The sequence below is a fragment of the Oryza glaberrima genome, chromosome 12, assembly GCF_000147395.1.
Source record: "Oryza glaberrima chromosome 12, OglaRS2, whole genome shotgun sequence".
NCBI classification, from domain to species: domain Eukaryota; kingdom Viridiplantae; phylum Streptophyta; class Magnoliopsida; order Poales; family Poaceae; genus Oryza; species Oryza glaberrima.
The window spans coordinates 20,594,715-20,655,662 of record NC_068337.1 but is presented as its reverse complement, the minus strand read 5'-3'; the positions used below and the strand labels follow the sequence as shown (position 1 = coordinate 20,655,662).

The 60,948-nt window shown below is 41.2% G+C and overlaps 2 protein-coding genes and 2 non-coding genes across 5 annotated transcripts; 1 reads left to right on the top strand and 3 right to left on the bottom strand.

Annotated features, from left to right (window-relative positions):
* The first annotated feature begins 2,012 nt into the window (after positions 1-2,012).
* LOC127756466 (lipoxygenase 2.1, chloroplastic-like) lies at positions 2,013-8,396 on the top strand. 2 transcript variants are annotated; one of them, XM_052281795.1, is made up of 8 exons: positions 2,013-2,416; positions 3,564-3,835; positions 4,222-4,765; positions 5,328-5,419; positions 5,509-5,619; positions 6,450-6,754; positions 6,981-7,247; positions 7,347-8,396. In XM_052281795.1, exons 1-8 carry the CDS (start codon positions 2,071-2,073, stop codon positions 8,116-8,118), a joined length of 2,709 nt encoding a protein of 902 aa, XP_052137755.1. In that variant the 5' UTR covers positions 2,013-2,070; the 3' UTR covers positions 8,119-8,396. The 2 variants fall into 2 exon arrangements, with proteins under 2 accessions (XP_052137755.1, XP_052137754.1); XM_052281794.1 differs by having other exon boundaries at positions 4,222-4,834.
* Positions 8,397-28,795: 20,399 nt separating this feature from the next.
* LOC127757868 (HIPL2 protein-like) lies at positions 28,796-36,705 on the bottom strand. Its single transcript, XM_052283452.1, has 6 exons — positions 36,511-36,705; positions 35,472-35,571; positions 33,763-34,157; positions 32,966-33,188; positions 31,429-31,675; positions 28,796-29,531 (listed from the first exon to the last, which is right to left on the bottom strand). Exons 1-6 carry the CDS (start codon positions 36,673-36,675, stop codon positions 28,928-28,930), a joined length of 1,734 nt encoding a protein of 577 aa, XP_052139412.1. The 5' UTR covers positions 36,676-36,705; the 3' UTR covers positions 28,796-28,927.
* A 5,054-nt stretch (positions 36,706-41,759) lies between these two features.
* TRNAS-GCU (transfer RNA serine (anticodon GCU)) lies at positions 41,760-41,847 on the bottom strand. The gene has a single exon. It is a non-coding gene; the product is annotated as a tRNA-Ser (tRNA).
* A 798-nt stretch (positions 41,848-42,645) lies between these two features.
* On the bottom strand, positions 42,646-42,718 carry TRNAN-GUU (transfer RNA asparagine (anticodon GUU)). Its single transcript has one exon. It is a non-coding gene; the product is annotated as a tRNA-Asn (tRNA).
* Between the last annotated feature and the right edge of the window lie 18,230 nt (positions 42,719-60,948).

Below are 60,948 nucleotides of genomic sequence, written 5' to 3'. Positions count from 1 at the left end.
CAGTTCGTGCTATATGTGTTTTTATTTTTTGACTGTTCAATATATCTGGTTTTGAGTTTCCAAATTTTAGTAAGTACTGTAACATTTTTATGGATTTTACGATATATTAATTGAAGATATTTTTGTTCAAAATCATGGCTAGTACGGCAAAATTTGCTATACATCGTACTCCCTCCGTACTAAAATATAAGTATTTTTAGCATAGTAATAAGTTAAACATTTTTAACTTTGACCACTAATATGGATGTTACTAGATTTATCATTAAACAAACTATCATAATATGTAACACTTTTTATTTAAAACATCTTACTTTTATAGATATTGTTGGTCAAAGTAGCATCTTGAAGACCGTATCCGGGTCTAAAAATGTTTATATTTTGTGATGGAGCAAGTAGATCTTTGGCATTTGTCATAGGACATCGTGGCAAATATAATACATTCTGGCTTAGTGCCAATATATTAAAATACACTATCACGATTATTTTAATATTTTTGGTTTACTTGGAGAACGGATTTTTTATGACCCTTTTACCCATGCCAAATTAAAGTCAAATTTTCATACAATTGAATGTTATTCCCCCCCCCCCCCCCCCCCCAAAATTCAGTTTTTCTATTTAAAAATTTTATTTAAATTCAGTCAAAACCACATGCGTTGTTTTGATGCCATGATTATTTGATGCAACCAGCGTGCTGTGCAAGGCTAGGCATGCTTGCTGATGTCAGCCATGATTAATTTAAATTTTAAAACTTAATTGTTGAATTTATTTTGAGTGTCTTTTTTATAGTTTATTTTTAGTATCTGTTTTCTAGATCATAAATAACAGATTTACAGAAGTTTTACCAGAAAATTTTACAAAACTATGGATACTCAAAATTATTATAAAACTATAAATTTAAAGCGTTGTATCACAAATGTACATATTTAACATAAAATTTATCATAAAGACCAAGTATCACAAAGTTGTTATTGTATTATTGGAGTTTTCACAAAACTACAATTTTTATATAGTTTAAATCCATGGCACTAGTTATCATATCTTACTATAAAGTTATAACCCGCTAATGCTAAAGCTCAACATGCAAACATGCTACCTCATCATCTACTAGTAATAATTACATGCAAAACTTATGCAAGCATGCAACATCATCTATAATTCATTGAATTCTACAAATCAACATCCAATCATCTTCCTTCATATTATTTTTCACAATATTTTTAATATTTATATATCCATCATTTTTATAATAACATATATTCATCCATATAATCAAAGTGCGGGATATCGTATTTCATTCATCTACAATCTCATACAGACTTTACTAAATGTATTTCTCTCTGAATATAGTTTGATAAATCAGTTTTATTTGTTGTTAATAACTAATATAATTTTTACTTTTAGCTTGATTATTAAAAATATTAAAAGTTACTTAGGAATTTCTGCGACAAAGCGCGGGGAATCACCTAGTAAATGTTATAGTCTTGTACTTGGTGAAAAACCTATAACTTTGCAACACTTTAATTTATTACTAAATCTGTTTTATGATATATATATATATATATATATACACACACATATATATATATACACATACATATATACATACATACATACATATATGTATATATGTACATACATATACATATATGTATGTATGTATGTATGTATGGTTCTATGATAAATTTGGTTCTAAATCTATGGTTTTATGACAAAAACATTTTTAGTTTTGTAAAATTTACTCGTTATTTTTGTTTGCTATGTCTTTTTTTTCTCTTCGGCGTGAATGACCTTATTGTACTCTCATTTATCTATATAACACGTGTCCACAATCCAGCCACAATTTTTTAAAAAAAAAAGTAGAAACATTTTGTGTAACATAGACCAAGCATCGCAGGTGTTCCCACATGTAGCATGTGCAGAGTTACATGCATGTACTGTGGTACGTTCCCTAGTCCGTCGTCCCTATAAATTGACATCCTGAGCATATGATCTTTCAAACATCTCCACCCTTCTTTACCTACTTTCATACGTTTGAAAGTGGAAGTAACACACACTAGCTACTTAGCCATAATGCTTATGGCCACACAGCCTCTAGGGCCAGTGCTATCCCCTAGCCATGGCGGCCCTTCTTCCTTCTCCAGCTCGGTCTCGCTAGGAGGCCAGTGGGCGCCTCGCCGCCCCGCCGTCTCCTCCAAAGTAAGCTGCACCCGCATCGGCTTGTCCGAGGTCGATAATGGAAAAGTGGTAGGCCATATAGACGTCGACGAAGAAGAACAGACCATGCAGGTACAGGGCATAACCACGGTGACGGCCACTGTGGCGGTGCGCTTGAAAGAGGGGATATCCACTCCCGAGAAGGTGGCCGACATGGTTAACCGAAACTGGCTTTTCCTTGATTTCTTTAGCTCGAGTACAGGTAAGAAATTCCCTATAGAGTATTCCATTTAGGAAAAATCCAAATTATCCCCTAAACTATCACAGTCGTTTGAATTACCCACCCAAATTCAAATACCAGACATTTTGTTCCCTCAACTATTCAAATCGAACAAATTATTATTGACTTTGATCTACCGCACTTTTTAGTTTTACAAAAGTTTTACCTTGGGTATTATGGTCATGAAGTTTTACAAAACCACACTTTGATCATTTTGATCTACCATGCTTTTAGTTATACAATCACATCTCAAATTTATAAGTTCATCACATAAATGTTACATCTATGTAAGTATAGCTTTTAAAAATTTTGATATAGCTAGGAGTGTATTAAATTGGTTAACGACATAGTTTTGTGAAACTTTAGGACCATAATACCTAGGGTTATATCTCACGTGTCAAAATTCCTATGATTTTCAGTAACTTGAACAATAATAGATACTACCTCCATCCCAAAATATAAGCATTTTTGAACTTCGACACAGTTTTCAATATACTACTTTGACCAATAATATTTTCAAAAATAAGTTAATTTAAATAAATGGAGTAGAATATTATGATAGTTTGTTTAGGGATAAATATAGTAACATCATTCTATCGATCTTTTTTTTTATTTTTTTCACTATAAATAGTTAAAGTTAAAAATATTTGGTTTGTCACTATTTAAAAATTCTTATATTCTAGGGAGGACATATCCGGTGAAAATGAGCTAAGTGTTGAAAACTCGTGAAAATCATACCTAAAAGTTTCGTAAATTTATGAAAAAATACTAGACATAGGTGTATATATAAAATACATTCTCACCAAATCTCAATTCCAAACTCAAGTTCGTTTATGAGAAACAAAAAAGACAAATTTTAGGTGAATAGTGTCCTGTTACTATTCACCTGAAATTTGTCTTTTTTGTTACTCCTAAACGAAGTTGAGTTTGAACTTGAGATTTGGTTAGAATGTATTTCATATCTACACCTATCTCTAGTATTTTTTTTCATGAATTTACAAAACTTTTAGGTATGATTTTCACGAGTTTTCAACACCTAGCTCATTTTCACCGGATATGTCCCCTATTCTAGGACGGATGGAGTACGGTTTTATGAAATTTACTCGTATTTTTATCGATCTGCATGTAGAGAGGCACACGGAGCCCCAACCAGCAAAATACCTGCGCATGGACGACGTCACCGGCTCCTTCATATATGAGTCTAGCTTCGGCGTTCGATCATCATTTGGCGCCATCGGTGCCGTCAATGTCGTCAACCGCTTCAACACCGAGGTGTATATCTCGGACATCGAGGTCCACCTCCATGGCGGCCACCATCACTCAAGCGCCGTCACCTTCCAATGCAACTCGTGGATCACCTGCAACAACCCCAACGATCGCCGCTTCTTCTTCCCTCTCAAGGCAACTTATTCCCTTCCCTATCGCCACCATCAATCAATCGGCCGCAAATTAGTCACACTGATTATTGTGATTGAGATTCTAATCGTCCAAGTAGAAACCCGTTTATTGAATATCAATTAAATAGTTTTAAAATTATTAATAACTGGTTAATTTGTAAGTATCACTTCAAAATATGTAACTTCAAATTCAGCTTTATTTTTTTATAACTAATTATAAAAATTGAATTTAAGCTAGCACATTTATAAAGTAATATATAAATGCATATATTGTTAGGTTTTTTTAAAAAAATATAACTATTTAGTTAACATACAATAAACGAGGGGATGTCTGCTCGAGTAATTAAAACAGTTTCCTCATTGCTTTCATCTACATATGCGATATTGCAGTCGTCATACCTCCCGTCTCAGACGCCCAGGGGAGTGAAGAATCTGCGCAAGGAAGAGCTCAAGACCATCCGCGGCAATGGCCGCGGCGAGCGCAAGGAGTGGGAGCGCGTCTACGACTACGATGTCTACAACGACCTCGGCGACCCCGACAATGACCCGGCCACTCGTCGGCCGGTGCTCGGCGGCCGTGAGCGCCCCTACCCACGCCGCTGCCGCACGGGCCGCCGCCGCTGCAGGGCGGACCCGTCGTCGGAGTCGCCGCCGGCCACCGCCGACGGGATCTACGTGCCACGCGACGAGGCGTTCACGGAGCGGAGGGCCGGCGTGTTCGCCACCAAGAGGGCGCTGTCGATGCTGTCGGCATTCACCACGGCGCGGAGGGTGTCCGGCGACCGGCGGCGGAGCTTCCCGTCGCTGGCGGCGATCGACGCGCTGTACGAGGACGGGTACAAGAACCGGCCGCCGTCGTCGCAGCCGGAGGCGGACGACGTCGACGGCTACCTCGCCGGCATGGTCCAGAGGCAGGTGAAGCTGTTGCTCAAGGGTGAGGAGGAGGAGTTCAAGGAGGAGCTACGCAAATTGTTCAAGTTCCAAACGCCCGAGATTCACGACAGTACGCAACAGAGATCTTATTCAAAAAAAATTATGAAAATATGAAGAAACATAAGTCTTTCTAAAACTAAATTTTTATTGATAAAACAATTCACAACAATATCAGCTATAATTACATATTTAAAAAAAATAGTTTGTGGATTATATTAAATGTATATGATCAAAACTCAATGGTGTCAAATACTCCCTCTGTAATAAAATATATGCTATCGTTAACATTTTTTCATATCGTTTAACTATTCATGTTATTGAAAGAATAATATAAATGTCATGTATTTTGTTGTGACTTATTTTATTATCGAAGAAAACTTATACTTTTACATATGCCTACTGAATTTTTAATAAAATAAATGGTAAAATGTTACAAAAAATCAACGGCGACATATAATTTTTTTTGTCCATTTTGGAACAGATGTAGTATTAAAAAGCGAAGATACCACTAATTCTATAATGAAGTACAACGGTCCGACCAGACTTATTATGTGAAATTGCAGAGGACAAGCTTGCATGGTTGAGAGACGAGGAGTTCGCGCGGCAAACGCTGGCAGGGATGAACCCCCTCAGCATCCAACTTGTCAGGGACACGGCAAGTTCTTCATCTTATATATTATCGGCATCATTAATTTCCTTACATAATTGTTCATCAACAACGTGAATTAACGTATATACGTGCAGGAGTTCCCAATATTCAGCAAGCTCGACGAGGAGACCTACGGCCCAGGGGACTCCCTCATCACCAGAGAGCTGATTGAAGGGCAGATTAATGGGGTCATGACAGCAGAAGAGGTGAATGAACAAGCATATATATATATTCTCAGGAATTAAATAAATCAAAAAAGATAATATATAAATACATATATATTTATTGTATATACACATGTATATTTGCTTAAAAATATAAATACATCGAAAAATATAATACATATATACTACTCTTTGCTTAAAAAAGAGCATAGGTACACCAGGAATAAAATTTACCGGGAGTACTTGACATAATTATATATAGTCGACTTTTTTAAATAATACAATGATGAAAAAAGTTCCAATTTACTCTCCCCTGAACTATTTCATTGGATATAGACGAGCTACCTCATGTTCAACAATATAGGGTAGTTACACGTAGGAACATCACTAGGTACGTACATACGAGTCCTTATATGTGACATGTGACGTACCGCATCTCTAAGCCTCATCAAACAGGATCCAATTTGACCCATCAGAGATGGGATCATCCATGACGAGGCCCTTTGACCTGTCACATGGATAGACCATCACAGATAGATGGACCGATCTGGCGAAGTGTCGAAATTAAATACATCTAAAAAGGGAAATATATACATATATACTACCTCCGTTTCAAAATGTTTGACACCGTTGACTTTTTACTACGTGTTTGACCATTCGTCTTATTCAAAAAATTTAAGTAATTATTTATTCTTTTCATATCATTTGATTTATTGTTGAATATACTTTCATGTACACAAATAGTTTTACATATTTCACAATTTTTTTAATAAGACGAACAGTTAAATATGTGCTAAAAAGTTAATGGTGTCAAACATTTTGAAATGGAGGGAGTATTTGCTTTTATAAAAAAGAGAGAATACACTGTACAGGCCGTGGAGAAGAAGAAGCTGTTCATGCTGGACTACCACGACGTGCTCCTGCCGTTCGTGCACGCGGTGCGCGAGCTGGACGACACCACGCTGTACGCCTCGCGGACGCTCTTCTTCCTGACGGAGGAGGGCACGCTGAGGCCGATCGCCATCGAGCTGACGAGGCCCAAGTCCCCCAACACGCCGCAGTGGCGCCAGGTCTTCACGCCGGCGGGCACCAGCGTCACGGCGTCCTGGCTGTGGCAGCTCGCCAAGACGCACGTCCTCGCCCACGACGCCGGCTACCACCAGCTCGTCAGCCACTGGTAATTTACGAGAAATTTTACCATTCTTGAGAGGTACTAAAACGTATAAAAAAAACTGCAAGTTTTCGTAGAGTACTTGAGGCAATGGGAGATACCAAGTTTTACATTGAAAAGTATGATATCTTCTCGAGTACCGTAAAATCACTCTTAATTAATTGATAATTAATTTCATCACTTGTTGCATGCACCTGCATTATATTGCTGCAAATCATGTTTGGTTGTTCAGGCTGAGGACGCACTGCTGCGTGGAGCCGTACGTGATCGCGGCGAACCGGCGGCTGAGCCAGATGCACCCCATCTACCGGCTGCTGCACCCGCACTTCCGCTTCACCATGGAGATCAACGCCCAGGCGCGCGGGATGCTCATCAACGCCAATGGAATCATCGAGAGCGCCTTCGCGCCGGGGAAGCACTGCATGGAGCTCAGCTCGGCGGTTTACGACAAGTTCTGGCGCTTCGACATGGAGGCTCTGCCTGCCGATCTCATCCGGAGGTAATAACCAACAGCTGATCGATGCATGTAATTTGTTCCTTCCTATATAAATATAGGATTGATGTATATAAGATGGTTTTTTGTTGGACATTGATAAAGGGGCATGGCGATCGAATGCGAGGATGGCGAGCTGGAGCTGACGATAGAGGACTACCCGTACGCCAACGACGGCCTGCTCATCTGGGACTCCATCAAGGAGTGGGTGTCGGATTACGTGAACCATTACTACCTGTTGGCTTCAGACATCCACATGGACAAGGAGCTCCAGGGTTGGTGGAACGAGGTGCGAACCAAGGGCCACCCGGACAAGAAGGAAGGGTGGCCGGAGCTGGACTGCCACGGGAGCCTCGTCGAGGTCCTGACCACCATCATCTGGGTCGCGTCGGGGCACCACGCGGCAGTGAACTTCGGCCAGTACCCCTACGCCGGCTACTTCCCCAATCGCCCCACCATCGCCCGACGGAACATGCCGACGGAGGAGCAGGGGTGCGGTCGCGAGGGCATGCAGCCGACGTTCGTTGAGGATCCCGTCAGGGTGCTGCTGGACACGTTCCCGTCGCAGTACCAGACCACCCTCGTCCTGCCGGTGCTCAACCTGCTATCGTCACACTCGCCCGGCGAGGAGTACATTGGCACGCACGCGGAGTCAGCGTGGATGGCGGACAGGGAGGTCAGGGCGGCGTTCGGGAGGTTCAACGAGAGGATGATGAGCATCGCGGAGACGATCGACTGCCGGAACAAGGATCCGGAGCGAAAGAACCGGCAGGGCCCCGGCGTGGTGCCGTACGTGCTGCTCAAGCCGTCCTACGGTGACCCCAAGGACATGACGTCCGTGATGGAGATGGGCATCCCAACAAGCATCTCAATTTGAGTTGTGCCAATGAGCTTGCATCTGTTTTGGCGTGCTCATCGTGACATTATATATGAAATAAAATGGATTAAAAATCCGGCCTCGTCAAGGAATGGCTAACACAGCGAGCCTGCATCTGTTTGGAGTGCTCATCGTGCCATTATGAAATAAAATAAAATAACCTGGCATCTGTTTGCCACTGTTTTCTTGTAACTACTGCACTGTAGTAAGTACAGGACACCGTATATACATAACGCCCTGCATTATTTCCTTGTCGGTATAGATGGCTATATCTATCACAGTGTAGCGTGCTAGTACTACAGAAAGGTCATTCCTATTATACAACCCCTGTGCTACATATATAGTACAGAGGGGTTGCATAATGTTTACAATAAAGTAGAGACACAAGATATGAAAGTGTGGCATCTTTTCATTCATTCTCTTCTTATTCACCAATACAATTCTCCTCTCTACTCCTCTATCTATAGTCATTTCCTTTTCTATCTTCCATGTTTAGTGATGGGCCCAATTAGTGTGGGTAACCAGGCCGGGCTTTCATGAGCCGGCAGTTTCCAAAACACTCCCCCTTGGACTCTCATTGAGTGATGCCTATGCCTCATCAAAACTCCACAAAAATTCAGTGGAAAAAATTTGGAGAAAGAGTAAGCATACGCTATGCGCGTGAATTGTCTCATTAAAAATCTTGATAAAAAATTGATGCGAAAACTTATCCAAGGGAAAAAGAGTACAATCCACTCAATTCTTCGTTCAATCTTTCTAGAATGATTTTTGGGCACTTGATTTTCTATATCAAGATTCTGAAATGAGTCAGTCTAATTCTCCTCCTGAATTTAGCATTTATCTAAGTCTCATTATTCCGAATTCTCGGACACATCTATTCAAGAGAAGATGTTAATATTGAGTTTATGGACAAATCAGCAAGACTTTCACATAACTTAGTTTGTTGCATCTATGCAATTCACGTACATAGAAGAGCTTAGGATTTATGTGCTTAGTGTGTTTGCTTCTCACCTAACTCATTTGCATATGTCTGATATATGCTGTTTTAATTTCATAAATAGTGGGGGTTGAGATAGTTTTCAAATCGTGATTGCTGTCGCGGTTTACCATCTCTCAAAACCATGCTGGACCTTTGGATAGTTCAATGATGATTCGTTCGGTTTAGTGCAATTTTCACCAAGTATATATTTGAGCGCTGCTATCACACACTTGTGTTTGGGAATACTGTCCCAACTTTAGTGATAATTGACTATTCCAAAGCCATGCACAATGAATATTTCTAAGTGTGGTTAGGCTGATGTACTAGACTTCCATTTGTCGCATGCCTTTAGCTACAAGCGTAAGCATGATTTGGATTCGGCTAAATATTTCAAATCAAACTCAAATTTAAAACGAATGAGTTTGTTTCTTCAATTCTTTCCTGGTTTATTCTATTCTCTCTATGTTGGTTCGGAACCTAGTAATTCTTCATGTACTATTATGCAAGTATCCAATCCAAGCTCCTCAAATGCATTCATTGATTCTATCTTCTATGCTTATCAATATTTAGGTTGAGTTCTTCTTTTCAACTTCTAGTTCATTAATTCCATTCAAATCCTGGTTGACTGCAATGAGTTTTGTTGTCCAAAAAGACATTGCCCATAATAGATCTCATTGCCAACTTCTATTTGTTGTATGAGGCTATATATGAGTATCCATGGATAAACAAGGAAATGCATTTTTCGTATGCTAATTATTTCTGCTTAATGCTTTTGACGTGGGCATGCACAAGCGTTAGTGTGTACTCTAACTGCTGGTTTTCTTCCTTGATGTGAAGATGTGGCACACCTATTATGAGGTTCTGTACCATTTGCCAAGTCTCAATTGGCTCCCCTTCTTCGGTGGGGTACATTTCGTGACTTTGAGTATGATAGTCCCTCTTGCCCAATTTTCTTTTTTTTTACCGGACTCTTGCCCCATTTTCGCTAGACGTCTCTGGTTACTTTGGGGGCGTGAGGAGCCGGAGTTCCTGTCCTATTGTTTTTTACTCACGGCCTCTGGACAAGTTGAGGGATACCTTTAATTTCTTCAGTATTTCACCCTACTCCGATGCATTTCATTCATGCAACTTAATCAAACTCTTGAAATCATGAAAGTATTTACAAAGTGATTTAGCTGTTTCAATTTTTCATGCATACTTTCATTACTTAGTTTGCATTCACTAGTGCGGCGTAACATGAGTTAGTCCTTTCCAACTATCATGTTTCCTGACATTTTCTATCTAAGGGTTCATTTTCTCCCCCTAAATGACTGGAAATAATTCTTACTTTGTGAAGGAATTTAGGCTTCATAAGTACCTCCGTTCGAAGTTCCTGACGTTAGGAAAGAGCATTTTACCATGCATTATGATAATAGGATATGCACATAAACCAAGTAGATGCAAATAGCACTAGTTGCAGGGTGGATGTTCATGCCAATGGTCTGAATATTCTTTTGGAGTCCGTTGCTTTGAGGACTACATATCCTTTTCTACCGCGGGTATTACAACAATGACATAGCAAATATTGCAATTCATAGCCCGTACTTAGTCCATTCGTGTAGATATTTGGTACTTCGTGCTGCCAATTCACCAATCATCAAATATCATGCTAGCATTGTCCTCGCGGACTTCTAAATATGATTTAGTGAATTTCTTTCAAATTTATGTGATCTTGCTAGATCAATTTTGGCAAAGACACGGTGTTAAAGAGTCACTGGGTGTCAGAAGCGCATCTATCCATATAGTACCAAATGGGACCGCAAATATTCCTTGTAATATAGTTCAGGGATGCTAAAATTATACCTTCATGGTATGCGGTCTATGCATTATGCTCCTGTTGGTGCACACTGGCGCACAAGTCTTCACGCTTTAGGAAAATTACTCATATATGAGTTATGACCGTACGAGTTGTAATCTTTATTCTTAAAATTCTAATACTGAAATGGCTGAAATCTGTTACTAAAAGGTGTAGCACACTACTAAATAAAATGAGTTCTTTAATTATATATTAATAATTATATTAATTATGAAATGTTAGGGCATGACAAAAACTGCTGATCGAAAGGAATTGAAGACGATCTTCAGAATGGCGTTGTGCCTCCGCCCCAGGAGCTCCAGATATCTGGCCTCAACAATGGAGGCCAGTTATTTTTCAACGACGGATACATGTACATCGCCACCGGACATGGTGTAATAAACACAGCTCCTGGCAACGTTGATTTTTCTTGGGATAGGAACACATGGCTGGGCAAGGTTCTTCGCCTGGATATTAACCACTTTCCAGGTAGTAATATATACTCCTACGTATACCCTTGGGCAAGGTTATGATGTGAATTAATTACTCCTATTTTTTAATGTACGATCCCATTAACTTTTTATTTTTATGTGTGACAGCCCAGGACCCGAAAACGGCACTTTTTATGTGTGACAGTCCAGGACCCGAAAACGGCATTGCAAAAATTCACTGTAACTATAATTATAACACAAAAATTATATAATTATATAATTCACTGTGTTTTTCGTGATCGCTTTAATGCAAAAATTTCGGAATCGGAGTTAACAGTCCTCAGGCAAACATCCTTATAAGCAGGTGCAAATTCCTGCTGGCGAGCGAGGCGGTACCTATTCGGTGCTACAGTGCCGCGAGCTACTGTTGGGCTGCATGCATGCGTGGGCCAAGGCCCATGGCCTACTGCTGCTAGCTGCTTCTTTTTTTTTTCGGGTGTTACAGTATGACTCTATCTAAATATATTTCTCTTATTTTGATCTATTATTGGCTATTGCTTTTTATATATCAGTTTATCTCTTATATGCAATAATGCATTATCGGGTTTAAGGTATTCTCTCTTATAATTGGGGTGTTTGTAAGGTGTCGTCTCTTGGCTAAGTTTTAATTAATATCATATTGAGTTCAAGATGGATATTCCTAATTGTTTTTATAAACAGTATTACTAAGTGGACTCTATTATTTGATCTAGACCGCTATAATCTAGACCCACACTTTAGACAATACCTTATAATTGTTCTTCTTTTTCTCGGATTAATATAGGAATGTGTAAACCTTGAGAGAAAATGCGGAGAGTCATTTAATTTTTATATTACTTTAATAAGAAAATAGATTTGCTTATATTCAAACAATGTTTAGGAAATCATGCTGTTTCAAAGTTGTAACGGTCATTAGTTTTTTCGAAATTTCAGATACATCTACAGGACTACAGGTATGGCTCTGATCTATGGGTTGACACGGAGACCTTGGAAGGCAGCGACCAATATACCTCCATGAGGATCGCCATGGTCGGTTGCTCGTCGACCTCTCCCATGGCCTGCGACCCCAGCGGCACAGCCATTGTCGGGTTCTTCAATTTTATTGTCGAGGGCTGCTCTGTTCCTCACTACCAAGGGCATCTACCGAGTTGTCCACCCTACCCTATGTCACAATCCCACCGGGGAGCCGATCATCGCCAGTGCCGCCGGTGATGGAATGAATAATCGTTCACTGGCTCAGTGGACGCCAATTACATGGATGAAAATTTTGCCTACATGCGTGGGGTTCCTCGCATCTCTCTTCATATCGTGGTGCATTATCAACAGGTTGGCCTGTCCTGGAACAAATGGTGGTGATGGACAACTAGGACCATCGGTGATAATGAACAATACCTGCTGCAACAACAGATCCTTCATGTGTTGTTTATCAATGTCGTCACCAGCAACCACGGATGACTGAGATTTTTGTAATATCGTATTTGTGGGATATTTTTCTACTGTTAAATTGTTATAGCCGCAATCATTTCAATTCAATAACCTAAGATTTTAGGTTTTTGAGGCCCGTCCTGGCACGTGCAAGGTGTCCGACTGAATTTGACAAAAAAAAGGGCTCAAAAGATGATGTGTTTCAATTTAAACAATTATGTTCCGATATATTTAGGATCTCTTGATTTTATTTTTTTAAAATATTACTCTTTCTGCTCCACTGAATCGGCTAGAATGAGTTGTTTACTTTTTAGCTCCGACTAAGTGTTCGATGGTAATCATAACCACATCAAACAAATGTAGTTCGTAACAATTATTTGAACGTGTGTTATAGGCAATAAGGATTCCATTTTTCTTTAGTAAGAAAAAATTGAATTGTTGCAACGATTCTTTTCTTTAGCCGGAACGCCATTACATATGTTGCGAACATTCTTTTTGTTTGATAACAGGATATAGGTAAAGAAAGAAATATTATATTATATTGATGCTAGCTAGCTTTCTTGACATGGTTGGAAGGTAGTGCAGATCAAGTAAAAAAATCAGTGATAATATAGACATGTCATAATGCATTATAAATAATATATTGCCATGATATATTATGCAATTAGTACTTTCTAAAGGTAGCACCATTCTCTCTTTTATACTGAGAGAATCCACTATATGCCACTGAGTTTGTCACAAGTCTACGATTTATCACTGATTTTGTCACGTTCTACAATATGTCATCGGCTTTTGCTTAACTTCTACAATTTACTATCGCTGTCCGGTTAGCCTCCGTTAGAACTGTACAATTTTACCCAAATGACCAAAATACGCCTAGAACAAAAACTTCCAGAAATTGGATACAAATTCTAAAATATCATATTATAAACATAAGATGGCAAACATCAAAATTTTGGCCAAAAACTTTAAATCTTATATTTTAGAATTGTTGTCCAAATTTTGGAAGTTTTGTCCGAAGGGTATTTGGGTCATTTTGTACAGTACTAACGGAGGCTAACCGAACGGAGAAAAAGTTAAGAAAAAAGTTGATGGCATATTATAGAATGTGACAAAGTCAGTGACAAATCGTATATATATGACAAACTCAGTGTCATATAATGGATTCTCTCTTTTATATTTCGGACGTACCCCTCCAATTTGTTGGGGACGATCGACCCTGATGTGATCGATACTCAAACATGACACATAGTATATACATAACCGTACCTGACATCATGCATCTGCAACCTTTTGAATTCCTAGATTTTCTTTACAATAATATTGGTCGTTCTACACTTTTTTCCATCCTTTAAGTTTCTTAACTCCCTTCAGTGCGTGTGACCCAACGTTTTGTGTTCCGTCTCGTGCTTTTTTTTAGGCATAATTTCTATAGATTCATGTGAGTACTATACCGATCGACCAGCCACTACTACATGATTGATTTTCCTGGACACCCCCCTTTTTGTTTCCGTGTGGTTCGTAAGTGGAACCGCACGGAAAAATAGAGAACCGACGCTGGGGTGTCGCCTGCACGGGAAAATAGATTTTCCCGTGCGGGCGTCCTAAGCCAACCGCATACTCCGCACGGGCCCACCATTTAACTCACCTTCCACCGCCACCAACCACTCCCACTCCACTCCTCTCCTCTCCTCCCACTCTCCTCTCCTCTCCTATCCTCTCTCACCCTCCATCTCCCTCCCCTCCCCTCCACGACAGCACGGGCGCGGCGGCGGGAGGAGAGCAGGCGGCGGCAGCGGTGGCCTCTGCCGCGGGCGACAGCGGCAGCGGCGCGCGCACCCTCCCCTCCTTCCCCTAGCAGATCCGGCGGAGGGGGGGGGCTTGGGGGCGGCGGATCCGGCGGCGCCCGCCCCCTCCCCTCCTTCCCCTTGCAGATCCAGGGGAGGGGGCGGCGGATCCAGCGGCGCCCGCCGCGGGCGACAGTGGCGGCGGCGCGCGCCCCCTCCCCTCCCTTCCCGTGCAGATCCGGCGGAGGGGGTGCTTGGGGGCCGCGGATCCGGTGGCGGCTACCCCGTCCCCTCCTTCCCCTTGTAGATCCGGGGTAGGGGGTAGCTGATCCGGCGGCGCGCGGCGGGAGGAGAGCATGGGGCGGTGGCGGCGGCCGCGGGTGACGACGGCGGCGGCGCGCGCCCCCTCCCCTCCCTCCCCATGCAGATCCGGCGGAGGGGAGGCTTGGGGGCGGTAGATCCGGCGGCACCCGCCCCTCCCCTCCTTCCCCTTGCAGGCCGGCGGCGCGCGGCTCTCTCCCCTCCCTTGCAGCTCCGGCGGAGGGGAGGGGACCGGCGGAGCGGCGGCATGCGTCGGCGACAGGATCTATCTCTCCCCCTCCTCTCTTTTTTACTTGTGTTTTTTGTGTGTGATTTGTTCATGTGAGATGTTCATGTGATGTGTTCTTGTGATGCGTCTTGTGATGTGTGTTCTTGTGATGTTCATGAGATGTTCTTGTGATGTGAGATTCGGCAGCGGGCGACGGCGACGGCGACGGCGACGGCGGGCGACCGCGAGGGTGATGGCGGCGGGCCTCGGCTAGGCGGCGGCGGATTAGGGTTAGGGTTTCTTTTTTCTTTTTTTTGTTTCTTTTTTTTCTCCGTGCGGGCGGCTTAAGCGCCCACACGTGAAAATCGGTTTTCGCGTGCGGGCACGCCACCCGCACGCGCCCGCACGCGAAAATCACTATTTTCCCAGACGACTGGGTGCGTGCGGGCCGTCCACCCGCACGCGAAAATTGGCTAGCCCGTACGGAAAAATTGGCACTGTAGTAGTGAGCTATGAGGAGGTTTTCGTCCCGTGTCAAGGATATATTAACACTTGAAAAGCATGAAACGGAGAACAAATCAAAGCAAAATAAAGGGCAACTAATGGCAGTAGTGTTTTAAGTTCAGAGCCTCAGAGGATATACAAATAGACAAGGAATAAGCCAAGTACTCCCTACTGATGAGCATGCATACTCCAAAAGAACCAAACCTTTCAGTCGGGTACAGGAACATGAATGAAACCATCTATCTACCTGGAAATTAACTGGATCATACCTGAAGTTTGGGAGCGGCGTCGCCTGTGCATCACGCAGAACCAAACATCGGCAACTGCCAACTTGTTATCTCGAATGCAGAAATTAACAGAGATTAGCATGGTGATATACATACAGATAACAGCGCGTGCTAGAAATTAGCTAGCAACGTGCTTTGCAGCTAGCTAGTACAAGGAAATCAGCAAAAACATGGTTGAATTAACGCTTTGCTATATATACTTACCAGTAATTAATGGATATGCAGAGAGTGCTACAAGACTAATATTAACCTGATCAATTTGCAATGCCGCTGTGCTCTTCTGTTAGGTGCTGAATGAATGGCCATCGCTGCTCGTTCTAAATCTGGGCAATGGGAGGAGTATATGAAATGGTCAGGTCGAGTCTTTGTTTTGAAAAAATATAATAAAACAAAAGTAAACTAAAAGAAGGACTCGATCAATGCAAAAGTAATTAATAACCTCGCAGCCTGTTTGGTTGGAAGGAGTTGGTGATGGGGAATGGGAGTTTATGATATCTGAGAGTTTAAGTCTATAGTTTGGTTGAAAGACTTAGGAATTCGAGGGGGTTTGGGATGGAGAATTAAGAGGTCCAATTCCCACCAATCTCTTGGCATGTTAATTCGTGATACTTGGAGGGAATTCGATGTGAAACTAAACAAGGGATGGGGACTTATAATGTAAGTAACTCCCATGACCAATCCCACCATCAACTCTCTCCTTAAAACTCCCATTCCTCTTCCCTTCTCTTGCCAAACAGGCCGTCGGTTTCTTTGGGTGTGAGACTGATAGTGGGACGTGGGTCCATCAGAGACACCAAACCCTGAATGTCCCCGTACTGTCAGTCTCTACTGTTTACGATGTCCTCCCGTAAACAGTAGATAACCGAGTAATACAAGCTTGTTAGATCAGAGCACGTTGTGCCCCCTAAAAAGAAACAATCAGACCACGCTGTGACAGCTATTCATGGGTCCTTAGATTCAATAAAGAATATAGCAGTCGGCGCAGTTCTTGGAGTATGAAAAATTCGACTGCAGCATCGATTTATTTAGTGTATACCACTTCTTGACAGTAGCAGGTCAAGAACACACTACAGCAAGGTAGTTTGAAGGCGTCTAATTAAGAATGCCTCAAATTAATGCTAGAAAAAATACGTTGGAAACAATACACCTTGTGTTGGATACTTGGGTATTTTGTAGTGCAACTGAAATAGACTATTTTTAGAGAAATTGTTGAAATACGCCATACAAATATATGAGATTTTGAGGCGTTTCTTAAAAAAATGCCTTCTAATAATAATGATAACAATACTATTAAAAGACATAAATTCAACTTTAATTAATACATTTTACGAAATGGCTAAATGGCTGGCAATTTTTGAGGTCAAAATCATGCAGATTACTGACCTTGGGATTTTCTTCGTGATTCGTGCTCCGGCGACCTTAGCTCTTTTCCTCCAGCTTCGGCGACACCTTCTCCAGCTTCGGCGACTCAGATGAAAGCGATGGAATTAGGGTTTAGGGTCCCGGGTTGGGATCGAGGTGGGAGGGTGGGTCGGGGGAGGGGGAAGAAGGGGGGATCGCCGGGCTTAGAGGGATGACCGTGGGAGGCGGTGGCCCAGCGGTGGGCGGTGGACACGGGCGGGAATGGAGGAGGGCGGTGGGCCGGCGTCGGCGGCGGGGGCAAACGGCTAGGAGACGGCAGATCCGGCGGTTAGTGGTTAGGAGGTGACGGCTAGTGTACTGCAGGGGGTCTTCCCCTTACAGCCAATGAGTTCAGCGTCACACAACGGAGCAGTCCACTCCATCCTCAACATCCCCGTGTTGTCCAAGGGCATTGTTCCCGGGCAGCTCGCCGTTCGTCGTTCGCCGCGCACCTGCCGGAGAGACCTCTAGTCCCCGGACGCTCACCGTCCATGTACTCCCCTCCTCTCGCTTGCGCCATTCCCCGGGAATGCGATCGAGCTCCACAGCTAGCTAGCTACGCCAAGCCCGTCGTTCTGCGCGGCGCCGTCCACTGGCTCTGACGCACGTACTCGCGTTCCCGCGAACAGCCGCCCTCGACGCGAACGCCGCGACGTCGAGCCGCTGCCGCCGATCGAAGGTGTGTCGCAAGCTGATGAGACTAGCTAATTCCGACGCCGTGCCAGCCCGGGGTGCACGACATGTGCCTCGATCGATCGGGCTAGCTATCTATCGCCGATGACGAACGACGTCGTCGTCGGCACAACGAGCCATCGCGCCGCAGAATCCCTGAGCGTGGTTGAGCTCGCAGGCAGGCAACCATATCACCGTCCAGGTGCGCGCCACCGCCGTACGTCCGGCGAGGGAGGTTAGTCTGGGATTCGCGAGGAGACCATTGCGCGGCCGTAGGCAACCACATCACCGTTTTCTTAATTATTTTCTATGTGAAATTGACAAGTGGGTCCCACGTTTTTTATTTTTTTTCCGAATCAAACTGCCACATAAACGTCGTGTCAATGTCACATGGGATGAAGATCTAGTCAAAGGACCCGTAGTGTGTTCCATGTTAAAACTTTCTATATCAAAATTGCTTTAAAATACCAAATATATTCATTTGTCAAGTTTTGTAATAATCAAAACATAATTAATCATGTGCCAATGGCTTTCTCGTTTTACACACACCAACTTAATTTTTATCTCATCAGTTTCAAATTAACACCACCTTGAAGAGAATTAATTCACATCTCAATAGGTGTGTAATTAATCCCCTCAATCCCTTCCAATTGCCTCCGCACGAGGATTAATTATTAACCGAGAACAAGCCATAACGCGTGTAAACCTAGCTACATCCATCATTTCGTGAAAGGACATATAGCCTAGTGGTTGCAATGATCTGAGTAGCACCCCAAGGTCCTGAGTTCAAATCTCTATAGGAGCGAATTTCAAATTGGCTTATTTGAGAGCTAAGTTCTCTATTTGATAGGCTAAGTTCCTAGATTAAAAAATGCTGCATATATCTGATTGGATATAGAGGCCGGATAAAAAATATTCTTTTCTAAAAAAAAAGGGAACTCCAAGAACTAACTTTTCAACCGAGCACAAGGCAGATCACATCATTTTTGGTGTAAACGTTTGCTATATTTAGGGACTACTCATACCTGCAGTTTGAGCGGTTGGTGACGCCCATACATCATTGCAGATTTGCAGAACCAAACATCGGTCCTAATTAAATTCTGCTGCTTGTTAACCTGGCAATTAAGTAGATCGAGAAGAAGTTAGATTAATTAATTAGCAAGGTGACAGTAGTCATGAACTGCACTGCTGAAGAGTAGAAATTAGCACAAGGAAACCAAGGATTAAGCTAGCGTACGCGCGTTTTGCTTGCTGCTCTAGCTAAGCAATATGGTTGAATCGATCCAAGAGCTCTCGCTGGTTATTCATGGACGATGCAAGCAAGAGTGCTACGAGGGTTACTTACCTGTTGCAAATGCTGTTGCTCTTCGATCGGTTTAGTGCTGAGCGGCCATGGCTACTATACTCATTCTAAATCTGAGCAATGGGAGGGAGTACTATGTGAAACGGCCAGGTCGACTTTGTTTTAAAAAAAAATATGAAACAAAAGTAAACTTAAACAAGGACTTGAAATATAAAAGTAACTTAAAAGTCTCAGCTACTTTTACATTTCTAGTGGGGATCCATCAGAGACACCAAGCGGTATGTCCCCGCAATGTCAGTCTCTGTTTACGGGAATCTTCTCGCAAGCGTCGCCCTGGTGTGATAAAATAAAGTCTAGCCATAAGATAACCGGATGATACAACAAGCTCGTTAGATCAGACCACGTTGTGCTCGCTCTAAAAAGAAACAATCAGATCACGTTGTGACAGCTAATTAATTATGCATCCATAAATTGAATACAGAATACACACACACCCCAGTCGGCTTGGAGTAAAAAAATTCCGACTGCCAGCATCAATTTATTTAGTGCCCACTACGCGCAGCAGGTTAATTAGAAGACTGGATGGCCCAATCTGTTACCGAGGGGTTAGGAATACCCCGACTCTGCTGCCAGGTGTAAAATATAGGTCCTCTCAGTTACAGCTATATATATATATGTCTAACATTAAAAACCGTCACATTTAATTTCTTATAATGACCCGTTTATTAGAAAGACCGGCACCAATAATTATTGGTATCGGTTTATTTACTAAACCAGCGCTTAAAATAGAGTTATAGATACCAATTTTTAAGAAAACCGAAACCTACCATGAGCTAAGCCGAGCCGAGAATAGGCATGGATGAGAAAAGAGAAAAAAATACCTTTCAAAGTCGTCATTTCCACCTAGCCTTATCCTTTCCCCATCCTAATCCTCCTCTCCTCTCTGTCTCCCGTTTCAGATACCTCTTCAGTGCGGGTGGTGGTTGCCTCTTCCTCGACCCTCATCCTTGCTCGCCCTCACCATCGTGCCTCCTCCTCTCCTCCGCCGCAGCCACCGCGCCACCGGTCTTCTTTGCCCACGGCGCCTCCTCCTCTCCGCTGTTGCAGCCACCGATGGCCCTCCTCGCCCACACCGCCTCCTCTTGGGTGGCCCAATCCACGCGCAGAGGTAGTTAGGGCAATCGACTTCGCTAGATCCAACCACCACCGTCCTTGACTTTTTCACAACGGAGAGTGGGAGGGCATCAACACCATTGCCTCTCGCTCGACAAAAGCAAGGGCGACGTGCCCTCGATCCAGCATCGAGGAGTTCAAGACCGGTGCATATATTTCTTACGCGTTGTTGGTTCCTCTTGATCTAGTTATTTTTCTCATTGTGTGGATGTTCTTGTTCTGTCTAGATGTTAATTAATTATGTGGAGATTCTTAATCTATGGATTTTCCTAATTGTGTGTATGCTCTTGATCTTTGTTAATGTTGGTTCTAAACATGTGGATGCTATATTTGGGAGACGAGAGGGGTTTGAAAGCAATCGGCTTGAATGAGCTGATTCATCAGCTTCCCCTATTTTTGTCCTCCTTGAAAGAAATAAGTGTCGGTTCTTGTTGACAATCAGCACCTATATGTAGATATAGGCTTCCCAAGGTTTCGGTAAGACATGCCAATACGTTTGTATTGACCCACCTCTTGTTGTCATTTTTAGACACTAATACAGGAATTGAGATGCCTAGTGATGATTACTTTGCACCGGATATCGGAGGTTTCGAGAATGGTTCTTTCTAGGGTGATTCCTAGGTTTTCGTCCATATTTCACATGCGTACAAATATTCACCAAGACTTGTGGAAATTGTTAGTAATAATCACTACCTCTAAGTAATATTCACCAAAACTTGTGGAAATGGTATTCAATTTTATATTCTTTCGTTTGCTATTATGCAGGAATTGATGGTCGGATTTGGTACTTAAGGACCGTCAACAGCCGCCCTGCTCACTGCTGACATGGTTGACACTGGAGCCCCCGCCAATGCCAGATCCACCGCGGGAACAGCTGCCGACGTACGCCACCCCGCTCGTTGCCGATGACGGATCTGCCTTGAAATCACTGTCGACGCTGGATCCGAAGACGCCCGCCATTGCTATCGTCTCAGTTGATGGGGGTGGAGAGGGAGCAGAGGGGAGGGGGAGGAGGGGGGTTGAAGGGGGAGAGAGAGAAAGAGAGAGATGGGCGAGTGGATAAGGCTCCCTCTCACCGCCCCCCCCCCCCCCTTTGCGCTAAAAAAGGGAAACCCCGCCTCCTGGCTTGGCTCGGTTTTTACGCGTCGGTTTTTTAAATAATCTACCAATATATTATAGCTGTTGGTTTTTAATTAACCAACACCTATAATGTATTAAAGGTTTCTTTTTAAAAAAAACATCGACACCAATAGTCGTTTAAAAGTGCTAGTTTGTTGTGTTTTCAACCCGCGGAGGTGGGAAAAGGTTTACATGTGTCGATTTTAGCACTTCCGGCACCTATAGTGCCAACCTCTATGTGTGTTTCTGTAGTAGTGTAGATTGCTAACTAATGATTAATTATTGTTAGGAACTATGGAGAGGAACAGGATGCAGTTGGATAGAGGCTAGGAGTTGACAAGATCATCACAGGCATTCATATCAAGATGGAGGCATAATTCATATCAAGTTCAATTCCACCTTGACTTTTAGAAGCAGTCTGCGCTAAAAATTTCGCCCAAGCTGCATTCGTACTCTGTTTTTGACGTTCTACCTTTGTATGGAAAGCTAAGGAGACCATCTTTCCAATGGGCCTAATTTCACATCGAAACTCCCTCCAAGTCAATTGAAATAGTCGAAACAAAAGGCATCCCAAAATCTATCCGAGAGTTGCGTCACCGTCTTTTGGATTGTTTGGGTCATGTATCGTGTTAGAGTCTAATATGGACTTGTTCAGGGGACCATAGAACCTATATATTCAGTAGCCATCATCGTGTTAGGTTTGAGTTTTGCTTAGATTATTTAACCCATTGCATTTTGTCGGTTCATCGGTTTGTGGAACCCCAACTTCGATTTCTTAATCAACCATCTGTATTGTGTTGCAGTCTTTCTTGTTCTTGCTCGTGTCTTCAATTTGCACGCAGGGATTAGCCTTCTCGGCGAGACCAATCGGGTTTCGGCATAGTTAATAACCACAAAAGACGTGGTGCTGCGATTAGAGAATTCAGATTGTGTTAATCGAAAGCCGGAACGTGTGTGTCATGTTTTCACCAAATTAATAGTTATCTCTACTTGATGGAAGATCGAGCATCTCGTTACCATCAAATCACGTGCAGCCGCTAGTATGACTGCAACTTTAGCAACCATCGTTGGATCAAATAAGAAGAGCCTAGATCACACGAAAACATTGTTCATCATATTATTGTACCAGTTGAATCCTGTAGTACTAGGGTGTGTTTAGTTCACGCCAAAATTAAAAGTTTGATTGAAATTGGAACGATGTGATGGAAAAGTTGGAAGTTTATGTGTGTAGAAAAATTTTAATGTGATGGAAAAATTAGAAGTTTGAAAAAAAAGTTTGAAACTAAACTCGGCCTATATTTACAAACAGTATTCTTCCTAGATTCGAGCCGTTGAAACCTCTGATCTTATTGTACTAGTGAAGACCCGAGACCGCTAAACTTGCAGTCCTACTCAAACTGCATGGGATCTCCTCTCGCCTCTCAAATTAAACGGAGTACTACTTCATCTAGAGGGGCGTAATTCCTGGTCCCTCAGTCACAGATTGGGCCATCGATACAGTTGTCTTCACCTTTCTGCGACTGCGATGAAGAACTAGTGGGCACTAAATAAATCGATGCTGCAGTAAGAAATTTTCTTACTCCAGGAACTGCGCCAATCGAGTGGTATATTCTGTATTTAATCTATATATGGACCCATAAAATAGCTGTCACAAACGTGGTCTGATCGTTTCTTTTTAGAGCACAACGTGGTCTGATCTGTACGTACATGTATTATCCCGTTATCTTTTAGCTAGAGCTTTAGTTGGGAGAGCTTTAGTTGGGCATAATCTAACACTTTGGTATAATTTGTGTGCTTCCATTGCTCATATCCAGTTGGATGATTCTGCTGATTGCTTTAGATGGAATTATTATCAAAATGGACATTTTTCAGTAAAGTCAATGTACTTAGCCTTAATTAGCAATAGTTACATTGATAGAAATAAGTTTATTTGGAAGCTTAAGATGCCGCTTAAGATCAAAATCTTTATGTGGTATTTGCTTAAGGGAGTCGTTTTAACAAAGGATAATCTTGCACGACGGAATTGGAATGGGGGTTTAACATGTTGTTTTTGCATGAAAAATGAGACGATCCAGCACTTGTTTATGGATTGTCATTATGCAAAGTTTATTTGGAGAGCTGTTCAATTTTCTTTTGGATTACATCTTCCTAGAAGCATACCTCATATGTTTAATGGTTGGCTTCAGGGTGTAGACAAGGACAAGAGAAAGTTGATACTTGTTGATGCCTCTGCTTTATGTTGGGCTCTATGGTTGTGTAGAAATGATAGGGTTTTTGACAAATCACCATCTGTTTCTAATATGCAGGTAATTTTCAGGGCAACATATTGGCTTCGGCTGTGGGCTCAACTACAAAAGTGTGAGGAAGATGGAGTTTTCCTGAATGTTGCATGTCGTACTCTTGAGTCAACGGTTATGCAACTTTTTGCCAACCATGGATGGAGATTTTCTAATAGGCTAGAATAATGTTTTCCTTGTCATGTTACGTCTTTCTTTTAATTTTGGTTGGTTTGAAGGTTTTATCTTGAATTAAGATTTTATAAGTGTGTTACATTTTGTAATAATTGGCTGTAACTCTTTGGAGTAAAGGCCGGGATGGTTCATTCCATTATCTAAAAAATCTTTTAGCTGGACTTTTCATCACACCGGCCGGGGTGGCGCCGCGCGCTTGCGAGAAGATCACCGTAAACAGAGACTGACATTTCGGGGATATGCGGCTTGGTGTCTCTGATGGACCCCACTGTCAGTATCACACCCAAGAAAGCTGAGATTTTTAGTTACTTTTTATACATTTGGAGTCCTTCTTTTATAGTTTAGTTTTATATTTCTAAAAAACATGGCTCGACATCCACATTGCCTAGATTTAGAACGGGAACACAATATATAAAGCCATGGCCATTCAGCACTTAACTGCTCGAAGAGAGCAGCAGCAGCATATTTGCAATCAAGGTAAGCAACCTCGTAGCACTCTGCCTTTGCATCCATGATTTACCAACCAGCGTTAATTAGCTTGCAATTAATTAGCACTCTGCTTTTGCATCCATGAATTACCTGCGATGATTTGATTCAACCATGTCTGCTAATCTTTCCAGCGCTGTAATAATCTGTATATGTATCACCTTGGTAATCTCAGTTTTCTGCTTTCGAGATAACAAGTGTGCCGAATTGATCGAGCTATATATCTGATGTTTGGCCGTTCCGCGTGATGCACAGGCCGGCGCCGCTAGCAACTCCTAATTAAACAGGTACGAGCCAGTTCTTTTCTCCCTACATATGTAGTAACAAACTTTAATTTACACCAAAAATTAATGAGATCATTCATCTGTCCTACTCGTCTGAAAGGATGGTTCTTGTAGTTTATATGGTTCCGTTTGTGTGTTCAAATGTTTCATGGATGGTAGGCTTACGCACGTTAATGAATCAGCGAATTAAGAAACAGATGAAATGAGTTTTACTGGGAAACCATTAATTCATGGTCGAGCCCAGAAAGCAGATAGAGTATATAATAGCCCTATGTACGACTAGAAAAGTTCAACATCTTTTTAACCAATGTTACACTTTCAGCAATTAACAGGGCGAGATATTAGAATCAAACTAACATAAGCATTAATTACCAATAGGCCCCCTTCGTTTTGCTTTGATTTGTTCTGTTAATTTCTTGCTTTAAAGACGTATAATCCTTGACGATCGACGAACCTCTTGATATCTAGTTGTCGGTATTCTAACATGATATATTATATTGTATCTCTACAAATTAACATCGAGGGTGAACTGCAGTATTGCCTTTCCCATTATAAAATTAAGCACTATATATATTTATATATATATATATCAAGAAACAACAATTAACCCAACCCTACATAATGTAGCTAGGGGCCCCCGAAGGCGTTTAATAAGGACTTATTGTTTAGTTAATTCGCCTAAGAGAACGGGATTAGATGGGATTTTGTGGAACTAATTCCAGCAGCTCAGCCTGCCCAACCCATCGGAAGCCCATGAATTAAGGAAATCTGGTAGGCTTGAAGCCCATAAAAATTGGAGAAGTGACTAGGGAAAATGTTGTTAACCCTATGACGTGGCATGTGGATTTTACTGAACTTTGGTCTCCTCGACTTATCGATATTAAAGTATTGTTGAACTTTGTTTATATTGTTCGTCAAACTTATTATCATACCATTAATCATCATATAACGGTGTTATGTGGAGTGTGATGATGCAAGAATAAAGTTAATGTGCATAGTTAATGTGTGCTACGCCACACTCCTCTGATTCCGACATGAATTTTGACTTTCGACCAATATCGGTATATTCCGTTCTGACGGTCCCATTTCCGATATACCGATATTACCGATATCGTTACCGTTTCCGGGTCTACCGTTCTGATTCCGTTTTCGAGAAAAATATATGAAAATGAAAATGGTATAGGGTTTTTCTGACCATTTTCATTCCTACTACCAAGCACATATAGTACTCTAATAAATGAGCTACTAAACTCCACACAATGAAAGGGGAGTAAAAATATTACTACCAATAAATAAATGTGCAGTAAAAGGTAAATGGGCAGTAAAATATTACTACCTTTTTTTTCCAAAATAATTATATTTCTACCGTTCAAATTTTATTTCAAGAATATCATATTTATAATAAGGTGGGAGTGGGACCTAAACAATCTATCTATTATATAATTAAAGGAATAGAAAAAGGAGCCTCCACGTTCGCTCTCATGGCCTTGAAATTCTCACATTAATCGGAGAAAAAGAAAAAACAGAGTCCATATAGAAATACAATTTAGAAATAGCTGAAATTCGGAATTAAAAAATAAGGAATATTAGAAGAGGAGACTAGAGTCCATATAGAAATACACTTTGGAAATATTTGAAATTCGGAACTAAAAAATAAGGAATATTAGAAGAGGAGTATAGAGTCCATATAGAAATACAATTAGGAAATAACTGAAATTCAGAATTAAAAATAAGGAATATTAGAAGTAGAGTATAGAGTCCATATAGAAATACAATTATGAAATAACTGAAATTCTGAATTAAAAATAAGGAATATTAGAAGTAGAGTATAGAGTCCGTATAGAAATACAATTAAGAAAAAAAATACAAATTCGGAATTAAAAAATAAGGAATATTAGAAGTAGAGTATAGAGTCCATATAGAAATACAATTAGGAAATAACTGAAATTCAGAATTAAAAATAAGGAATATTAGAAGTAGAGTATAGAGTCCATATAGAAAAATAATTAGGAAATAATAGAAATTCAGAATTAAAAATAAGGAATATTAGAAGTTGAGTATAGAGTCCATATAGAAATACAATTAAGAAAAAAAATAGAAATTCGGAATTAAAAAAATAAGGAATATTAGAAGTAAAGTATAGAGTTCATATATGAATTTAAAACTAACTAAAATTTAGAATAAACATAATAAAATTAAAATTAGAGTTTAGAGTCCATATAAAAATACAATTACAAATAAATAAAATTTAAATTAAGAAAAACATGGGAAGAAGTGTTTAAAGTAAATATAGGAATACAATTTAGAAGTAACTAAAATTCGAAATTAAAAATTATAGAATATTAAAAGATGAGTTTTGAGTCCACATAGAAATAAAATTTAAAATAATAAAAATTTAGAAATAAAAATAAATAATATTAGAAGAAGATCATAAAGTCTATATAGAAATACAATTTACAGAAAATTCGGAATTAAAAAAATAAATATTAAAAGATGAGTCTAGAGTCCCTATAGGAATATATATAATTTACAAATAACTAAAATTTGATATTAAAAATAATTAATAACTAACATGTATATAAGATATAATATGAATATTACACATCAGTAGTTTTGTAAAATTATTGTAAAATTTAAAATTGTGTTGTTATTTTAATATATTTGAATAATATAATGAGAAACATATATGCTATTATATGAGATAAAATATAATGATGCTAGCCGCGCAATCTACGTGGACCACTATGCTAGCTAGTTAATTTGATCTGGTGGGATAACTAGAGAGGTTGGAGAGAGTGAGTGCCAGTGAGGACCGGGAGGACACACTCGGCAAAGGGACTGTGTGAAAACGGAGAAACGAAAATCATGGACGTGTGAGGCACACTATTTAGGACGTGTCTAGTACACGAATGTTCACGGCCCACGAATGTTCCAACAGCCTATCGCTCTTTTACGTCCGAACCCACGGGCTTTCCCTCTAACTATATGCCTAATTACGCGCGTAATAATGATTATTGTTGATCTTCAGTTAAAAACAAAATCTACGCATACTTAGCATGATTAGCGTTTATTCTGTTACGAGGTTTGTTTTGACGATAAGATTATATTTTTTCCAAAAATATCCAGTGCGGATTAGCATATTTTTTTTATTTCCGCTGATGTTTATAAACTAAAGTTCCTAATTGCATATATAAATTCTATATAAAATTTATAAGCATATTTTTTTTGTAATTTATTTTCATTAAAACTTTCTACATATAGATTTTTTATATACAAACTTTCTACATATAAACTTTTTATATTTAAAGTCTATATAAAGAAACTTTACATATAAAAAGGGTTATGTATAGAAATTTTAATTATATATGTAAAAAGTTTCCATGTGAATAATTCATATAAAATGTCTCCATTAATAAAACTAGGAAATCTAAAGAGAAGGTAAAAGAAATCTTGATACGTACAATGAGGATCACGTAAATAAAGGAAAAAAATAAAATTGGAAAGAGAAGAATATATATATATATGCTTGATATGTACCAGGAAAATCGGGTAAAAAAAGGAGAAATTAGGAAAGAAAGAGCAGATACCGCTCCATCCCCGTATCCTCTAATCCTCCATATCCGAGCGATTAGCTAGATTATTAGTCGGTGAACGTTCGTCCACTAGCCATTTCGTACTATTTAATGTACGACGCACAACACGCTGATTAATTAGCGTGACCAAAGATATACTACATTTTATGGTGATATGTATTCTACTGCATGTGTATTATCTTCATTAGTATAATTGATCTAAACCATTTATCATGAGTTACCAAATTTCAAAAAAGAATATTTACTTCCTAGTTGATGTAGTATACTATATTATAAATTAATAGACAAAACCCAATAAAACTATAAATCGGCATATAGTCCATCTCACGAGAAATAATAATCAACATGAAAGGTCCGACTCATTGTACTGCATATAAATATCACCGCAAAATTCCCAAAATTATTCAAGGTCTCGACTCGATCTCGCTAGCACTTGGCTACCAGGTTCATGCAACACGGTACAAAAATATCACGCAGAGAGATATATCTTAGTCATTCTGCTGCTGCTGCCTGCTGAAGCTCAATGGTTTGCGCGCGCGCGCCTTGGCTGGCGCGTATAAAATTACGAATGTTGAAGCAGCTGAAGTTATTGTTCACCGTCAAGTTGTTGTTCACCGCCACTGTTGGTGCTTGCTGTCCGCCGCCGCCGCCATCTGTTCCAGGAGAGAGGGCGGGCAATACTATGTAGTAAACGCAGTACCATATAGCCCACACGACGGCAAAGAACAACGATGGTGCTCCACCATATACCAACACTTTCTTCCCCATTGACCAATGCGCCGGCGCCGGAGGAGAACGACGATGTTTTCCGACACTGGCGGCGGCCCCGTCGTCGACCACGGTGGGATAGTGGCACAGAGCGGGATGGACGAGTCGGTAGATGCCCATGGGAGTGAACAAGAGGGCGTCCCCGTTGCTGTCCTCGCCGATAAAATGGACGAATCCCGGACTATTAGTGAAGCTTTTGGGGTCACAGGCGGCCTTGGGAGAGCTCTTGGAGCAGCCGACCTTGGTGATCCTCGCGTAGATATAGTGGCCGCTACCTTCCGGGATCTCTGTGGCAGTGTACATGCTGGAGTTGAAGAAGAAGATGTACCTGAAATTTTGTTTTAAAAAAAATCTTTTAAACCAACAATTGATCTGCTAAACCTCAAATAAATTTAAATAAATCTATTATTTTACTATATTATTATTAAAAAAAGAGATATAAGTCGCCACCACATTCTCCGAAAATGAATAGGATTCGTAACATATATACTTGTCTCTCTCTCTCTCTCTACGTGTGTGTATACACAGTTTTTTAAGCAAGAAATATTTTGTCAATGGTTGCAAGGTATAATTAACGGAGGAACAACTAAAGAACAATATATATCCAGGTAAATATATATGTGGTGCCAACCCCAACCTCAATGAAAACACCTGTAAACCTGACCCAAAAAGTTGTCTAAATTTCTAAAAGATCTTGTCCAAACTCGACTTAATTTGATTGTAAAACATAAAAATAACAAATCTTCATGACAGTTTTCTGGTTTGAAATTTGTTAATTTTATATCTCAAAAACAAAGTCAAGTTTGGACAACTTATATGCTCTCTTTTTTTTGTTGAATATGAACAACTTTTAAATCGGCATTTACACAAATTTTTATTTACCTAGGTTAGGGTTTGCACCACATATTTACCCTATATATTGGAACCAATGCATATGAACGTACAATTTTCATGGGTAGTGAGAAAACCATAATATCAAGTTAGCTACGGTGAATAAAAGGAACAGAAATAACATCATCGATGTGACACCGATTGCACGTACTATAATTATATCATATAATTGATAGAATAAAAAATGTTCCAGAAAATCTCTAACTACAGATAACAATGACATACATTTGCAATGTTTCCGTATTTGTTCACAAGGCCATTAATAAAAGTTTCGAATGAAGAAGAGAGAGCAAGTTTGAATTGGAAGCAGAACCGATTGAGAGGTGTTGAACAATTAATTTCTAGTTAAATAGGTGTCTTTGAATGTCAAGTTTCTAACCAGATTATTGTACTTAACTTTAAGAGCTGGATCTGGAGTGTAGTTATCAAGCAACCTAAACCAGCTCCACCTTTGAAGTTTATTATGAGAGCACTCCAGCCTACTGTATTGTACTCTTATTTTAGGTGAGGTTGAAACTATTTAGCAATCTCTTGGAGCTGGAGTTGGAGGTCTACCAAATAGGCCCAGTGTCACAAATCTATAGATCACCATGCTAATTTCGACTGAAATGTGAAGAAATTCAATGCATCCCAAATTTTTGGCTGGTAGAAGAAGCAATAATATTGAGAAGATCTGAGATCTTGCGGCAAGGTGCAAGGTTCTGAGTACTATGCCGTACGTCAATGCATAATCAATCTAATTAAGGAGAGGTTTATGTGACCCCTCATGCATGGTGTATTAGTTGATGCAATGCATGAAAAATACTTACACCAAATAAACATTTTTTTTGTTACTGTTTCAAATCAATTACTGCAAGAAATTATGTTGTAACCAGAAAATAATCAACCGTTTGGGTTAGCCAAATGAAAGCTTTTACGTACTACTCCCTGCGTTCTAAATATAGGGCACACAACTATTTATTTCAATGTTACAACGCGCGCATCTATGTATACATCTATGTATACAATTAACTAGCATCACCTATATATATATATGTGTGTTAGTGATAGTTGCACCTTGTATTTAGGATGAAGGAAGTACTTTCTCCGTTTCACAATATAAGTCATTCTAGCATTTTCCACATTCATATTGATGCTAATGAATTTAGACATATATATTTATCTAGATTCATTAGCATCAATATAAATGTGGGAAATGCTAGAATGACTTATATTGTGAAACGGAGGAAGTACGAGGTAAGTGACAATACCTTATACCACCAGATAATGTATTGTGGAAGATAAGATATATAATTAAACATACATGATCGAGAGCAAGACAGATAGAGGCATACTTTCGTTCCAGAGAAGGATCCGTGGAGGCTCGATCGTACTTGAAACCTCCAGTTATCTCCGGTAGGCTGCCGTTGAAGATGAGAGTGTAGGTTTCACGTACACTCTCGATGTTGATCAAACGCACCTGTGCGGTTCCATCGACGACGAGGCTGCAGAAAATGCACCGCCTGTCGTCGGGATTGATGTTGCATCCCTTGGGGTCAGCGATGCCCTTGGCCACGATCTGATGAGTCTTCGGCAACGTCTCTGGAATGTGTGCAGCCACTTAATTAATAGGTTTAGTGCTAACGACAGACAAATTAAATTATTTGATATCCAAATCCAACATATATATTATTTCACATACTAGTAAGGATCAAAGCTGCAGTACAATATTTTGTTTTTAGGATAGCACCTAGCTTCTTTGTTTCACCGCAAGGAAAAAATAGATACTTCCTCTGACCCACGTACACATTTTAATATTTAACTCTTTAAATATATGACCAATTAATAATTATTTTATTATAAATTAAATTTTATTCAATAGAAATAATATCATTAGATTAATATTTAAATTTGTTTTCATATGATTATGATTTCGTTGCTAAAACCATTATAGTATATGGTGAAATTTAGAATCGAAAATTAGTTTTGTTGACCATGTCAAATTTAACCGTCTTATTGAGTAGGACGGAGAGAGTATGACTGTATGGAAGTATTGGTTGCATTAGTAGTTCTGAAACAATCAATACTTATTAAACAAATTAATAAACACATTGCACATAAAACTGGATCCTCCATTTGTTGAGTGACTAATCGATCTATACTTTTTTTACTATATATATAATTGATATCCACTAGTAATTATTAGCTCCTAAATCTTAATCTATAAATATAACCTAGTAGCAATTACTGCGGGTTATCACCTATTTCAACGACGAGTACTGCTACACATCCAACCCTATTGTCTGACCCCCGCCCAACCTTGCCTTCTCTGCTAATCAATTTACTCCATACGAGCCAGCTGCTCTCCATGTGGGCCAGAGCAAGGAGTGGGTAAGTACTGGTTGGATGTAAGTCGTACACACTGGTCGTATGTGTAGTAATTTTCTTCAACGACCACCTTGTCAACTTCAACTATACGCATGCTTGCCTGGCTTGTTTTCTTGGGTTGAAAGAAATAATTTTCTTGCTTAAAATAAAAAAAAAGTACATTTCGAGAATTTCTTTAAGTCCGATATTAAAATACAAAGATTATAATAACATGGAGATGCATAAAAACACATATACGTGAACAGATAGAAATACAAAATAGCACATACCAAAATTAAGTTGCTGCTAAATTATACTAAGATTATTGATGTTTTAATTGAATATTGTGCAAGCTAATTAAGCTAAAATATAGCTAAATGCATAAAATTAGGCAGCCAAAGGTGGTTAATACTTAATATATAGCTAGGTCAGGAACGTGGATAAATATCAAATGAATCAATGCATGTACGTGCGTGTGTGTGTTTATACACGGCATAGTGATAAGAGTAGTACATATAGTAGTACCTGGGATCTCCACTCGAATAACCTTGCCCAGTAATGAGCTCTCATCCGAAGACAAGTCTACGTAGCCGGCATCAGACTTTATCATCACACCATGTCCGATGACGATGTATATGTATGATGTGTTGTTTGTGTGCTTGAAAAAAATCTGACCTCCCTGGTTGGAGCCAGATAACTGAACCTCCTGGTCCTGGGGCAACTCCGTAGTGAAGATTGTGTCCATTTTCTTTGAATTTTCGGCAGTTTTAGACATTATATAATGAAAAAAAATCATAGTTAGTAGTGCATGTGTTGAAAACTAAAGGCTTTGAGATCAGGAGAGCCACAAGGAAACCAAATGAAAACTAATTAAGAGGACATAGATGTCGTTTGTTAATTAATTACATGCATGCATCGCCTCGTCTCGTGCATATATGCATGTCATACAAATTGTTAAAAAGTATGAAATAATTTATAAGTACAATCAAAGGGTGTAATAATATATACTATATTGTATGCACAAAATAAAATTGCAAAGTTAAATTTGATCGTGTATATGACAAATACAGAATAATTCAGCCATCCATATGATTGTAGCGTAAAATACGGAACAATGCATGATCTACGTTGTTGATTTTTGTTTTACTAGCTATATATGTGGGGTTCACTTAATTTGTGAAGCCCAAATGTCAGTGGGTGGACTCACCGCCATCACCACAAGAAACGTTTAACAAAGGACTAAAAAGATAATTTGACATAAATATTGAATACTACGGCATGCGTAAAATTAAGCTACTAGCTTAGAGATCAGTGCTGCTCACCTTGGAATCTTGCGCAGACAACTCGGCAACGACAAGCCACCACTTGGACGATCGCCGGTCGCTGTAGATGTAGGAGATAAGGAAACGGCCATTTGTGGCGAACTCCGGGTGCACCTCGATGCCCTTGATCTGCAGTCCGTCGTCGGCGCCGAGCTGACGCGCTATGTCGCTGGCGTTGAGAAACGGTCTTCTTCCTGCTGCCTTGCCGTCGTCGAGGGTGTTTCCATGCTTCGGAATGGTGTCCAGCCAGATGTTGCTGTCATCGCCGAAGAGCAAGTGTCTGCCTAAGCCGTCCGCGAACCTGCTGGCCATGCCGAAGTACTCGTGGATGTTGACTCTCTCAAGGCATGCCGCAGGAGACGACTCGCCATGCCCAAGCGCCACCATCATTCCTCCTACCAGTGGCCACAAAAGCAGAGCAAAAATTCAGTGGATATAGTAAAATAAAAATTAACTGATTCACAACATTACTCTCTCCTACGGCCGTCTAAAAAGTATCGGACTTATTTTACATTTTGTTTTTTGTTAATATATATAAGTTGATCATATATTTGTACGTAGTATCTAATGCATGTATCCAAGACTTAAAAGAAGAGATAGAATATTAAATGTTTGATCGGAATCTAAGTAGTTAGTAGTCATCTTAATACTCATTACTAGTTGATCAAATCTAGGTAGTTAGTAGTCATCTTAATACTCATTACTAGTTGATCAAATCTAGGTAGTTAGTAGTCATCTTAATACTCATTACTAGTTGCATATATGCGTACACTTAAGCAGTATGTCTAATTATTTTGGATGGAGGGAGAGAACCGTTAGCTAGCTAGCCAGTTGTATTGATTGAAAAAAAAAAGGGTAATAATGAAATATTAGGGTCACTAACTTATTAAATAGGGTGTCATATCAATACTTTTAAATTAATGAAAAGAGAGATCAAATATTAGTTTTATCTAGGTGAAACTTTGTGTAAACCATACCGTTTTCAATGTAACTTATCTCTTGTATATATATATTGTGAAATAACAAAAATGAAACATATATTGTATGTGCTATTTCAACCATCAATTGAATGTCTTATTACTTATGTGGCATACTTAGGAACATAAAAATAAAATTTCCCACTAAGAATGACCTACTTCTTGCAAATTTGTACAATAGATGAATGATATAATTAAGGTCCTCATTGTTTGGTTTATGATGATGCTTATGAGCCAAAATTTAAATTTTAGAACTTAATTTTGAATTTAATTTTTTTTCATCATAGTTTATATTACTACATTTACTTTTGAGTTACTAAGAACACACATATAAAAATTTTCGCTCACAAATGATGTTTTTTTAGTTGCTAATAGCAATTTGGATAAGCATACGAATAAGCCAAACAATAATGCGGTTGTAAATGCATTGGGTCCATATAGATGATCGAATTAATATATCACATACTCCATACCACAATTGCATAAAATATGACTATCTAGCTAGGGCTTGCATAAATATGTACAACGGAAATAGTGCTGACTGCACGCTCAGCAGTGAAGAAATTAAAGCAGCAGGACGTCAATACCGGCCTGTGCATCGCCAACTAATGAAGCATGAACTAACCGTCGAGGTAGTCTCGGCGATGAACAGCTAGCTGCTAGCTACCTAGAGCTACAGGGCCGCTTAACGTGAAAAATGAAAAGAAATGTGAGGAATCATTTGGGGATTACCCAGTGAAGTAAGAACGGCGATGACGATGCCGGACAGCGCCAGGATTGACGTCAAGGCATAGTCGTTATTCTTCTGGTGGGGTGTTTTTCCGTCCAAGAACTGCATGATCAAGTGTACTCTTCTTCAGAACAACAAGAGCAGTTTGCAATTTGATGCAGTCAAGCATTAAAAGAATCTAATAGTATATTCTAGTAGGATGTTCATAACAATAAACAAATTAATACCGGCCGAAAGAACGCGTACGTACCAGGCAAAAGTTGCGAGACAATCCTCTCTCATTCTTTACCGAAACAATCCTCCAATCAATAATTATTGAGAAGAAAAGATATGTAGTAGTAAGTAATCTACCTTCTCTAGCTAGCAACCTGCAAACTACTAATACAATTAATTTTTTTTAATTGAATTTCAGATCTATGACCCTTGTCAGAGGATGATCGATCAGCTCGATAAGCGAAGAAGAAATTCATTTGATTTGGGGCTGCGCGGCTCAGGCAGCTAGCTAGCTAGCTCTACCCACTGTCTGCATGTCGATCTGGGGTTGAATTGAACTAATTCAATGGGACTAGCTATATTTATGGCGTCATATTTTTCACTAAAAATAGTCGGTATGTATTTACATTGTAAGTCTCTAAATTACATATGTAATTTTAGTGTATTTACAATGTAAGTCCTAAAATTACATATGTAAATCCCAAAATTATATATGTAAGTGATATGTAAGTGGGGTGTAACTAATATGTAAATTTGTATAAATATATAATTACAACAACAAAGTTGATTGCTACAAACCCATAGCAGTTCCGGATCAACAAATAAAGTAAGAAAATTACAAAGGGATAAACAGGTGGAGAAACGGATGTGTATCGTGCACACGATGTCCAGCACAGCGCATCCCAGCCGTTAAAATCCGACTGTACTCAGCCAATCCGATCCAATTTTGCAAGAAAACAACAACAATATATCCAGTAGCGAGCAAAAACTAAACGTGCTGGGGAGTGGATCGGGCCGGGGGAGGCACGCAGCAGAGATCGAGCTCACCTTGGTCGGCTTTGCAGACGAAGGAATAATGCGAGCTGCTGCTGCTGCTGGATCTGACGGCGGCGCGCGGCGGCAAGGACGAAGAGGCGCTGCGGCGGTGGCCGGCGGGGGCTGGATGAGCGCCGCCTCCCGGCTCTCACCCGTCCTCGTCGCCCCCGCCTCCATCGTTCTCGAACCGAACTGATCTTCACTAGGTAGAGAGAAATGGTGGTGAGAGAGCTAGGTATAGCTAGGGTTCATGTTTTATCTTCTGCGGAAACGTGTGGGGAAAGGCAATGTGGGTGGCCCACATGTCAGTGAGGCCCGGGGCGGTCGTAGCGGTGGCTCTGCGTGGGGATCGCAGAAGGTGGGGGGGTCAAGCTAGCTACCTAGCTAGGATGCCATGGCTAGCTCTCTGCATGCAACTACCTACCTGCTTCCCTGCCAGCTGGAACACTAGTGTAGTACATATATATTTCTAGTTTTTTACTTAGCTTAACCACACCAGTTTAATTGAAACACATCACCCCGGCCCGGCCCGCAAGCTAATTAAGGTAGCAAGTGATTAGTAGATTGGATAGTGAAATTAATTAGACTTGGAGCCGACAGTGTTTTGTAATAAAATCGATTTTATCGATCGTGTGGGCAGTGACTAGCTAGGTAATTAATTAACCCTTGTATGTACTGTCTGTTAGTAATACTACTACGTAGACTCCGTATATTCAGACACGATTGATTATCAATATGCCTTCTCGAAGAAGAAAAGAGATTAACAGACGGTAGAAAAAGAAGAAGCTCTAGATAGTGATATCAACGGTACAGAGAAAGCGATACTACATCAATTGGCAACACAAGATAAGGTTAGATATATAGTACATGCATGTCCCTTGATCAAATAAGCGGCGACATGGCCATATGAGATTCGATTCAACTAATTGACTAACCTTTGTCCTACTTTAATTAGTTAATTATAGCAGTGATGCAGCGTGAATTAAGTGTGAAAAGGATCTACTTTAATTACGCCTTTTGTCTTTTGACAAACTTTTACGGCCAAAATTTTTCGGCGAAATCAGCTGTATCCAATTCCACTTTTCCAGTGAAATTAGCCAGATGACGCACAACATGCTGCGCATTGGTGCGTTCGTTTTGGAGACGTCTGATCGATCGATTCACGGGAGAGTTGGACACGGTTTGTTGTGTGCGAAACTTTTAGATCGACGCTGCATGCATATGGTTCCTAATGCACAGTTATCAATATTGATTGTGTTAATTAGTGCCTAGCTTCCTTGATCCTTTTCTCTGTTAGTGCGCCGTGTTTCACAACCCGGTTCTAGCTATTCTGATGAAGCAACCACTTGAGGTGTGTGCTAATATAACATGAAGAAAAAATATACGTACTAATTAAGATAAACTTTGCGCTCATTTTTTAAAATGCTTTGTTCTTAAACTAAAAACTTTCTGCTCAATTTGCAGAGCATGCAGGGCCCTACGCAGCAGTGTGTACCTCAGCATTTTATAGGCGGTGACCCCGTCCATCCACAGCCAAAAATATATATGCTGACCCAGCTCACTCATGATATAGACAGAGCTAACTAAAAGCAAAACAAGTAAACAACCCATCTAAACTTAAACTCATGTTACAAGTACTTGCGGCGATTTCCAACAGCTTGGTTAATTATATATGTCCTCAACTGATAAGGACGTCACTAGCTCGAATATAACCATGCTAATGTTACACATCAACAAACTAAAAATGCATATGTTCTATATTACATTTACATATTAATTATATGTTTAAACAAACGTTACTATACCATAAGTTTTGTATCTTATCGTTTGCAGAAATACTTGCGTGGATGAACGAAATGAGTGTGAGCTCACGAAGTAGTTGGATGGTTAAAGAAGTTGCTTGGATCTGCATGACGGGAAAACTACTACAGAATGGCATGGACCAAACAGCTAGAGAGTGGTGTATATATATACCTGCACAAGATTATACTCTAATTATATTACATCATCTGAATTTTAAACTAGATCATCACTTAATTTTAAACTATATTATTAATGATGATATATAGGACTAAAAAACCTAATTAGACTTCAGTGTGTTTGTAGAGCTTCACACTCAATTCCACACAACCCCATGGCAGTGCCAGGGCCCACCTAGCCTTGCAATTCATGCATAGGTTTACTCTACCACCTTTAGCCGAAATTCAAGTGCATTAATCAACAACGATGGGTCCACAAGTAAAGCTGTAAAGGAAGTTTGGATTATTCTTCCTCCACCGCTTCTTTCTTCTTTATCCTCCCCCCTAAGCTGATCATGTCCCAAATCTCCCATGAAACAAACAACTATTAGGGCGTTTAATGCATCTTCAGGAAGTAACTGCAGTGATACAAGTAATACGAGCATGAAGGTAGAGAAACCAAAAGCAATAAATGCACAAATTAAACTTACTTTTTTTGCAGCCAACTTCTTCAATATATCTTTGTAAGAGCAAGTTCAATAGTGCAGCCTATACTGGCTTCAAATTATTTATAGCCAATGTAATAGCTAATTCATACAATAATTGATTACTATACTATTAATATCTGGTCCCACCTGTCATACACATATTATGTCTTGAAGTCCGTGCTGCAACTGGCTACAGATCTGTAGCCCGCTGCTCTTCTCTCTCTCCTTTTATCTCTTTAAAATATGTTTATAGCTGGCTTATAGCCTGCTATTGTACCTGCTCTAAAGCTCCCATACAAGAGTCACTGCATGCAGTTGCATCCATGCAACATCAATTTGAAAGAGATGATTCGGAATAAATATGTTTTTGTACCTTTTCTTTAAAATGCAAAGCGGACGTTCCGGCACGAATCTCCGCAATTACTTGTTCGGAATCTACATATTGATCATTTTGCACTAGAATCAAGCTTTTTGAAGGAATAGTCACACTATGTAGAATATCCTGACTCTGAATAGTTATATGCAAGTCTATATAACATAGAAAAGCAGGCTGCCCATGACGGGTTTAAAAGCTTGTGGTAAGAAGGGGATTCGTTCTAGTGCCCGGAAATAATATTCCAAAGCCTTTGTATGCTCTCCATTGCTTGTGTGTATAAGGCCTATGTTATAGAGTATATAACTTCGATCATAGGGATCAATTTCTAGTCGCGTAGCTTCATAATAATTTTACAAAGCTTCCGCATAATTTCCTTTGGATTTCCTATATCGCGGAAGCTGGATTATTACGGGCCATATTTGGTCTTGAGGTATCCACTTCAAAAGAAACTTCTCTCAAACTACCGATAGGTGGAAGAGGACGCGTTATCGATGTGAAATGGATCCAGAGGGATCCCCTCGACATAATGGTTCATGTATATATTTTACAAAAACGTGAAATCAAAGTTGGGGATAAAGTAGCCAGAAGACACGGGAATAAGGGGATCATTTCCAAAATTTTGCCTAGGCAAGATATGCCCTATTTGCAAGATGGAACGCCTGTTGATATGGTTTTCAATCCCTTAGGAGTACCCTCCCGAATGAAATAGAAAAGGTCAATATGAAGGAGGAGAAAGAAACAATAGTAACGTGGTCCCGGGCATCTAGCATTCTACCCACAATGGTTGGCCATACAATCGCGATTCATAATGGAAAGGAACATATACCTATTTACATAACAAATCCTATGGTAGGTCGCAAATTGGGGGAATTCGTACCAACTCGGCATTTCACGAGTTATGAAAGTGCAAGAAAGGATACTAAATCTCGTCGTTAACTGAATTCAGAATAGAAAGATTCAAAATAAAAAAAAGAAATAGGTAAGCGGGAATAACCTTATTTATGACAAATTATGATGGATTTTAACTTACCCTCTATTTTCGTGCCTTTAGTAGGCTTAGTATTTCCGGCAATTGCAATGGCTTCTTTATTTCTTTATGTGCAGAAAAATAAGATTGTCTAGAACTGACGGGACCGAATTTTCTCAATGTATTTCCACACAGGATCATAATACGGATCTTTTGTAGTGTAAGTAATATAATATGGTATGTTATGTAGCTCTTTCTACACACAAATGCAAACCCGCTATGGATGGGGATTATGGATGCGGATATAGGCTACGAGCATAAATGCATGCATATGTTTCAACGAAATCTTTCAATTTCTTATTTTATTATGTTCAACTTTATGTATTCCTCTATCCGTAGAGTACATTGAATGTACAGAAATGGCTATAACAGAGTTTCTGTTATTCGTATTAACAACTACTCTAGGGGGAATGTTTTTATGTGGTGCTAACGATTTAATAACTATCTTTGTAGCTCCAGAATGTTTCAGCTTATGTTCCTACCTATTGTGAACGCCTGTTGATATGGTTTTCAATCCCTTAGGAGTACCCTCCCGAATGAATGTGGGACAAATATTTGAAAGCTCGCTCAGATTAGCAGGGGATCTGCTAAAGAAACATTATAGAATAGCACCATTTGATGAGAGATATGAGCAAGAGGCTTCAAGAAAACTTGTGTTTTCAGAATTATATGAAGCCAGTAAACAAACAAAAAATCCGTGGGTATTTGAACCCGAGTACCCGGGAAAAAGCAGAATATTTGATGGAAGAACAAGAGACCCCTTCGAACAGCCTGTTCTAATAGGGAAGTCCTATATCTTAAAATTAATTCATCAAGTTGATGAGAAAATCCACGGACGCTCTACTGGGCCCTATTCACTTGTTACACAACAACACGTTAGAGGAAGAGCCAAGCAAGGGGGACAATAGAATTCAAATTCTTCTACATTGAATGTATAGCTGCAGCAATAAATTTGGATCAGCCTTTCTACTCCCTGCATCTACGTTGAGCAGGTATCTTTAGGTAACTGCACAATACCTAACCTAATTTATTGATAAGAGTGCTTATTATAAATCAATTCTTGCAATTTTTTTCAAAAATTGATTTTTGCATTTTTAGGTGTCAAAATAAACAAAACCCATCCTAGTGGATTTGTGTGGTAAGGAAAAACGGGTAATCTATTCCTTAAAAAAAATCTTGGAGATTATGTAATGCTTACTCTCAAACTTTTTGTTTATACGGTAGTAATATTCTTTGTTTCCCTCTTTATCTTTGGATTCTTATCTAATGATCCAGGATGTAATCCTGGGCGTGACAAGTAAAAATCCAAAAATTTTTCTTACAAATTGGATTTGTTTCATACATTTATCTACGAGAAAATCCGGGGGTCAGAATTCCTTCCAATTCGAAAGTGGCCAAACGATCCGAGGAGGCGGAAAGAGAGGGATTCGAACCCTCGGTACAAAAAAATTGTACAACGGATTAGCAATCCGCCACTTTAGTCCACTCAGCCATCTCTCCCCGTTCCAAATCGAAAGGTTTCCGTGATATGACAGAGGCAAGAAATAACGATTGCAAAAAATCCTACCTTTTTCTTTCAAAAGTTCAAAAAAATTATATTGCCAATTCCATTTTAGAGGAACCACACCAATCCATCCCGAATTTGGTGGTTAAACTCTACTGCGGTGACGATACTGTAGGGGAGGTCCTGCGGCAAAATAGCTCGATGCCAGAATGATAAAAAGCTTAACACCTCTTATTTGACTTTTTCACTATTTTGAAATACAAAAAAGATCCAAATCCAAAATGCAAAGGTCGTCTTATTCAAAACCTCAATCATCACATCCCCTCTCTCCCACTTCACACCTCGGAACGCACTGTTCTTATAGAGAGAAAGGGGCTTTCCCATCTTCTTAACCCGAAATGAAATGGCTGAGGAGAGGGAGGTTCCTTTTGGGGGTACCCCCGGGAAGAGATCCAGTGGAGATGGGGTGGGCCTGTAGCTTAGAGGATTAGAGCACGTGGCTACGAACCACGGTGTCGGGGGTTCGAATCCCTCCTCGCCCACAGCCTTCCAAAGGGGAAGGGCCTTTACTTTCCCCCTGAGGGTAGGAAAACCATGATCGGGATAGCGGACGTAAAGTTATTGAACTTGGGTATGCTCTTTCCTTTTGTCGAAGTGGAATCGTAGAACAGAATGTGATACGATGAGATAAAATGCAATAGAAACAAGAATAGCGAACGGGTTACCTACTCCTAAGGGTCAAAGCAAGCCCTTTAATTCAATTCTTTATTCTTACATTAAAGAATGAATCAAATCTCCCCAAGTAGGATTCGAACCTAACGACCAGTCAGTTAACAGCCGACCGCTCTACCACTGAGCTACTGAGGAACAAGGGGGGATTCGACCTCCTAGAGTCCCGCGGAATTCTTACTCTTATAACCCGACTTTTTTAATCTATTAGTCAAGTTATTAATGACTGGACGAAACCAAGAAATAACCCCTTATGTGCGAAATTATAGAAGATCCCCTTTAAGATTAAACAATTCCATCGAATTGAGTATGACTGTATGTGTGATAGCATCTACTATACCAGGAATATCAATGAACCCCATTCTTGCAATTGCTCAGGATACCCTCTTTTAGCTGCTAGGTCTATTTCTTAGTTCAAGATCCCTCTTACTAACTGGAATAAAAGAATTAGTAGATCTGTTCCGCCCAAAATGGGAATGGGCGCTAGGGTTATGAACTTATAATCATGGAATCGACTCAATCATCAGATTATAAGTTCATTCCATACCAGACCAGACCGTGCACATTCTTGTTATGAGAAGGGGTCATTCGAGCCTATGGAAATAGGATACTCTGTTTACATAGAAATCCCCACGTCCTTACATTCTATTTAGGATTAGGAATAGGTGTAATCAGACTTGCTTTTGACATATCTATCCTATCCTTATTTGAGTACCATATGCACCTCTTTGGGCTTCTATTTAATCGAGAAATTGGATTGTACATCTTTTTAATTTTGATACATATAAGGTGTCCTACGGATAATGCAAATCGAAGCTATTTGATGTCTGACTCAGGCCTATATGACCGATCGATCGAAATACTCCAAAGCTCCACCTTTGTCATATATTCCATATATCACATTAGATAGATATCATATTCATGGAATACGATTCACTTTCAAGATATCACAGAGTAATCGACCCGTTTCCCAAGCAGAGTTTCGCGAAACCTCCCCTCTTTAATTACCTTCAATTGCATCTGAAAGTGATTTGTATACTTTATTGTGACCATCCCTCGTTGGTTGCCCGCGGGACCCACTATCAAGAAGTGTATCCACAGCTTCTTGTACCAATTTTTCCTGGCACATTACTAAATCTGCTGGCGCTAATTCACTTCTTTTTAATAGATAGGCAAGATTGTTGTTCCAACGGATAACTCTCTTATAAAGTTCATTAATATCCGAAGTCACTACTTTATCCCCAGACCTATAAACAATGGGTCTTAATTTGGGAGGAAGAACTGGTAATAAGCACAAAACCATCCATTCTGGTTCTACATTTGTTTGAATAAAATGTTTCACCAATTGCATGCGCCTAATCAAAAAAACTTTTCTTATTCATCTTTTTCTATCTCCCCATTCATCTCCACTATACCCCTCGTCTTCTAATTCCTTCCATTCGACCGAGGAATTCTCTAAAATAATTCGCAAATCCAAATCTGTTAATTGTTCTCTAATAGCACCTGCTCCTGTCGCAATTTCCCGATTTCAAGATAGAATTCCTATAGCATAGAATGTACACAGGGTGTACCCATTATATATGAATGAAACATATTCATTAACTTAAGCATGCCCCCCATTTTCTTTAATGAGTTGATATTAATTGAATATCTTTTTTTTTAAGATTTTTGCAAAGGTTTCATTTACGCCTAATCCATATCGAGTAGACCCTGTCGTTGTGAGAATTCTTAATTCATGAGTTGTAGGGAGGGACGTATGTCACCACAAACAGAAACTAAAGCAAGTGTTGGATTTAAAGCTGGTGTTAAGGATTATAAATTAACTTACTATACCCCGGAGTACGAAACCAAGGACACTGATATCTTGGCAGCATTCCGAGTAACTCCTCAGCCGGGGGTTCCGCCCGAGGAAGCAGGGGCTGCAGTAGCTGCCGAATCTTCTACTGGTACATGGACAACTGTTTGGACTGATGGACTTACCAGCCTTGATCGTTACAAAGGCCGATGCTATCACATCGAGCCCGTTGTTGGGGAGGATAATCAATATATCGCTTATGTAGCTTATCCATTAGATCTATTTGAAGAGGGTTCTGTTACTAACATGTTTACTTCCATTGTGGGTCTCCATTTCCATAGGCTTGCTATGAAGCAATTAATACTAACATGAGAGTCATCCTAGCTAAAATTGAATAGAGTATTTCCAATGTGCAATAACACACTTGCCACTGCACCATGACCCACTTTAGCCAACACTTTTTTTTATTTAGATACAAGATTTATATAAAACCCGGCTTCTACATCCCGAAGAAGGGGCAATTGCGTTCGTGCCCCTACTTTCAATTGCAATTGTGATTTTGCCCTCACTTTTTAGGGTTTGCAATTTTACCCCTGTTTTTTGAAAATGAAATCGCCGTTTGCCCCTAGAATGTATGGCAGTTATATGGGTCCCACAATTGTGAGTTAAAGAATTGAAAATGAAAAGAAAAAAAATGATTTTTGATATATTAGATTACCACTTTACCCTTGGAGGCATGAACTAACCTAAAGCTCCACCGTTCCCTATCCATTCCCCATTTCCCAATCCTAAGAGGAGAAATGACAGGCGGCAGCGGCGGAGGCTCTGGCAAGCTAGTGCGGCGAGGCAAACTCGCGGCGGCGGGGCAAGTCCTCGTGGCGAGCCGGTGGCGGTGGGAGCAGGCGAGCAGCTAGCTACAACCTGCAGGGTGAAGAGGCGGTTGGTAAGCGGGCAAGGTGAGGCGAGCAGGCGGGCACGCCGGAGCAGCCAGTTGCAAGGCGAGCAGGTAGCGCCGGCAGCGGCGTGGCTCCGCGAGGGAAACAAGAGGCGGCGACTTCTTTGAGCTTGCATAGTGAGGCAGGACTGTAGGAGGCACCGGCGGCTCCGCGTGGCGAGCCGATGAAAGCAAGCAGACCAGCACTGTTAGTGCTCAACAACAAATTTGGAATGCTTGTTTAGCTAATTAGCTTCTTGATGAAAGCATTAATTCCAAATGCTGCTTTTACTTTGTGGTATTTTGTGATGCTTCTTTTGCATGAATACTTGTGCCATTTTGTCTTTGTCATATTATCAAGGTTGCTACAAGTTCGTCAAATATCAGTACAAAATGGGGGCAAATTTCATGTCAAACTCCATCTTATCTAAATAGGGGCAAATACACATTCCAATATAGAGAAGTAGGGCAAATATGCAATAACAAATAAGGGTATATATGTCATTTCATCACTGATTTAACACCGTTAAACTGACCATCCAAACCAAGGGTAACATGTTACTTTTTTTTCAAAAAACAGGGGTAAAATCGTAAACCCTAAAAAGTGAGGGCAAAATCACAATTGCAGTTGAAAGTAGGGGCACGAATGCAATTGTCCTCCCGAAGAATATACACAGCCAACCAAGTCCATACAAGAGCACTAAGGCTTCCTCTCATTACATGGGTTACAAAACACACTTAAAAGTATCCTAAGAAGTACCTTTATGTAGGGGAAACGCAGAATTAATTGCCAACACCATGCATGGTACTTCGATCATATCAAGTTGGATACCACTACATGTTTGTGCAATTTCTATTGGAAGTGTAAGCAAGTAGCTAGGTACCTTCTCTGTGATTCGACAAATTGGTTATTCAAGCTCATGATTCAGGTGCAAAATGTACTTCTTCCAGCTGGCACACGTAAGTTTGTTTTAACACAATTCAAACCATCACATAGTTGTTTAATACTAGTAATACAAAATAGTTATGCATGGATAACAATCTTGTGAAGATCATATAATCACCAGTTCTAACTCTCAATAGTTGCCATGGCCTGCGGAGTTAAAAAAATGCGTAGACATGAAGTTACAGTAAAAAGACAAGTTTCGATTTTTTTTTTATTTTTGAGATATTTCTTTTGGATTTTTATTTTTGTGTGCAGAAGCATCCATATGCAAAAATCGGACTTTCGCGTACGGGTATGCCACCCGCATTGAAAAATCGCTATTTTTATAGATCTTTTCGGGTAGACTAGCCAGCGGCCCAACCACATGAAAAAAAAATGTTTTGACCACATGAGAAAATGCTTTTTTAGTAGTGCCTAGGGCAGCTTGAGCTTGGGCCCTAGGCTTGCCTTCATAAATAGTTCTAATTTCTTTTAAACTACCATGTAATTTTTTGGAAAAAAAATAACAAACTATTAGTTAATAAGCTCTAGTCGAGCCTTAGGCTTAGATAATTTCTAGCTCCACCACTGGTTCATCATGTGTATATGGGAGTGCACGTCTAAGGCTGTGTTCGCTACAACAAGTTGGGAACATATCTCTACGCACCAAAAATGGAGCGGTCCATTAGTGCGTGATTAATTAAGTATTTGCTATTTTTTTTAAAAAAATAGATCAATATGGTTTTTTAAGCAATTTTCGTACAGAAACTTTTTTAGAAAAACGCACCGTTTAGTAGTTTGAAAAGCGTACACGTGGAATACGAGCGATGGGTTGGGAACCCATCTTGCCGAACTAAGCCTAAGATGTTAGAGCTAGCATTATTTGACGAAAAATATTGATCCAAGCTTTCTATTGGCTAGATGCTTAATTAATGGAATATAGCAGTAATTATTAATCGATCCAATAATCATGGTAAGCAAAGAGCAACAACGAAGTAGTCCCTCCGTATTTTAATGTATGACGCCGTTAACTTTTTAATCAATGTTTGACTATTCGTCTTATTTAAAAAATTTATGTTATTATCATTTATTTTATGGTGACTTGATTTATTATCAAATGTTCTTTAAACATGATATAAATATTTTTGTATTTACACAAAAATTTTGAATAAGACGAATGGTCAAACGTTAATTAAAAAATTAACGGCGTCATACATTAAAATACGGAGGGAGTATTTTTTTTTTCTTCAAAAATCGACACCGGTATATAGCTTGTACCACTCAGGAAATAGGTGGCTGAGCTTCCCTGAAAAGGACGGGAAATTTCTAGCCTCTGAAACAACGTTGTGGGGGAGCATCACCTTCGAGAGCTTCGTAGGCCCTGATCTCTGACGCATGGGATCATGATAATTAACCCACTTTGCTAAGCTAACTCTTGTGCTCATTTCCTCTTCATAAGCACATGTACAAACAGATGGTTAGTGGAGAAGAATTAAAAAGTTAATAACTTGTATTGCTAGTGATGGTTTATACTAATCAAATGATGATGCTTTGGCCTTTGGCTTGTCCGTTTTTGCAAGTGGCACACAGATAATGCTATAGCTGTACTACTACTACTATAGGTTACTCCTAATTATGGGCAGAATAACAATTCAATTTCCTCTCAAACGTAAGATTCCCTTCACTGGAAGAGTACGTACATGCTTTGCGCAATAACTGGGCACTGTCATGGTTGATCATCATTTGCATGCATGCATGGAGACTTAACTTCACCTGTATACTTACTCAATTATTTAATCTTGCTATGTCTCTAGTATATGATATCTATCTATCTATGCACTTAAGGTGCATAATAGAGTTGGACCACCAGCATGCAATTCTGTTGGAAAAAAGAACATTGTACATTAATTATATATATCGATCGGATAGACTCTTGTTTCTTCATCGATTACTTTGGTGGAAGCTCGATCGACATTTACATTCTTCGCATTACTTTTGCACATATCTCATCTGGTTCTTTTAACAAATAACAACAGCATTGATAATTAAATCTTTTTTTAGGGAAAATACTACCAGGCACTTTAAATAGCACTGATTAAATCTTTGAACGAATATATATGAAATGCAATATATCAAATATACAGGACGCCTCAAATTACATTGAGCTAGCTAGATCATAGCCAAATTTAATCTTGCTATATATGGACGGTTTCTGCTACTAAAATGTATGTCCTTTCGACAGTACATACATCTGGTAGTACTTATACTATCTCCGTTTTTTAAATAGATGACGTCATTGTCTTTTTCTCACATGTTTGACCATTCGTCTTATTAAAAAAATTATGTAATTATAATTTATTTTGTTATGAGTTGTTTTATCACTCATAGTATTTTAAGTGTGATTTACATCTTATACATTTGCATAAAATTTTTGACTAAGACGAATAGTCAAACATGTGAGAAAAAGTCAACGGCGTCATCTATTAAAAAACGGAGGGAGTATATAATAGCAAAAATTGCGTAGGCCCTCTGTTGGTAGTAGCACCACTACTAATACGTGTTTCCCCGCCTGCAATGCGCTACAATTTCTTGACGACCAAATGGAAATTGATGGTTGATGATTATTTGCCTTCTCAGGAAGAAAAGAGAATTTAATAGACACTGAAGATATCAACTGGTTGTAGGCACAATCAAGGGAAGGAATAGAAGAAGTGATATAAGTATCTTTACGGTTGTGTACATATGGTGTCAGGGCATTAAGATTTAAATTGAGTATATATCTAATTTAAATGGGTATGAAATAAATACCAATAAAGAGAAGTGATCTCAGCCGTTCATTTGTAAATTCTACTACTGGTAATTGAGATGTATGTAGTATAAATAGGCAATTCATTAATTATAGAATTTTAATATGATCTACAAGATTAATCGGATAGAATATATATATATATATATATATATATATATATATATATATATATATATATATATATATATATATATATATATATATATCAGCTGGCAATTAATCGGATAGATAAAGGGAAGGAGGCTACAGTAGAAAGGTTAGACATAGAGTATCTCTGTTGTTGCACTTCTCAACGTGTCATAGAAATGGTTGGCTTATCCCTATATGGAATTAATACTGATAGTCTCATGATTAACACATGCGCGGATCGTTCTATATACTATGATTCAACTCCATTACCCTTTGAACGTTACTGGTTAGCAGTAACAGCTTTTGTTTGTTACGTATGTGGTATGTATTCTATACTAGTAAACTTTAGCAGCAATTCTGTAAAGTGTGTGAAGGATCTACTTTCCGTACTTGCAACTTTTAGTGCCAAAGTATACCAATCAAATCATAAATTATCTTTGCACTCGTTTGTAGAAAACCTTAATTATTCCTAATTAAGTTATATATATGAACTTTCTGCTCAATTCGTAGAGCGGGCCGGGGCGACTCCTGCATTATATCACAGGATGACGATCCAGCAGCCAACGCTATCACTTTCTCGACACTTTGTAGGCAGTTACCTTATAGCTACAAAGCAAAAACAACGAACTTATATACTTATAGAATTCAAGTTTTGTCGGAAGTACTCCCAACCAGGTTCGTTATAGAATTAATGGTGTACGTCGTCATCCCACCACGAATGCCACAGCTCACAGCTTTAACATGTGCTGATGACAAATTGGCGATTGTGTTTATCCATATGCAATTTATCAAGTGATTTGCTAATAATTGAACAACTACTACAAACATACTATTAGGCATTTTAAGTTAGTAATTAAACAATTTTATGAGGTTATTAGCCCAATTTTTATGTGGTTCTAAGTTCTAACTCATAATAGTTCTTCCGGAATATAGCGTTGATTTATAGTGTAAAGTAAAGTGATTGATATACCATTATGTCGTTTAATTAATAATATATACCTCATTTGTTAGAAAAATTATGTTTACTAAAATTTTATAAGGTTCAAATTATAGCATGATATATAGCAGTACTAGTTCATTGTTAGTTCTTTCAGTAAATATTTTTTATGCATGCAATACAACAAGAGCATCGTTGATCAGAAAAGAGAGAAGAAGGCTAAAGCTTGTTAGTATGGGTCCCACCATGAAAGTGGCTTCTTTTCATGCGCATGTATGGGACTCAGCTTGGGTGACATTGCACAGGTAAGTCACAACGTGACATTAGGTAAATCTGGACCATCGGAAACAAATCCAACGGACATGACGCTTGGCCTACCTGCAGATGCAAAATAATCCTCAATCCATCCATCCCGGTGGGAGATGGCGTCCCCAATCCATCCATCCCGTGTGCTTCGCCAGTTCGCCGCCCGCCGCCACGAGCCAGCTGGGATGCTCGCCGCCGCCGCCGTGACCAGAGACCGCCGCAAGTGGGGAGGTGACCGGGCGACCGCCGCGCGAGGCGTCCGCGCTCGCCTCACCCACGTCCGGCCGTTGCCGCGAGCCAGCTGGGAGGCTTGCCGCCGCCGTGACCGGAGACCGACTCGCCTCGCCCGCGCCCGGCCGGCCGGCGCCCTGCCGTCCCGCCGCGGCCAGGGAGGCGCCAGGTCGCGTGGATCCCCGCTCCAAGTTATCGAGGTCCGGAACTATATGTCCGGCTCCGGCGGCGTGGATCCCCGCTCGCCGCCCGACAACACCGTGCGCGCCGCCAGCCGCATCATGGGCATGGCCAAGATCGAGTAATCAAGCATCAGCAGACGGAATGAATGAAGTGAATATGATCGATGAAGCTCAGATTGATGCATCTCTCTTTTGTTGACTGCCCAGTCAAGAAATGAGAGGGTATGTCTTTGTAAGTTGTAACGCAGGAAATAATTAACGAGACCGCGTTCGCTTACTCGATTTCGATCGACCATACTTAGTACATGTCGTTATCATCAGGCCACACCAACTACCTTATTCAATCCAATTTAATCTGCTATTTTCTCTAAGAAAATTAAAATAATCTGCAAATTTCAGGGCTTGTATGGCACATAACTACAAGTTTTATGGTCTCAAGTAAATTTAGCATATTGAAACAATATTATTCACAATAAGCAGAATTAAATAAATCGCCTAGCTATATTGAGAAGTTGAAATTTTCATAGACACTTTAATTATATATAAGGTGAAACTTTTAGGTAAATGCATGTTCGACAAATAAGGAATATTGAAAAATGAGTTTAGAGTCCACATAGAAATACAACTAATTAGAAATAATGAAAATTTAGAATTAAAAATAAATAATATTGAAAGAATAACCTAGAGTCTATATGGAAATATAATTTACAAATAACGAAAATTCGAAATTAAAAAATAAAGAATATTGAAAGATAAGCTCAGAGTTCACATAGAAATACAATTAATTAGAAATAATAAAAATTTAGAATTAAAAATAAATAATATTGGAAGAAGAGTCTAGAGTCTATATACAAATATAATTTACAAATAACTAAAATTCAAAATTAAAAAAATAAGGAATATTGGAAGACGAGTCTAGAATTCATATAGGAATACGATTTAAAAATAACTAAAATTTGATATTAAAAATAATTAATAACTATCATGTATATACAATACAGTATGAATGTTACACATTGGTAGTTTGGTAAAGTCCGTACAAAATTTAAAATTGTGTTGTCATTTTAATATATTTTAATAATAAATTGAGAAAACATATATGCTATTATATGAGAGAAAATATAATGATGCTAGCCATGCAATCTACGCGGGCCACCATGCTAGCTCAATTTACGAGAACACTCTAGCCATGCATCTCCACTTCTATTTTGGAGTGAAGCTGAAACTACTTTTTACTGAACTCTAAAAGAGATAAAGCTAAACCTAAAACTCTATCAAACAGATATATAGGAGTACTGTAAGTGGATCCCGCCAACCCATTTATAAGTTGAATAAAGTGATCCACGTATACGGATCCACATCCTGGCCCGTTAACCCTCGCTACTGCAGGGTGCCGCGTCGTGGCCCTTTAGTTGTTGAATATGCAGCAAAGCGAAAGTGAACTTTAGATGAAGAGCAGGCTCACCGTGCATCAAAGAGACAAAAATAAGAGCAGCAGACACACCCGGTAAGATGGAGATTAATCCAAAGCGAGAGGATGTTTGGGCGGCTATGCAGCGATATCGCTGGCGGCGATGCTACAACAGTCCAAGAGATCGAAAGTTCAAGCTCCATAATTCCATTGTTTTTTCTAGATTTGTGATTCCTCTAAGAGCGAGAGCAGCAGGGAGGTTTGAGCGATTTCAGTTACATTGTTTGTATTTAATCATGCCCATTCATCCTAATTAAAGGAAAGGCCAATCACTCAACGGCACCCTGCCGTAGCCTAGCCAGAGCGAACGACAGAGGATTCGTAACCCATTTGTATACACCCTTAGGTCGACCTTTTTAGCACAACTTCAGTGCCAAGATTTTTTGGAGTAGTTAGGTATTACTCCTTATAAATCCATGGTCCTAAATCTACAATTACGGTGGTAAAATTTAGATGAGTCATTTTGTTCACAAATTAGATAAGTTTAAAATTTTAAACCACTATAATTTTTATACAAACTTCAAATTTACGGTTGATTTGAGACCTGGAGTTGTGTTAAATAAAAACTTAGTATGGAGATGTGCTTAGGAGTTAACGAAAGGTGGACAAGATTACATGGGAAGATGTGCATACGATCGAGAGGGCTTTCTCCTCTTGTCCATTTCATTTTTTTTTCCTTGTGTTTTGCTTACGTGGCATATGTCGGGGCCTAATTGTTAGCATGCCGAGTCAATCGTGCCCGTGCCGTTCCCGTGCGAGAGCCGGACAACGACAGCGCAGGCGTCGTCGCCGCCGTCTCCGGAGTCTGCGCCTTCGACGCCGCGAGAGAAAGTAGCTAGCACATATTCAAGGTCGGCCTCGCCTAGCTAGCTAGATGCTGCGCGTACGGCGGCGTCAGCATGGACGTTTTGTCACCCCCAATGGCGAGGCTGCTACCGGCAACGTCGATCGTGGAGGCCGTCCGCCACGTACGTGCGCTCCATCCGCGCTCATAAGAGCAACCGCAATGATAAAGTAAGGTGCTATCTATAAAACATTTACATCTCAGCAATAGACTAAATTAATAGTAAACCACTTCAATGGTATGTCTACATGGGTATCTATAGCTCTCTAATCCATTGTCTCGTTTTTCTCTATAGACTATCTCCAGATTAGTAGATAGCTTTGCTCTCTCTTCATTTAATCTCTTCCAAGTAGTAAATATGCTGACATGGATCTCTTGTAGAGAGCCTATAGATAACCATTGCGGGTGCTCTAATGCAGCTCGATCGGCTACCGACGGCACAGCATCTTCAAGAGCAGCGGCGACCCCGCGCGGTGCGCCCGTCACCCACTACAGCGACTCCTCCAATATACTCCCTTCCATTTCTAAATGTTTGACGCAGTTGACTTTTTTAAACATGTTTGACCATTCATCTTATTTAAAAAATTTAAGTAATTATTAATTCTTTTCATATCATTTGATTCATGGTTAAATATATATACTTTTATATATACATATAGTTTACATATTTCATAAAAGTTTTTGAATAAAACGAACGGTCAAACATGTTTAGAAAAGTCAACGACATCAAACATTTAGGAAAGTATACCCCCAAGATAAAAAAACTCGTGCAAGAATGCCATCTCCAAAAAAAAAACAGCAAATTAAGCAAAATCCATAGCAGCAGCAGAAGCTCCGTCATGCTCCTCTTCTTCAAGAGCACGGCGCACTCCTCCGTTCATTCCTATATATAGCTGTCACGCCCCGAACTAGTCCCGAGCGGAACTAGCCCGTGACGCTCCAAATTAACCTGTTAATCGATACCAGTTCCAGAAAATAGTGCTGGTATCACAGGAAGACAGAATATCACAGCAACAGAGGTCTCTTTATTATAGAGTAAGAGTACAGTCATGTTGGGCTGCGAACAGATCCCGAGCTCACAACTGCATTACAAAAGGGAAGCGGAAGCCAAGACTTGGACCACACATCACAGGCACGACTTGGGAACTAGGCCGAAACCCTAAAACTCATCGTAGCCGGCTTGCTCCTAGAAGTACTCGTCGTCAGCGGGATCCGCTTAATCATCTTCAGCAGCTGGGGGGGGGATTATTTATATAGAGCAAGGGTGAGTACGGGAGTACTCAGCAAGCTATGGGGAATAAGTGTTTAATGTAGGCTTCAAGGAAAGGCTGTTGTTTTTGCAATTGATTTTATTTAAACTCTTTTCTGAAACAACTAAGTGAGTGCTTCTCAAACGACACGGATGAGACAGTGCGTCTCGTCCGGTCGGAGTATGTGCAATGTATCAGTCTTTTGAATTGATCAAGATTGGCACCCGGCCAACAGCTTTCAAACGGCCACCCGGGCCTGGCTGATCCCATCAGCCGCAGATTTTCCAAACATCGAACCCAAACCACATTAGCAAATTTTACAAGCAGTTATCAAGCAAAACTACGCTAGGAATCACCTCGCATCCGCCCATAACCGTGGGCACGGCTGTTCGAACAGTTTAATAACCTCTGCAGAGGGGGTACACTTTACCCACACGACATTACTAACCCGGATCATCCAGCCCGTGCAGAACGGCCACGACTAGAGACCTTAAGGCTTTCATGACAAGGCATTTCCAAAGCCGACACAGGTTCACCATATGCCAACGGGAGGAGTCCCAGACCAACACCAGATTAGGTCCCAGACCATACTGTGCCAGGAAACCCGGGGGTTCTCCCCAACACCACCCCGTTGAATCCACATGGCTCTTGGCATCATGGCTCCCACGATTAGCTAGTTACTCAACCAGGGGTGTCCCATTCCACCCATGTGGTCGTACTTGTCTTATGTTCGGATGAAATTCCAAGGAAATGGTCCTTAAGTGCAAGAGCGGGAAACCGTACACCCGGTACGTTCCCCGGTCCGCGATTTTGGAAATTCATTTAGTTCGCAAGCACCGACCCAGGTGTCGGGTTTTCCAAGTCTTTTGTAAAACCCAAATTTTTACCCAAGATTTTTCTCAGATTTTAAGTTTGAAGGCGACCGTCGATATCCGTGCTGAGTGCACGATTACCGAGGCACAACTAGGTGGGTACAAGGGAACATGGTATAGCAATTACAATGAAAGGGTCTAATGCAACAAATTAGGTAGGTCTGCCAATCTGCCTTGCAGACGGGACAAGCGGATTAAGTGCGATCCTATCAATGCATAATATTTTTCAAGCAACATAATTAAGTTCAAATATAGGCTCAAGATGTTCAAAGGTGGCTTGCCTTCCTCGAGATCTTGAGCTTGATCCTCGAAATCCTCGCACTGTGGGTCTTCGAGCTCCGAAACTACACGCGAAACAGGACAACTTAACAAACGGCGAAAATAAAGCCCTATTATTGTCCTCTAAGCGTGCCATTAGATAGATCTCGAGATTTGATGAATTTTGGAAGTTGAACGGAGTCAAACGGACTTACGGTTGGGGAGATATTGAATTTCCAAGATTATTGGATTTTTGGTTTAAAGGAAAAAGGATTTATTTAAATCCTTTTATGAAAAAGAAAAGAAAGGAAAGGAAGGAGAGAGTGAAATTAGACTTTCCTCGGGCGGCTAGGGCGCGGCCCGAGAGAAAGGGGCGGCTCGGCCGAGCTTAATGGGCCGGCCGGCCCAAGAAGGCGGCCCAAGGCGCGTGCGCGGGCGGGGAGGGGAGAGAGAGAGCCGGTGGGCCGGGTCCATCCCGCGTGGTCCCGGGTGGGACCCGCTTGTCAGCGACTCAGCTCACCGTGAGCGAGGTGCACGCGGGGCGTGCTAGGGTTTGGGGAGGGAGGCGCGGCGCATGCGCGCGGTTCGCGGAGGACGCGGTGCGGCGGGCCCACACGCAGCCTCACGGCTCGCGGTGGACCGCGCGCACGGGGAGGGAAACAGAGGGAGCGGCTGGCCGGGTCAGCCGATCCGGTCGCGGCCGAGGTGGTGCCGACGTGGCGCCTACGTGGCAGCCACGCGGGCCGGCGGGAGGTAGACGACGACGCTGGTCAGAACGGACGGCGGACGACAGCGGCGAGCGACGGAGCGAACCATGGCGATACAGGCGAAGGCGAGCACACCGGGATGTTGCACAGGACGAGGGGAGACGAGCCAACGGCTCGGATTCGTCGGGAGATGCTCGACGGCGGCGGATTGCGGCGGCGGCAACCGGCGGCGAGGGAAGGGGGAAACGACGATGAGGTCACGAGGGGCCGATTCCCGACGGTGAGAGCATCTACGCGGCTACGGAAACCCACCCCTTGCGCCGGATTAGGAGGAAACGCGTCGAGGGAGGCCGGCGACGAGAGACACTTCCGAGCTCGGGCGGCGACGGCGGCGAGCACAAGGCGAGCGACGGCAGCAGTCGGGGCGGCGCCAACTAGCTACAGGGAGGCTACACATGCTACTACCCGAGTCTAAGGGGGGGGGAGATGGAACGAGGAGGGAGAACGGAGGGAGGCACTACCGCGACGAGGTGGGGCGCTGTGACGAGAGGCCCACGCGCACCGGCGCCTCCGGCACACGCGACGGCGGCGGTCGGCGAGAGAGACAGAGGGACGGCAATGGCGTGGTGGAGCGAGGGCGAATGGGAGAGGAAAGAAAAGGGGGGGAAGCTTGGGTTTATATGGGTGACAATGTCGGTTTGGGAGAGGGGAACCGACATTGGACGGTCAAGCTAGCGAGCTGGCGCTCCGGCTAGTGGCCAAATCGGCGACAGGGAGGAGGGGAATGACGCCGGCGGAGGAAGAAAAAGAGAAAAAGGAAGGAAGAAAGGGGCTTGCCTCCTTGCAACTTTGAGGAAAAGGAGGAGGGAGAGGGGGCGACGCGGCAGAGGGGGCGGAGGGCTCTTCCTCCGTCCCTTGGAGGCACGCGCGGGGAGTGGCGGGGCCGAGTCGATGACGACGGCGATGACGGCGGACCGGATTGGAGTGGAGCGGCGACACAGGCGGCAGACTCGGGGCAGGCGCGGCAGGCGCTGATGGCGGCGGCGACTGGCCGGTCGGCCACCACGGCGCGCGCGCGCGGGAAGCAACAGCGCTCGGCGACGATTTGGCGGCGTCGGCGGGAATGGCAGCGGGAACGGGAGGGAGGGCTCGGCGCGGCTCACGGCAGAGCGGGGAGAGAGGGAGAGAGAGAGAGAGAAAGAAAGAGAGAGCCGAGGAGGGAGGGGGAGATGGGCCGAGAGGATTTCGGCCCATCAAACCTGAGGGAGGCAAAATAGACTTTTGCAGAGGGATTTGATTTGGGAAGGGTTTGGATTCGGGATTGAACTTGACGATAGATCGGGGATTTGAGATCTGAGATGGCACGGACACTAGACAACAAGCAAAGAAACAGATCTCGCAATTAGGATTTTTAAGAGATAGTTTTCCCGCTAGGCGCCACGACGGAACGGACGCTACAATAGCCCGGCCGTAAAGCAGGATAAACTAGCATCCGGTGAGTCACTGAATAAATGGAATCATGGTCTTGCTGGTTGCTGCCTATTTGGCTGTATTGGTTATTTCTATTATTCTATTCAATTTCTGCAAACTAATCTATTGATGATTGAGTGGAGCACATATTTTCAAGCATGAACATTTCAAGACAGATTTGCACAATAAGATATCAGATGAGTGGCTTATAGATTTGATGGTCTGACTACAACAAACACACCCTATTTTTTTTTTTTTGCGATACAACAAACACACCCTTGGGGAGACATTTTATTTACTGTGGGGAGACGTTCTCAACCGTCCTTAGGGGACTAAGGAGGTGTTTTTGAAAAGCGACATAGAAGCGCCTCCCCAGGGACCATCTCAAAATTTAGAAACGTTTTTTTAATGTCTCTACCAGATTTGAGACGTTTTAAAGATGGCTATAGATTGGTAGAGCCGATGTTTAGAGATATATCAAAACGTCTCAACATAGGAGTGTTTTTATTCCTGTCCATGTTACTATATGGACTTATGGAGTATTTAAACTGAAATAATACTTTCACTAGCAGAAACCACAACAGCCAACCTTGGATAGAAAATTGAAAATATATTACTTAATAAGTAGTGAAATTTACAGATCAATTGTACATCCAAATAAAAATGTGCAAATGCACAAAAAAATAAACTATACAAATTCATGTAACTTCTAATTAATAGGAAACTAAAGCTTTCTATAGCTAAATACTGATGCATTTGCCTTATAATCTTCCCTCACATATTCCGTCAATCTTCAGTATTATTACATTATCCTGCAAAAAGTAAAATCCAAACAAAGTATGGACAAATTGATGTTAGACCTTTTAAGATTTTCATAAAAGAAACATATATAGTATTACCTAAGGATTAAGAAAGCATGTCTGCTACGTATAATATATCCATATTTCTAGCTACGAACAATGACATAAACATATAGATAATTAATCACTCTAACTTCAATGAATTATCCAATGTGCAACCAAAGCCAGAAACCAGTAAGCAGTATAGTGCCATATAGCGGGAACACTTGATGTGTTCAATGGAGATTCATGCATCATCTCGTCACCGCACATTATCTTTACTGCGTTCCATTGGATATTATGCTACCACCATGTCCTGTAACAGATACCGCCACCAACTGGTCATGTAAGTATGTAACACAAACAGAAAATTCATAATTTTGGGTCCTCTTAAGTTCCAATACAGCAATCTGCTCAGTAGACCAGATTATACAATTATTAGAGATAGGAAAAAGTACAAATTACCCCCCTGAACTATCGCGGTCGTCTGAATTACCCCCGTGAACCATAAAACCGGACATTCTTCACCCCCAACTATACAAACTAGACGAATTACCCCCCTTGACCCAATCCGCGATGGTTTTGGTCTATGTGGCGTATGCGTGGCAGTCCAGTCAGCATTCTATATATATAACAATTGTGGGACCCACCTGTCATACACCCTTCCTCTCTCTCTCACTCTTCGCCTCTCTTTCTCTCACACGGTCATCGGCAGGCGGGGGCAGCGGCCTCGGCGCGGAGCTGCGGCGGCGTCGGACGGTGACGCGGAGGCGGCAGCTGAGGGCGGCAGCCTCGGCGCGGAGCTGCGGCGGCGGCGGACGGCGACGCGGAGGCAGCGGGGGCGGCGGCTGAGGGCGGTGGCCTCGGCGCGGAGCTGCGCGTTGGCGAGGCGGACGAGGCCCGCGCGGCCGCGGGCGGCATGCCTTCCTCAGCCTCGGCGTGGAGCTGCGCGTTGGCGAGCTCGCGGTTGCAGCGCTTCCTGCCGTCCTCAGCCACCCTCAGCTGCCGCCCCCACCGCCCTCTCTCTCCTCCCTCCCTCTCTCTCCTCCCTCCCCTTGCTGCAGATGTAGGGGTTGGCCGGGAACCGGGGAACCTTGAAGAGGTCCTCTTCTTTCTCTGCTTGTGTTGTGAAGAAGAAAGGCAACGAAATGCAAAGCATATCTCCATGGCTCACCTCCATAACACGGTGACAGAAAAGAATCAGATCGCGAGGAGACGAAGAAGACGATTGATGACTCCCAACTATTTGTCCATTTCAGGAGACAGGTGAACAGCAACGGCTCAGTGGTCAAAGCTGTAGTGGAGCTTGCTAGCTGGGCATTGGTCAGTAGCAACACGGCCGCATGTAGATGAGCAAGGGAGCTTGTGGCTGTGTGCATGTATACATAGCCACGCGAAAAAGCTTGGGCAGCAATGGCGGCGGTGAGGATCCTCGCCGGTTTCCGCCAGTTCGCCCTCCCCGTCGTGCTCGCCATCGCTCGCCGTCTGCCGAAGCCACCTAGCTGTGCTCGCCGCCGCTCGCTGCAGCAAGGGGAGGGAGGAGAGAGAGGGCAACGGGGGCGGCGGCTGAGGACGGCAGGAAGCGCTGCAACCGCGAGCTCGCCAACGCGCAGCTCCACGCCGAGGCTGAGGACGGCACGCCGCCCGTGGCCGCGTGGGCCTCGTCCGCCTCGCCAACGCTGTCGAAACATGAATTCGGCAATAATAAAAGAGGGTACCGCACGAGACCTAAAAGTGGATGGATGCGAAGACGAGGATTTAGATAGGTTCAGGCCCTCTCAATGAGAGGTAATACCCTACTCCTGTTTGGGGATTTGAATCTGCCAGGTGTGTATTGATCTGACGATCTAGTTATGTCTCATGCCCTCTAGAGGTCCTCCTGCCCACCTTATATAGGATGGGGGGTAGGATTATAAGATAGAAACCTTAACCAATACGGTATCGGTTTCCTAAATCTACTTTACAATCTTATCAAAGCAGGACTTTAGGCCGTTCCATAATATATAAGGAAACGTAATACCCAAGTCATGATCCGTTACATATTCTATATATATAAGTTATCCCCTATAACCAGTCGGATAACCATGCCGTGTGGGTATGGGGTACCCATAATCTCCACAGTAGCCCCTGAGACCTTCATAGTCGAAAAGATAATCTTCTCTCGAACCAGATTACTCCAAAGCCGAGTGCTTCAATCATCTTTGCCATGATCTCCCGAGTACCTTTACCAAATCAGAAGACTGTGGAGGGCTGAAAAATAAAGTCAGGTGCATCGATTAGATGCACCTAATAGGTGTAGCCCCCGACTATGTGGTTAGTTGAACAAACTGAACATATAGTCAAGGAGTAAATAATCCAACCAACCGAGTGGTTTTGATAATTGTAGTCAACCAAGTGACTTAATATTAA

Coding starts and splice junctions, on each gene's coding strand:
- LOC127756466 (XM_052281794.1), top strand. CDS start 2,071: ATGCTTATGGCCACACAGCCTCTAGGGCCAGTGCTATCCCCTAGCCAT. Junction 5,420..5,508: donor TCCAACTTGTCAGGGACACG/GCAAGTTCTTCA, acceptor ATATACGTGCAG/GAGTTCCCAATATTCAGCAA. Junction 7,248..7,346: donor CCTGCCGATCTCATCCGGAG/GTAATAACCAAC, acceptor ACATTGATAAAG/GGGCATGGCGATCGAATGCG.
- LOC127757868 (XM_052283452.1), bottom strand. CDS start 36,675: ATGGAGGCGGGGGCGACGAGGACGGGTGAGAGCCGGGAGGCGGCGCTC. Junction 35,572..36,510: donor CGTCTGCAAAGCCGACCAAG/GTGAGCTCGATC, acceptor TTGATCATGCAG/TTCTTGGACGGAAAAACACC. Junction 33,189..33,762: donor TGTCTGCGCAAGATTCCAAG/GTGAGCAGCACT, acceptor GAAAATTCAAAG/AAAATGGACACAATCTTCAC.